At 30.9% G+C, this 72,089-nt stretch overlaps 4 protein-coding genes and 1 long non-coding RNA gene across 8 annotated transcripts in view; 2 read left to right on the forward strand and 3 right to left on the reverse strand.

Annotated features, from left to right (window-relative positions):
- Positions 1 to 2,302: 2,302 nt before the first annotated feature.
- On the reverse strand, positions 2,303 to 4,287 carry LOC132803543 (uncharacterized). The gene is made up of 3 exons (XR_009638809.1): positions 4,098 to 4,287; positions 3,269 to 3,341; positions 2,303 to 2,445 (listed from the first exon to the last, which is right to left on the reverse strand). It is a non-coding gene; the product is annotated as an uncharacterized LOC132803543 (long non-coding RNA).
- A 14,071-nt stretch (positions 4,288 to 18,358) lies between these two features.
- Positions 18,359 to 23,321, reverse strand: LOC107423792 (protein GID8 homolog). 3 transcript variants are annotated; one of them, XM_025067032.3, is made up of 7 exons: positions 23,030 to 23,321; positions 22,633 to 22,694; positions 21,878 to 22,037; positions 21,662 to 21,768; positions 20,505 to 20,636; positions 19,566 to 19,722; positions 18,359 to 18,727 (listed from the first exon to the last, which is right to left on the reverse strand). In XM_025067032.3, the coding sequence occupies exons 2-7, from the start codon at positions 22,681 to 22,683 to the stop codon at positions 18,606 to 18,608; spliced, it is 729 nt and encodes a 242-aa protein (XP_024922800.1). In that variant the 5' UTR covers positions 22,684 to 22,694; positions 23,030 to 23,321; the 3' UTR covers positions 18,359 to 18,605. The 3 variants fall into 3 exon arrangements, with proteins under 3 accessions (XP_024922800.1, XP_015888918.1, XP_015888910.1); XM_016033432.4 differs by having other exon boundaries at positions 22,633 to 22,753; positions 23,030 to 23,318; XM_016033424.4 differs by having other exon boundaries at positions 22,633 to 22,753; positions 22,888 to 23,317.
- A 20,213-nt stretch (positions 23,322 to 43,534) lies between these two features.
- LOC107423781 (helicase-like transcription factor CHR28) lies at positions 43,535 to 55,121 on the forward strand. 2 transcript variants are annotated; one of them, XM_048467328.2, is made up of 12 exons: positions 43,535 to 44,101; positions 45,709 to 45,784; positions 45,923 to 46,345; positions 46,481 to 47,619; positions 48,349 to 48,420; positions 49,057 to 49,134; positions 49,238 to 50,144; positions 50,656 to 50,786; positions 50,953 to 51,174; positions 53,004 to 53,636; positions 53,797 to 54,006; positions 54,519 to 55,121. In XM_048467328.2, exons 1-12 carry the CDS (start codon positions 43,940 to 43,942, stop codon positions 54,621 to 54,623), a joined length of 4,158 nt encoding a protein of 1,385 aa, XP_048323285.1. In that variant the 5' UTR covers positions 43,535 to 43,939; the 3' UTR covers positions 54,624 to 55,121. The 2 variants fall into 2 exon arrangements, with proteins under 2 accessions (XP_048323285.1, XP_048323284.1); XM_048467327.2 differs by having other exon boundaries at positions 43,536 to 44,101; positions 45,914 to 46,345.
- Positions 55,122 to 55,445: 324 nt separating this feature from the next.
- Positions 55,446 to 56,987, reverse strand: LOC107406275 (caffeoylshikimate esterase). The gene is made up of 2 exons (XM_025069400.3): positions 55,706 to 56,987; positions 55,446 to 55,565 (listed from the first exon to the last, which is right to left on the reverse strand). The coding sequence occupies exon 1, from the start codon at positions 56,734 to 56,736 to the stop codon at positions 55,783 to 55,785; it is 954 nt and encodes a 317-aa protein (XP_024925168.1). The 5' UTR covers positions 56,737 to 56,987; the 3' UTR covers positions 55,446 to 55,565; positions 55,706 to 55,782.
- A 12,780-nt stretch (positions 56,988 to 69,767) lies between these two features.
- LOC107409867 (serine carboxypeptidase-like 31) overlaps positions 69,768 to 72,089 on the forward strand; it is a 3,852-nt gene continuing 1,530 nt past the window's right edge. The window contains exons 1-5 of the mRNA XM_048472458.2: positions 69,768 to 70,509; positions 71,190 to 71,294; positions 71,474 to 71,569; positions 71,748 to 71,840; positions 72,014 to 72,089. The exon at positions 72,014 to 72,089 is cut by the window's right edge and continues 7 nt beyond it. Of these exons, the coding sequence (XP_048328415.1) occupies positions 70,221 to 70,509; positions 71,190 to 71,294; positions 71,474 to 71,569; positions 71,748 to 71,840; positions 72,014 to 72,089 (659 nt within the window). The 5' untranslated portion in view covers positions 69,768 to 70,220. The remainder of the gene's footprint in view (positions 70,510 to 71,189; positions 71,295 to 71,473; positions 71,570 to 71,747; positions 71,841 to 72,013) is intronic.

The following is a 72,089-nucleotide window of genomic DNA, read 5'->3' on the forward strand; positions in this document are numbered from 1 at the left end:
CTATAACTGTGGATATTTAGATATCATAAAACATCAACAGCAAGTAGACTTCTCATATAAAACATTTAATATGTCCCCAAGAAGATAATAATCATCAAATGCGGCTCCTACCATGGACCTACCAATAATCCAAACCACAACAACTGTGGTCCTTGTGGTCCTTAAAATTTTGAATAGAAACCTAAAGTGAAAGAGCTTCATGATATCATAATATGCTGACAACATAAATGCAATTGAGTGAATAATCTTCCACCAGTTCCTTTCACCCTAAAGAGAAAAAAGTTCATCCCACATAACAAATAGCAGGGAGGATTGAGCATTTCTTAAAAATTAACAATGTTTCAGAACATGTGACAAATAAATTGCTTAATTTTTAAAATCCTAAAAACTAGTTATTAAGTGCACAGGAGAAAAAAGGTTCTTAGATAAAGGTGGAAATTCTGTGGTTCGGCAAAATAAAGTAGAAAGCTAAAGCATAGATATTAATTTGAACATTGTTATATAGATAATGAGGATCCATTAATAGTTCCAACAAAGTCAGAGATCAAAATGCCAACTCCTTGTGTGTAGAATGTACAAATATACAACAATGAAAGGAACTCAATGTTGACTTTAATTTGAAGGTCAGCAAATATGAATTGAACAAGAAGAATATGGGTAATAATACTATTGCACTACTTTGACCAATATAGGAACCAAATGGACCTCCAAAATTCAGAACATCTAAATTTTTTAGTTTGGCTAATGATGAAATGAGGAAAAGCAACATCTAAATTTTGAAGTGCATGTAAATGTTGATATCTATTTATGCAATTTCAATTGGTTTACTCGTTTTTTCATATGAACACCTTATTTTACATTCATTGTGATTTTGCCTGTTTTCTAATATATTTTCTTGGCTTTTTTCCCCTTAATGTGTGTGTATTTGTCAATCCAATAGATAATATAGTGGTGGCTAACTTCCAAAAAGCATAATTGATTCGCAGCCAAACCGAGGAACTCATATAAAATGTCTTCCTTGCACAGCTCCCATAGTTTTCTATTATTATCATACATTAACCTATCATTGCATCTTTTAACATGAAGTGCAGAGGGAAATGATTCCACAGCATCGTAACTGGAGTTTGAGTTAAATCAATAAATGAAAGCCCCAATGGACTATTTAAATCAATAAACATGTATGAGAAATGACTAAATTAGAAGGGGATAAATACAAAGAATATCAACAAAGAAAATGGAGAACAATATTTGTGAAGTATCTCTTTGACACTAGAATAATTTACTTGAATAAAAGATATTAAAGTAATAATAATAATATAAATAAAAATAGAAAGAAAAATGCATGCTGATACAAAAAAGTAAAGGAAAAATAAAGTGCATTTACATTGGATATTAAGTGTTATGAAGTGGTATGAATGCAAATACTTTAAATCGAAAAACTCATTCATAGAACTCAAAGAAAGGCACTGAAAACAATATCGCTAAACAATTCACTTCGTAAACCATGATTAATGCTGCAGAATAACACTACCCCAGGAAAACTTAACTCGTAGAGCCCAAATCCAACTAAAGCTACCAAAGGAACAGCTGAAAGTGGACTCACAAACTTGAAGAATAGATATAGAAAATCTAATTAACAACAGCTTCAGAATTCCAATTGTTTGTAGGACAAAACTATTTTGGAGAAAACATTAAAAGGCATCAGTGCAAACACTCAACAGCCTTAACAAATATTTGACAATAGTTTTTGTAGTCAAGTTCTATTACTTCTCCAGTTCCCCTTTAGAATGAGAAGCCAAATTTTAGAGCTTCAACTTTTTAGCTTCAACTTTCCTCACTTCCATTTTCTCACTCCACTTCCCAAGCACAACATATATGTTAGACAAAATTACATATGTAGATATTGGCTTAGGATTTAAACTAAATATTTTCTTTGCTAGACAACATTATATAAGGTTAAGCACATTCAAACATAAGACCAGCTAACATTAAATAATTATCAACATAAAAAATTTAAGCTTTAAGAAAACATATAGTTTTAACAAGAATGAAATAGCAAGTGGGATGCTTATTGTTTATTTTTATCATTTCTATGTTCACTACCATTACTATGGTTCTTTTCGTCTTTGCTCACAATAAAAAAAAAAAAAGAAGAAGGAAATGACCTAAAATGGGGTTTGCAACCAAAAAATGAAATAGGAATAAAAAATTGTAAAGTCTTGAGAAAATGTTCCACCAATAAGTGGTGGATTTTGAATTTTTAATCAAAAAGGTGATAGGGAAGTGTACCATAAATGTTTATAGTGCCCTTGGGTGGTTCCTTATCAGATTTCTTCACCATGGGATCAGCACAGACAACAACATAAATTTTCTTGTATAGTTCTTCAAGGTTATCTGCTTAATTCCTTCTTCTATGTACTCATTAAAGGATTTCACTCAACCTTCCTGCTAATGTCAAAGAACTTGGATGAATATATACCACAATGATGCATATGATATTTCGTGTAGTAGCCAATTATAGTAGCTTGTGTAGGAACCTCGGAAGATAAAGTATTGAGGTTATTTTTCAATCACATAAAGTGCAATGCACCCATAACTCATTGGAAGAAACTTAAATTATCAATCAACAAAAAGGATGAACATCTTGACTTTTAAAATTAATATTATCAGACAATAGAAAAGCATGATTAAGTAAAAAAGGAAAAATAAAAAGTTCTTCAACAACTCAACTAGAAAAATGTATTCTGATGTGTTACTTCAAGACATTGCATCAAGCATTCTACTTGGCAGTCTGTCTTTGAAGAAACAAGAGCATGCCTAGAATAGGGCAAAGAAATGAAAAAGGTAAAACTAAATATTTAGAAATATTCAATCAGAATGAGGACACAAATTAAGCAACTCATACCTACCTAAATGCATAGATGCAATAGGTCCTCCATATCCAAACATGTCAAAAAAGGGCTGCAAAATCAAGATATGCTTAAAAGATAAATTTCAACGAGTAAACACTAAGAAGACAGTGGACACAGGACATAACTTACAAACAAATTGTACTTCGAATATGTAGGAAGAAATGCACGCTAATAAATAACCAAGAGAAACAAAAAATAAGATAAAGTACATATACAAAATAAGAGGTAGATTTCTCTTTATATTAGAATGAAACATACATGCACAAGCTACAAAAGTTAGTGTCAATTTTCACCATATAAATAAGTGTATTCATAAGATAAAAGCAAAATAAAAAGATTTTGAAAACAAATTTTACCATAAGGTATGGAGGTTTTAATTGTATTGCCTGTCTTTTTGAAGACCTGTGAAGTGATGCGCCCATCTTTCCCCTGTATAGAATATATGTAAATGACACCTTTTGAGGAACACAAAAACCTCACAGAACATGGAAATCAGATTTAATAAATGACACTTATTATCATAATAACAGTAATGAAAAATGTATTTTCTTGTAAGACTGCTTAGGGTTTTAGTTCTTTCACAAATTCTTCTTCTGTTTGACTAGTGTATCCACTTTATAGGGAAAACAATTTCTTTAATTCATTATGCCTCTTTGAAGTACCAATAGCTTGTTCAAGAAATCACATCAAGAATGAGCATTAAAAAGAAAATATAAAAAAGAGCACATAATGAATATGAAATTTGGCCAATTAAACACTAGAACAGAAGAAAATTAGCCACCAAATCTATAGGACCCTATTATGAAACAGATCCATTGACGAAGTCCAGGTCCGAAGGGCCAGCATAAATTAATTGGAAGTCCAGGTCCAAAGTGATAATATAATGAAAACTAATGAAAAAAGACTTGGTTAACTTTTTAACATTTGATGAAAAAATTTGTTAGTGGGTCATTGTAAAGAATGACATGCTAAACTTCCAGAAGAAAAATCTTCACCTCTGCCGCACCAAAGCTTTCCATATAACCATTGGCAAAAAACATGTTCTACTTAACAGCTTAATGATAATGATGGAATTCTAAAACATAATATTATCTCCTTATTCATGCATTCAAAGTATAAACCAGACCAGAATTTCTAAATCGAAAAAAGTCAAAAAGGGATGAAAGGAGAAAGGGCAATGCTTACCTGCTGTGGTTGGTTTGTTATCTACCCTAAGAACACGTATCGTGAGGATAGGTTTGAGGGAAGATTGCAAAAAGGGGTTGTGTTGACATGGCATAGGTTCCGACCACCGTTTGCCCTACTAATAAGTTGTGTAGATAACCGAAGCCGTGAAGATGAGAAAGAAAAGTCGCCGGGAGAGGGAAGAAGTTGCTGGAAGAATTTAAGAGCTCCTAGAGAAAGAGAAAGTGTGAGGCAAAAGAATCATGTGGAGAAGAAGGAAAAGGAAATGGAATGGAGCAAAAGAAATATCAAATAAAATAACAAAAAAACAAATAAGAAATAAAGAGAGAGAGAGAGAGAGAGAGAGAGAGAGAGAGAGAGAGAGAGGGGCGGGAGGGAAAGTAGATACGAAATGTGGTATGTGGGATATTGGTAAGAGGAAGAAAAAAATTATAAGTGATTTATAGGGCAAGGGTAAAGTTGGAATATTGAAAAAAAATGTGGACAGACAAAAAAAGTTTAAAGAAAAAAATGTATTTTTCATTAAAACTTTTATAATAAGGGCATTGGGCCAAATACCCCTCGGGCCAATACTCCAAATCTAGTGACCCATTTTCATTTTGACCCAAGGAAAAAAGAAGAATAAAAAGCTGGTTTTTGAGTGGGTCCCTGTTTTTGTAGACAAGGTTGGGTTTGATTCCTATTTGCTTCATGAACTAGGTCTTTTCCGTTTGTAGGCATTGTGGGACATCGATCTGGCCCATTTAGGAAGCAGAATAATTTCCTGATTAGTACAGCTTGAAGGATTCGGACCACCAATAAGACCCAATCAAAGAAAGGTAAGCCTTTATCACCAAAATAAAATAAGAATATTCGCAATATAAATATATATATATATATATAATAATTAATATTTTATCTTACCAAGCATTGGAGTCCTTATTACATGCAATTTGTTTCATTCCAATTACGTGCATTCGCAGCTTATATATATATATATACAATCCTTTCTTGAATCAATCATTTAAATTTAATTCTTATAAATATGTTCAGTCCAATCATACAAGTATAAAGAAATCCAACGAACTAATAACTAATAAGAAATTTTAATTTAATATTATTGATTGAACTAATAAGAGATCAGCTATATTTATAAACATAAACCCATAAAGAAAACAAGTTATGATCATGGTTTGGGTAATTAAGAGAGAGAGAGAGAGAGAGAGAGAGAGGATGGTGATGGGGCCTGATAAAGAAAGTGCTTAAGTTAAAACCGAATCCTTTTATTGATGGACATAACATGCAGATCAATGAGATCTTTGAAAATAGCTTAGGCAACATATAATAATGGTAAAGGTTGTTAACATTCATTCTAATTTTGGACAAACGTCGTGGGATTGCCTTTGAAAAAAGAAAAGGAATGCCTAAGAGAGACACGGTAATAGTAGGCTTTAATTTATTGAGCAACCCCCAAAGCTAAATCTTTGTTTATTTGTTGTGCTACACATTGCAATTATGTCTTATATACGCTATGAGAAAGATCATAATTAGCCTCTTCCCTTGACAGATATAAAGCTAAAGTATCAAAGTGGCTGCAAAGAACACTGACCAAATAATGGTCGACTCTAAATCAATTTTATGGTTTGAGTATTATTATATGTTTCCAACCACATAAACTTTGGGCCACTTGTATTAATCCAACATCAAGTTTTTGCCTTGATTTTATTAGTGGATTTTCTTTCTGGTTAATAGAATATATTTGCCGATTACAAGGACCAAGTACTACCATGCAATCTACTTCTTTTTTTTTGGGTGGTGAATCCATGCTCTGCCTATGAAATGGCATATTATTATTATTATTATTTTAACTTTGTGTATTTTAAACATTATTCATTTATAATAAATTTCCTCTTCTTAGTTTTATATGTGTGGATAATATATCAACTCAATCAATATCATTCTATAATATATATAATTAGAATAAGTATTTCTAGGTACAATTTTATTTTCAAAAAAAATTATATTTTAGTACCTTGTAAAGTTAAATTATTTTGTTTGATAGCTGTACAATTTTTTTTAACGCATGGATATCTCCTATTTTTAAATTATCATAAATTAGTCCAATATGTTAAAATGTTATAGAAACTTTTAAGGAGTCATGTGAAATTGCACTTTAATATCCTATAAAATTATTTTTTATTTTTATATTTTGACAGTTAAATTTATTAAAAAAAAGTTTTGAAAAGTTTATTAAATTAAAAAAAGTTAAAACCAAAATAAAATCTAAAAACTCACGGTATTATCTTGGACATAATAAAATTTTACTTTCATAATATCATCCTGTTCTTAACATATATAAATTGCATTGCTTCGGAACTTGGATTATTAAAAAAAAAAAAAGAAAAAAAAAAGGGATATTGACATCAATGCTTTACCTTCCTCCTTTTTCTTTTTCTGTTTCTTTTTTTTTTTTTTTTTTAACAAAATTGTCACTTGGTTGACACATGAGGCAAAAAAAAATAAAAGTGCAAAGTGTAATATTGTGTAGTTTATGCAAAAATTTTCAAATAAAGAAATTAATGAAAAGTTAATAAACCTTTTTTTTTTATTAAAGAGAATTTTTATTATTGTAATAAATTAGTAAAGCTTTAAAAGATTGCAAATGTAATTTTTGAAAAAAAATAATAATATGTACGTATTATAGAGATTCAAAAAAAAAAAAAAAGTAATCAAGTATATCCAAAATCTATAAAGAAAAATTTCAAAGATTAGTTTTTATAAAACATGTTATTTTATTTATTACATGTATTTTTTATATTTACATTTATTATTTAAAAAATCTTTTAATATTACCTAGAACGTATTTTTTTATAAAATTTTACTTTTCCAAACAAAAATTGATTTTTTTTTTTTATGCTTGTTCAATTTTTTTATTGGTCTTTACTTTTTTTAAAGATATCTATTATATGTAACAAAAAATTATTTTTACTTTTGAAATATTTTTTTACTAACTTATTTAAAAAGCAATACAATTATTTAATATTTTTTATTTTAATTATAGTTTTTTTGCATTTTTCATCCTAAATTTTACAAATTGCATTTTGCACATTCATTTTTTGTCCCATATGTCGAACATGTGATAATGTTATTAAAAAGTTAATAAAAAATAAAAAAGGTGTAAATATATATTAAAAACAAAATCAGAATACAAAAATCCAAAAAATAAAAAAAATAAAATAAAAAAAAAGTAAAGTGTAAAGTACCAAACTATGTATTATTTAAGATGCATTGAATCTTACTTGGAAGGTAAAAAAAATTAAAGGTAGGAAAATGATTTGATAATATATATATATATATATATTTTTAAATATAACGATCATTGTCTTTGCCTGGCTATGGAAAGGCATCAATTTCCAAAGCAATATTTTAAAAAATAATAATATATATATTTTTTTTATTCATTGTTGTTGTACTTTGCATAGTACACTTTTTTTGTTTTCACTTTTATTTTCGGGAAAAGAATTGTATGGTATACTCCTAATAATTTGAAATACAATCATTTTTACCATACATTGCAAGTATCAAGGTTTAAAAAATCAAAAATATACTTGAAATTTTCTCGATATATCTGCTTTTTCATGGGTTGGAAACGAAACTTAGGTTTCAAATTGAAATGGATAAAATTTTCATAATATTTGTAAAAATTTTCAAAATTTTCATTTTCATAATATCCTTCGAAATTTTTAAAATTTTCGTAGAAATTTTCGTCAAAATATCCACATCAAATCCTTAACAATTTGATTAAAAAATCTATAATTTCGACAAAAATTTCTAAAATTTCCATCGAAACGTCGAAAATATCCATGGAATTTTTTAAATTTAATTTTTTTAAAAAAAATTCATAAATATTATTGATATTTAATATAAATTTTTTTTAGCAAAGTAACTTCATTGATGGTTTTTTTGACCATTTAATTGCCTTTTAAATATTTAGTGATAAGCCAAATAGAATAAATTAAATTAAATAACATTAATAAGTTCTATTTATTGAATATTGATAAAGCAAAAATACAAAGATTATGGTTAAAGGAAACTTCAATAAATTATATGAATTAGAAGTTAGAAGAGGTAGTGGCCAAAGGAAATTACCAAGTTGAGAAATTAGATTCAGCTCATTTACTGATGAACAATATTATACACATTCAACACAAGATGAAGATTATGGGAGTAGAGATATAGGTCAAGGAATCGGTGTTATTGGAAAAGACTATATATGTAAAGAGAAATCTATAATGGAGATGTTACAATAAAAGGAGAATTCGATTTCTATGAATTTTGGATCAATGAGGGTTGGAAGTCATTATATAACCCTTATTTAATAGATATTTATGAAATGTCATTAAGTAGCAACTCATGGGTACCATCTCAAATTTAACCATCAGAGAGTAGTAGGTATACACATAGTCAACCAATAATGTAAAATCCATAATGTTGATATATTAATAATTATATACAAAATTATCAAAGAAATACATTTTTTCTTAACTATTTTTTACATTTCACATTCTAAAATCAAAATGAGGAAGTGACTGATGATTTTCAACTACCCAGAAGTTTATATGGTATTAAGATAACATTTATAAAATATAATGTAATTGTAATAATCTTTTTATATATTTTAGTTAATAAATAATTTATAAATAATTTTATCAACTATGTATTTTTGATATATTTTTATTAATAATAATTTATCTATGGTTAGTAATGTTTATTATAAATAAATTGACTAAGAAGAATATAACATCCATTCAATATTTTAGCAAGTTTTATAATCAATTTGATAATTGATGCATTAAATAAGTTAATTCTAAAGTTTCAATTAAAATTTTCATTTTTTAAAATAAATTTATATCATTTTTTTATAATTTTTTATCAATATTCAATACTTTTTGATATTTTTGTAAAAATTTTCTTATTTTGAACTCTTGACATTTTCGTCGATACTGATTTTTTAAACCTTGACAAGTATTAGTTTTTAAAATTTAAAAATCAATTTAAAAATTATATATCCAATCTAGTCCGACTGAATTTGAAATTCTAACAATAAAACATGAATTTCCAATAAAAGTGATATTCTTAATTGTTAAAAATTCATCATCTATAATAATTTATTTACTTTTACCATTTGTAACCAATAATAAATCTTGAGAAATTATTTGTCATTTTATATGAAAAAACAAGTAAAATATAAAATAGGGAATGATTCCCAAAAAAAAAAAATTAAAAGATTAATTAAAATCAAAGTCACATGGGGAAGTACTTTTCCTTAATACAACAATTCCTCAATCTTAATGAAACCCAATTTTATTTTTTATTTTATTAGTATTATGAGAAAATGTATATCATTTGGGTATCTATCATGGAAATTTTTTTGTATTTTATTTTTGCTTTAAGTTTTTTTAATTTACTAATCCTTTTTTTTTTTTACTAAATTTAATTGCAAAAAATGAAAAAAAAAAAAAAAAAAAGGTAAACAACAATTTTATAGGATACTAAATTGCAATTTCATGTTAACCTTTTAAATATTAATAGATTTCAAAAAAAAATCGTACAATCCTCTACACACGCTAATGTAATTTTATAGGATACTAAAATATAATTTTTCCTTTTATGTTACAAACTTTAGTCATCAACTAATATGGTAATGTATGCTAATAGTTGAAAAATGAATAGAAACTAAATATCAATAAGTACAGCATGATACAGGACCATAAAATGATATTATATAGTTGTTATGCAAAAACCATAATAGATATATAAAATTTGTACAAATCATCAACTTTCTTATTATGATTATTCAATTTATTCACCCAAAAATAACTCATAATTATTCAATTTAGTATACTAAAAAGCAATATCAAATTGTACTCATAAGCTTGACTTAATAGTTTTATCATGGAAAATATATCTCCAAGTTATCTTTCAACTTGTAAAAAAACTGCCCTCCCCTAATAATCATAATAATAAAAAGACAGTTTCTAATGGTAATGCAAACATAACTTTATACAATTGCAAAAATTTATATTATTACAATACCCTTGTTATTTTTTAAAAAAATTTTTAACTTTCAAAATAAACCGTCATGCTGTAAACCTTGGAACTTCTTTCAGATCCAAGTTATGGTTATCAATTTTCCTTTCCCAACTGCTATCTTGATTGATAATATTGGACCTAAAGTGGGTCATTCTCTATTTTTCACGTTTTCGTTTAGGAACAAATCAAAGAATAATTATTCGGGCAAAAATGGTGTCCAAAGAAGAAGTTGGTTATTTAGGATTGTGAAAATGGAGAAGTTTTAGAAAGAGCAAAGAAGTTGTTGGATCAGGTTTTGGGGATTCTTCTTCTTCTGGTATTGACTTTGGTGGCCTTTATCGGATGGCCGAAATTCTTTTTGAAAGTGTTACGTAATTGGGAGAAAAACAAATAGCAACGGAAACAAAGAAAGCGAAGAACAAACACACAGTTTACGTGGAAACCCTTAACGGGAAAAACCACGGGCAGAGAGAAGCAAATTCAATATCGAAAGATTTGTACAAGATGAGCCAAATTTCGAGATACCCTAAAAACCCCAATAACGGCCGAACAAAAATACAGATATATATATAGTACAGAGGAAACCCTAAAAACCCTAAAATTGAACGGTCTCGGGCCTATCGGCCCGAGACCTCCGCTTCCACCACAGAGCCCCAATTTTTTCTCTAAAATTTAGTTTCACCAAATGGGTCGCACCGCGAGCTTTTCGGGTCGGGTTAACAAGAATTCGGGTCACAAACTCTAACAGAAAGAACTACAAAAATTGTAAAACTTAAAACAAATATAAAATTAAAAACAAAGAGCCACACCAGAGAATTGTTGGAATCCCACTGAAGATTCAATGGCTATCTCTAGCAGATTGTCGAAGTGGTGGCTACTCTTCTGTGTTTTCTTTGGACAATGGGTGACTTTTTTTTTTAAGAAAAGGTATTAAGGGAGAAAAAAAAAATTTTATTTGAGTATTTTGACAATTTAAATATTTTTGGGGCCGTATATAAATCTTTTTACATTGTTAAAACCATGCTTTAAAATATGCGAAATTTTCTCGAATTTTTTATTTTTTTAAAGGCTCGAAATAAAATTTAGATTCCTAATGAAAATTGATAGAATTTCCATTATATTGATTAAAATTTCTGAAATTTTGCCAAAATTTTCATAGAAATTTCCATAAAAATATCAAAGTCAAATCCTTAACAATTTGGTTAAAAATATATAATTTCTATGGAAAATTCTGAAATTTTTATGAAATTTCTACTGAAATTTTGAAAATATCCATGGAAATTTTTAATTTTTTTAAGAAAATTAATAAATATTATTGATATTTAATAAACTTTTTTTATCAAATTAACTTCATCGATAATTTTTTATCTTTTAATTGCCTTTTAAACATTTAGTGATATAAACAAAATAAAATGAATTAAATTAAATAATATTAATAAGTTCTACTTATTAAATATCAATAAAGCAAAAATATAAAGATTGTGGATTGTATTTTTGAATCTGGAAAATCTTATTGCCGAAAATATATATTTTATAAATGTGAGTAAATAGATGATGAAATATGTACATGAAAATGTCACAACAAGAAGAGGATTCGATTTTTATGAATTTTGGATTAATGAAGGTTGGAAGTCATCTTCATGATCCTTATTCAATAGATATTTTGGAATGTCATCAAGTAGTAATTCATAAGTACCATTTAAAACTCAACCATAAGAGAGTAGTAGTTATGCACATAGTCAACTAATAATGTAATATCCATATGGTTGGCATATTAATAATTATATGCAAAATTATCAAAGAGATACATATTTTCATAACTACTTTTCATATTTTACATCTCAAAATCAAAATGAGGAAGAAACTGATAATTTCAACCACCCATAAGTTCTATTTGGTATTAAAACGATATTTATGAATTATAATATAATTGTAATAATCATTTTATATATTTTAGTTAATAAATAATTTTATCATATATGTATTTTTTGACATATTTTTATTAATAATAATTTATTTATGGTCATTAATGCTTATTATAAATCAATTCACTAAGAAGAATATAACATCCATTCAATATTTTAGCAAGTTTTATAATCAATTTGATAATTGATGGATTAAATAAACTAATTCTAAAGTTTCAATAAAAATTTCTATTTTTTAAAACAAATTTTCATTATTTTTTTATAATTTTGTATTGATATTCGATATTTCTATAGAAATTTTTGTATTTTAAACTTTCGATATTTCCATCAATACCGATTTTTTGAACCGTTGTTAAAACAACTATCCTAATAAAAAAAGGCAATACCAGATTATTATTTATCTATTTTTGTCACTCAAACTATCAATCAATATGTTGACCCAAATATATATATATATATATATATAGAGAGAGAGAGAGAGAGAGAGAGTAATAAATATATATCTAGAGAGAGAGAGAGTGTGTGTGTGTTTGCATATTTCTAGACCAAATTATGAGACCTAAAAGGGTTTTTCTTTATTTGATTACACTGTTTGCCCCTTTTTTATTTTTTATTATCTGGTGGAGGATTTATACACTCAATTTTTATAAGAGGCATGACTTTGCCACAAGGAGGACAGACTCAAATATTTGAATTGGCTAATTAATACCAAGCTCATTATAAGTAAATTAGGAAAAAGGACTAGAATTAACATAATTAATATTAAACGAAAACAGAATATATATCCTAACAACCTTATGAGTTTTTAGTTGCCAAGAAAGAAAGGAAAAAAAAATATATCAAAATAGTTGAAGAAGGCAACAATGGCTACAAACCACTTTGTCTCCCTCCATTTCCATTGGTTCAATACTCTTCAAGCATCTCTCGTAGTAGATGTGTCAAATTTATGCACAATTGACATAGTTGTCGATAATTCCCCATCCATCTGATAACCCACCAAGAAATACAAATGGGTCCCAGTGGATGCCATCGTCAGCTAGATCAACAGTGCATTGCTGTAGAAACCATTATTAACATTTATATCATCAAGCATTAAAATTTAAGAATTCAAAAGGTTGTCAAATATAGATTTAGTGACATACTAAAATTCTATTTAAAAAAAATGAATCGATAATTAAAAAAATATAATTTTAATTTCCATCTCTTGTCGCGATTCAAGGGCTATAAAAGAAGTTTTGATATTATAGATCTAATTTGAGTTTGGTTGTATATATATAACTTGTGAGCCTTAAAAGATACTAGGCAAAAATGGACAAAAGAGTGAACTATACGCTAGAATGGATTGTGATGACCATGGATAAACCAATGTGATACTACCAAGACAAGTGTGGATGGGTGCTACCTTACTGACAAAGGTTACTTATGTCAAATTTCATATTGTTTGGATATGAAAAATGTGATAATTCAAATATAAAATAGATACTTTCTTAACAACCGAAACATTTTCAAAACTGTTGGTTTTAGGGTCAAAAGAATTCTAGAGTTGTTCAGGATGGATGACCCTTATCCTTTCTAAAGTGGAGTGGGTAAATGAGAGACAATACCAATGTGGCAAGAGAAAGGGGTGTTACATTATATATATATATATATATATGTGTGTGTGTGTGTGAGAGAGAGAGCAAGCTCAAGCTGGACCGAAGACTCCTTTGGGATCAACATTCTCCTAGAACTGGAACCTAGTGGAAGTAATCAAACTTTTGAGCACAAAACACACAAGTGAAAGCGGAGCTCTTTTCCTGTATACGGAATCTGGAAGCCCAACTAGCTCATGGAATACCATCACAACCCCACCCTGGTGAGTATGGGCAACTGGACCCAAACTAAACCAATTGTAATGCAAAAATTGAACTTAACCAATTTGGTTTAATCGATTTAATCAGTTTGGTTCATTTGATGTACACCTATGTATAAATACATATAAATTTATATAAGGAGAGTCAATCTTCTATTTGGATCATTATGATGACAACCTATTAAGAACTAGATGTATTTGCAATTTATATGTTTATATGAGTCAATTGATAGAAAACCATCAACATCTCTCTTATCAATTTTTGAATTATTTCAAATTGCTGAAATTTGACTATGCATTTAATTTTTATATATTTAAAAATGTAATTAAGGGTTAACCTTGTTCTTTTGGATTTTAGTATTTTAGTAAATACATTTAAATCATAAATATGTTTTTAAATTTTAGTCTTATAGTAATTTAAGAGTTAAGGATCAAGATGGTATGATAAAAAAACACTAGAAAAATGCAGTATTAACTTATGGCAAAGACAGAGAGTTTGCGTCCAGGTTATTTGATGAAAGGATAATGATATTCGACGTATCATCGTGCTGTTTTAGGAATCAAGATATGAATAGTTTACCTGAGTTGTTTGCTTTTCATTTTTAAAACAACCTGTGTTGTTCCTTAAAGATGTTCTTTTTACCTTTTTGTTTGTGTTTACCTATAACGACGAAGCAAATATCCTTCTAATTGATTCATATCATGGTCAAATTTTAATGAAGACTATATTGTATTTTTTTTATTTATTTTTTTTGGGTAGGGCAATAAATTATGGTATGTTTAACACACACAGAGAGAGTACGCAGACACACATGAGCATTCTCTATGAAAAGCAACTTAAAGGAGTGCAGTGCAAATCCACATGAAAATCTAGTGCATAATACATGAACATTTGGAATCCCACCCTAGTAGTAGTTCCTCTCACTAAAAGCACAGGATCTGGTGTGGGAATTGGGTTTTTGCTTAAACCAAGAAATGTCCAAATTTTATATGCTAAAAAGTGGATAATGTTATGATCCTAGGACTAGGATCTCATATCTTTATGCTGCTGTTTATATCCTCCTGTAGATGCATGGGAGACATTGCGAAGTTTTTTAATGTTTTGGGGAACAAAAAGCTACCAAGCCATGTGACAAGACAAAGAATACCAACCATCCTAAAATGGATTTGGGCCAAAGATATTGGAATTGTCCACTGCATCTGTGGCATGTGTTGTGTTTTCCATAGTATTGCGTTTCTTTTATACCCAAAAAATTAAAAAAAATTAAAAAAATAAAAAAAGGCTGGGATGAATCGTGATGGTGTTTCATGTTCGGGCTACTTTAAGGCCCAAAACTCATACCAATATGTTATTTATTTATCTATTTTCTTTTTTATGGAAACTCGTACCCAATACTTACTAGGTATCCTGAGAAATAGGAAATTTTTACCCCCAAAAAAAAAAAAATGCAAAAAGAGAAATAGGAAATTGTCACCAATTTTTTCACAAAAATAAATTAAATTAAAAAAATTGCTAACGTTAAAGTTTACAGAAAAAAACTTTCCAACATCTCAAATTGTGCATGACATACATATAGGGCTGAATTGCTAGAATGTACGATGAATCAAATGTCTTTACAGTTGAATTTTTGAGAGAAAAAAAAAAAAAAAAAAAAAAGAATGAAAAGGAACCATATGGTGGTGGCTTCTTTACACAATAATTGAATCTATTGGCCAGCAGAAAGAGTCGAGAATCGACAAAACTCAAAAGGTAGCACAGCTTGCACATTATAATGATTATGATGAAAGTTTTAATAGAACAAAGCAAAAAAAAAGCCAGAAATTTTGTGGGTTTGACGCTGAGAGAACTCATAGAAGCACATAAGAGAGAGAATCAATATTTGGCCGACTCATTGAATGTTTTACTAATTTGGCTTGAATAATTTTGAGCTTTCTTCATTGTTTTCAACTCCCATATTTGTTATGGCTAAGAAGCCTAATCTGCAACATTTGATCAAGACAAATCTCCAGTGGGGTCCCACTCAGCAACTTCATCCATGTTGGGGACCATGAAACATGCTAGAGAGGAACCCCAAGTTGCATTTACTCCGACTTAATGAGAAACTTCAATCATCAAAATGTAGAAAAACCATGACTGTTGCAAAATGCAAAATTGAAATTATACAGATGTCAGTGAGTACTACAGAGAGAAATTCCAAGGTGCAAGACAAGGTTTGCGTTGTTGGGTAAGAATGACAGCTCATCTGGCTTCTGGACCCCACAACTTCCATTGAGGTATAGCAGCACACGAGTTGGGTCACACTAGGTAGAAAATTCTAACTGGCACAGCATTGATAAAAGGGCAAAGAGAACTGAGGAGTGAGACGAAAAGGAATTTAATGAGCCATATGCGAAGGCAAAATAGGTTTAGAGAAGAAGCCAAAAACAAAGAGACAAGCCCCATCAAGGCGGTAATCAAAGAAACCACATTGCCTTCTATTGGAGACAAATCAGTTGGGACAGCAAAAGAAGAACTCTGATTTGATTTATCGTTTAATAGAGCTTCTTCACAAATTTGTCCATCTAGGGGTTGATTTAGTAATTTATGTGACTCAATATCAGAATTGGACATTATAAGTATTAGTTGGTAAATTAACATTAAAGTTTTGAACAGAAGAATAACATAAGATCAGCAATGGATTGTAGCCGCCACAGAATTCTTAGTGAAAGTGGTGTTATGTATAATTAGTAAGTGACTAAGAGCAAAAGTAATGTTTTTTTCGGATAAGATAAAAAAGATCAGAATTCAAAACCCTTTTCCTATCCAAATGATTCGAAATGATTTTCAAAATTGAAGTGTTAAAAATCTTCTGTATCAAATTCAGGTAAAAATGAACAAATTTAAGCAACTAAATTGACTGTTTGAAACAATAATGAAGTAAATGAAAAGGCTTAAAACTTGAGCAGGAAGTGGGACAAATAAGAAATGATATGCCCCAAGTGGGCAAAGGATAAAAAGACGAGGAAATGCCTTGGAATAATGATTCGTTGTGCTACAAACAACATTCTGATAGCGATACGACCTTAGAGAGAGAGAGAGAGAGAGAGAGAGAGAGAGAGAGAGAGAGAGAGAGAGAGGCTCTCTGCCCCCTGCACTTTTTCTCTCTCTTTCTCTTTCTCTCTGGGTACGGAATTTGAGCATCCCAATATGATTCCAAACAAAAAGTAGATCACTATGGGGAGGGTTGCAACTGAAGCTGCGCAGCTTCTTTGAAAGTCCAAAAAGATTACGTTTTGCATCTCCATTTTCCTTCAAATTCCATACTCTCCCCATTTCTCATTTCCCATTTTCCAATTTCAACCCCACCTTTCAAAAAGTCCATTCCTTTTTCTATTTCTTCTCATTCCAATCACTCATTAACGAACTCGAAACCCTTTTAGCTTCTATCTCTGTTTCTCTCTCACCAGACGCCGAAAAAGAAAAAAAAAGAAAAAAAGAAAAAAAACAAATTCTTCCACTTGGTTTTACAGTGTGAGAGCCAATTGGGTTCATAAGATTGAGGGAAGAGTTGCATGGGTTCGAGTATGGGTTTTATTGGAAGCCTCCTGTGGGTTAATGCTTGCAGTAGAAAGCAGTGCAAGAGTCTGTTCTGGAGAATGAGAGCAGCACTGAAGAAAGCAGTCAAGAATGGAGGCAAACAGCAATTCAGATTCCAGTATGATCCTTCCAGCTATGCTCTTAATTTTGACGACGGTTTTTGCAAGCAAAGAGAGAGCCAATTTGCATCCTCTTCCTCCCAACATGCAAAACCGGAGCCTTCTTGTTCAGATATAAAAAATACCAACTGGGTTTACATCCTCTGGGTAAAAACTGAATGAAGTGTGAAAGAACAATACCATCAAATTGCTTATTAATATATTCTAGTTTTCTTGTTTTATGGGTTTATGTAGGCTTGTGTTAGGTGAGTTTTTGCTTCTTAGTTTTTGATTTTCCTACAAGCAGTTCGTCCCACCCCAACCAAAAAAAAAAAACTATTCATGTACCTTTTTTTTTTTTTTTTTTGTGTGTTTATTTTCGTTTTCAAGGTTCTGAGCCTCCAATTCTCCTTTCGTATCTCTGACTCTAACTTCATTCTTGCTCTCATTCTCACATATTACATTATCAGTATGGATAGAAACTTATGTACCACTACAGCTGTTGTACAGCTAAAGCACAAGTCATTCTCTCCATTTTTAACATTGTACAAGACTATAGATTATTTGGATTGTACCTGATTACCGTATGTTGTATAACTAATGTGGCATAACTGTTGTAGTACAATATAGTGGCAAGCGGAAGGATGTGCTGCAATCCCAAGGCAGGATTTTTACCCATAAGCACTTGGAAGTAACAATAGCAGAAATCTAAGATCATACTGTTTTGTGCAACAAAATAAAGTGAACGTCCCCATAATCATTTGCACAAAAGGCTTTCGAAGGCCACAGAGAAGTTATTGAGATATGAAAACAGATTGTAATGAATGACATTCAAGAGAAAACTAGATACAGTCATTTATCAATAAAAGTACATACACCATTTCCCATTCCATAGAAGCCTACACAAAGGTAAAGTCCTCCACCACAAGGGGTTACAGACCCTTCAAATAGGAGGGTCTTCTAGCATAGCTGTTGATAGATCATTCAAATAGGAGGATCTTCTAGCATAGCTGTAGATAGATCATTTATCCGAGGATAGGCAGCTTTCTCATCAAGTTGATTCTGAGCCCATATCAGCATTTTCAACAAACTTGGCAGCTTTGGATCTGTTAGTTCAGTAAAACAGTAGACAGATTATCAGCCTGTTGGAGGTTCTATTAGATTAATCTTTCAAACATACAGACAAACACATAAATTGTCACAATTCTTCTTAGCGTTGAGCGCAGCAGACCACTGATAACGATAAAAAAAACCAGGAAAGAAGACCTAAAGTAAGCTATACCAAAGCTTTCAACATTTTTCTTCCCGCCTTCTCTTGCAAATGACACATTTCAAGAAATTGTGCATAGAATCTCAATCTCATTAAACACAAGTATTTTTATTTATTCATTTATTTTTATACTAGTTTCTCTCTGGAGAAAACACAAAAATGGTGTATGCAGAATTGGCACGACAGGCAGGGGTTTAAAAGCACTACCCCATAAAAAATGGTAGTAGGAGACTAATAGCAGGCTATGTAAAGTTTCAAAGCATGAAAAAAAAAAAAAAAAAAAAAAAAAAAGAAGCCACTTTCCAAACCTGGATCAATATTTTTACAGCAGGATTTTCATATCCAAGCGGATGCAATTGTAATTATCAATATGATAATAAATCTGAGATGGTTTCAACTCTTTGAACATTTTTCATGGCAAAAGTTTAATTATTACCTTGCAACGAGATGGATCTAAACAAGAAAGATGCTGTAGCATCAGATTGAATGACCATTAAGACCATAAGCGTCACTTAGAAGGAGATGGACAAAACCAGTAACCATGTTGCCATATTGTGACCCTTGGTTATGCAGAGTTTTACAAGAACCAAGCTTAACAGCATCTCATAATAAATAGATTTAATTCATATGACATAAGAAGTCAACAATAATTTAGATGGCAGACATACACCAACCTTTTTCATGACTCTGACTAGTAAGAATAGCTGCATTTACTTCACTCGCTGTCTTCAGACGCTGTGATACGTCCAGAAGCTCACCAACAGGACAGTTGGAGACATCTTCAAATGCCAGAAGTGCAACAGTTCTCTCCAACTCTTCTAAAAAGCTTTGCTGAAAACAAGAATACAATTTCTCCTTAGGACCAAATATTAGGAGCAGTTGTACATAATGATGCAAAGATCAATGTGTAATACTTTTATATTAGGTTTTCACAAGGGGGAAACTGTCTTTACAATAGATATTCAACAATGAACTTCAGTACAAAATATTAAGTCCATTAAATGTGTTAAGAACTGCAACAGAAGAGCCTTCAATCAAAAAACAGTTAAAAGCATTCATGAGAGGAAACTATCTGTACAATAGATATTCGAAATTGAACATCAGTAGGAAATATCAAGTCCACCAAATGTGTTAACTGCAACGGAAGAGCCTTCAATCCAAAAAAAAAAAGCAACATGGCTGATGCAAGATGGAAACAGCTTTGAAACCTTATCAAAGGAGAAGAACACCAGATTCTAAAGCCCAAACTTTGATTTGGCATGATGTGGGTGAAGATGGGCTTATTTGGGACCTTCAAGGATCCAAGTAGTTATTTAGTTTAATTTGGTTTCCTCATTTAATCAAGGCTTTTTTATTATTTTTTAGTTTCTTTATGTTAGGCGGTTTTATTATTTAGTTTCCTTATTTAATTAGTTTAACTTTTTATCATTACTTTAGTTTCCTTTATATTGTTACTTGTGTGATGCCTAATGATTTTAGAAGTAATTCCTAAAATTTTACTGGTGAGATACTAGAGTCCTATCCTTAATTTTTCAGTGTCTTTTCTATTCTATCTGTCCTACATCAATGATCACTCATGAATAAAAGAAAAGTTACAGGGATCATAATCTTACATTTTCTTCTCCCCTAGGTGCTAGCTCCTCCTGAGCAAATTCAAGAGCCTCTTCTACTTTTCCATTCCGGATAAGTTCGATCAACCTTTGCTGTTGAAGATGGAAAAACAATTGGGGATTTGTATCCAGGATCTGCATAAACATTATTGAAGAACCTTTTAAACACATGTAAAGACTGAGCAATCATTCCCCTTTCTATAAATTGCAATGATCCAAGACATGAAAATTAAAGAGACAGATGTTTCTTTGAATTGATATAAGAGAAAAAACAGCAGCAAATTTTAAAAGAAACCAGCAAAACTAGGTTTAACTCTTAAGAGATCAGGCAACGCTATGTCAATATTATTTTTAAATAGCCATGCAAGTCAAAGTGGCAAGCACCACAACAGTAAATACAAACTGCTCTTTTCTGTAAGACCAGTGGGATCCTAAATACTGGCACTTACAGATACATTATGAAGAATTACCTATAGCATCAAGAATTCCATGTAGCTCCCTTAGTAGAGAGCTAGAATCAGAGGGTTTCACGGGTAATATTATAGCCAATGTATCAGACTCCTCAACTAACAACTATATCCATAATTCTAGTGTTGAAATGATTTCAGCTCCAAGCTCGTTTCTAACAAAAAGCTACATGGAGTTTCCAGGATTAAGAGTACATTTTAAACATTTAATAAACAGATAAAACAATTAACATTGAGTTCAAGAAAGATTTTTCATGGTAACCATGAAGCTTATCAAGCAAAGTTAATGGTCAATAGTAAAAACTTAACAATCTATCACTTGTCTTGGTTTAGGGGACTAAATGACATTTACTTCCACATCTCAATTTTAAAGGATTTTCATCTCCAAGGTATTAACCCAGATATGAAGTGTGGACTTTATCCAAAATACAATATGCATTCTTTACATTCTTATCAAGCCTAGCATTCTCCACAAAAATTATTCATAAAGATGATATCTATGAGAAAAAATTCATTAAGCTTCTGCCTACTCAAGAAATACTTTTAGCAGTAATGTAAAAATATGGGCTTTTTAATGAAATGCCTATAAGAACAATATAAAATTTTTGGCAGATCACCCAAAAAAAGACCAAAAAAAAAAAAAAAGCGGTTCATTAGATCATAAAAATTTGGGAGAAAAATAAGGTATTGTACCTCAGGATTTAAGTCATTAACTTTCTCAATTGCATCCTCAACGTTACCACATTGTACTGCCTTCTTAACAGCCATGCGATCAGTGATTGTTGCAAGATCTATGTCTGCTATTTATCCATAAGGTGAAACACAATGACTACAGTGTAAATGAATCATAACACCATGACTCCAACAAAACAAAAACCAACTATAAGTCAACAAATAAACAAAGGATACGCTCTGTTCCTGACTCCAGTCGGAATTTCTCAGCTGCATCAACATAGCCTTCAGTGACAAGAAAATTCATCACCAACTTATTCATGTCTTCTTTCCTAATCTTTACATCATTAAGCTTCTTCTCCCACTCTTCTCTTGTAATAACTTTCTTTGACACTGCCTGTAATAAATTTAATAAACTTTTTTCACATACATATATATGCCTTGCAGAAACTAAAATCTTTTCTACTGTGATTCTATTATATGAATTTTACACACATAAAGTAATATAACCAGCATAAAATATTACAAGACTAACAATTGACCCATCAGGAGCAGCATATACTCTTTCATCTTTCTCCAAATGCTCTGTAGTTACTGAACAAGAAACTAACAGCTTTGTTTTGTAATTTTCCATGCATACTACCTAAAAATTCAACCTAATTCGACTTCCTGGTATATAATAAAGTGGAATCTTTCAGTTCCTATCGTTAAGTCAAAAAATTCTAAAAATAGACGTAATATATTTCGATTCTTTTCTTTCTTAAAGTCTTCTTCAAACAAAAGTTACAAAACACATAAAAAAATGCTATAAACGTATAAAGACATAACAAAGGTTAAAAACCAAAAGTTGCACCCAGCAACAGGATCTTCATCACCGACTCTCTTTCTTTAAATATGAATCAAACCCAACATTTTTCATTACCTTTTGTAAATGCAACTAAAAAATCAACAAGTTTAACACTGTAGAAAATAAGGACCGAAGTCAGTTTTACCATTTCTTCGATCTCTGCAAGCTGACGAATCACAATCCAGAAAAGTGACATCAGTGCACCGCCTTCAATCCCATTTCGCAATCCCACAAAAAAAACAAAAGAAAAAAATTTCCAAATCTTTCTGCACATTCCACACAAAGAACCAATTCAGATTGGCAACAAAATCACAAATTCATTCACGAAACTGATCCAAATGGAAATGTTTGCTTTCAAAACTCCCTTCATAACTTATCTTATCAAAAACCCTAGACTTACCAATCAGTCACTCAAAGAATTGGGATTTCAAGCCCCCAAGTTCAGTCCCAGGAAAAAAGAAAAAAATGGCGATTGAAAATGTGAATATAGCTGCAGCGGAACCAATAATGTTTTCCCAAGAAAATTCGCAGGAAAATAGTACCTTGAGAAAATGAACGAGTTCTCTGCTATAGTGCGAACTAAAGCTATCTCTCTCTCTCTCTCCCTCTCTCTCTCTCGTCTCGGTGTGTATATATATATATATATACATATATATCTATCCAAAGCTTTAAGCTCCGGCGATCCCTTTCGTCTCGCTGATGAACCCCTTTTTCGTTTTGGTTCTCGCTTCCGGGTTTTCTAATCGGGGCTAAACTTGGAACGGGTCGGGTTCAGTTAAATTTGACTGGCTTTATTCGAACTGTCTCCTTTCGCTCATTGAATATCCGTCGCGCTGTTTGGTGAGGCACGCATTCACATTCCCTCAATGAATCTCTCCCTATTCCTAGCTATCTAAACCAAATCCACCATTTGGTTGAATGAGTAGCCCAAAGCCCACAACTAAAGCTTTTTGTGTTGCCTTTTTGTCAAGAGTATATAAAAGTTTTTTTTTTCTTTTTTTTTCCTTTTATATATTTATTTATTTATTATAAACGTGTTTTTTTAAACACAACCATTTTTTTTTCCCTCCCATTAAATTTGATATAAATTTCAACAATACCCTTTTATTGAAGGTAAAATATATAATTTATAATACTTAACATTATTTAAATAGATTCTTATTGAATAATGTCAAAATGTTTACTACGCATCAACTAAACAATTTATATATACACAATCATTAAAAAAAAAAAAAACAATATAGATATAATTAAGCAAATATGAACTTAATTGTACTTTTGAACTTTAAAAAGTATCTTTTTTTTTTTAAGGCAGAAATATAAAACTTCAATTGATTCATATGTAATACACTTTGTCAATAGACTTTTTTTTTTTTTTTTTTTTTTGGAGGGGGGAAATAAAGCATGTAGTTATAATTATATAATTATTTTTGATAAAGGAGAACTAAATATTCTCCAAGATTTCAATGTTTAATCATACTCTTTTTGTAATTTATTTTTAAAAAATTCGATCAAATATACTTACATCTTAAAACAATTTAATGAAATGTATGAATACATTATACACTTACAAAAGATTTTGCTTATATTTTGAAAAGATAATTTATTTTTTAATATAAAAAATGTTTAGTTCTAGTTATTTAAATATATTTATATTATTCAGTTGAACATTTTAGTATTGTATAATTAGAGTCCAGTGAACATCTAAATAATGTTTGATAATCTGAAATTAAATATTTTATCTTAAATAAAAAATATATTTTAAAATTTATGTAAAATACAATATGAAGAGAAAAAATGTATAAAAATACAACAGCCCTTGCAATATACATATATATATATATATATATATATATATATATATATATATATATATGTATATGCTATGGTTCAAGTTTTGGTGAGTGATTTTTCCAATTCATTCCTTTTTTTTTTTTTGTAATATTATTTTCAAAAAGTAATATCTTTCATAGTGTATTTTTTTCCAGGTTAATTAGTGATTTTTTCTTTTTGAACGAAGGTTAATTAGTGATTATTCCATAGTTGATGGTATTTTCTTAGAAAGAGATATGAAATTAAAAAGAAATATGAAATTTTAAATGAAGCAATAAAATATTTTAAATGCTTGGTAATCTAAATATTATTAGTCAAGGTGCTAATAAATAAATAAAATCACTAGTTGATCCCAGTCATCAGCAACAGAAACTATTAATTTTATGCAGATTCTCATGTGCTTTTTTTTTTTTTGGGGGGGGGGGGGGAGAAAATTCTCATATGCATCGTACAATAAGTAAAAAATATCCTTTCTAATGTCTCAGGTATGGAACAATATGAAGCAGACCTTGTTTGTATTGATTTAAAGATCCCAAAAGCGATACAAAATAATTTTGCAGATTTTTTGGTTCTGTTTGCGGAGTTGTTTTTAAAATAATTTTTTATTTTTCATTTTGTAAAATAGAAAAATTATTCTCTAAAATATTTAAATTTTGGTAAAACTCACTGTAACAAAATTATATGATAACCACAGTAATTTTAACAAGCGTGTGAAGTGTTGCTTCTCTAAGTTTCCCCTATTCTCCTTGGACCTCTTTTCCATTAATGAAGGTTTTAGAACACCCATCGTATCCTTATTAAATAATTTAATTCATCTTATTTTTTATTTTTTTTGGCGGCTTCAGATTTTATATTGTGGCCTTTCTCTGAGAAAATATCTAGCACTCACACATTATCGAATATTATTTAATGGGGGGTTATATGACACCTATAAGTTTTTATCTTTTTTTATCTTTTATTTTGACCTTTTAATCATTTTCTTTGGATTAACATCACTTTGATACCTCAATATTTAGGATTTTGTGAATTTTCAAAAATAGTCATTTAAATTTTTAATTATTCAATTTATTATAAATTGGTTTAACAATTGACAATCGGATAGGCAACTATTCTATTTATATGAGTTCCACGTGATCCCATATCTCGATTCAAATAAGTAAAATCTTCATCCTTAATCTCAACTGCGATCGATCTATTTGTTAAATTGGAGATTGAATTAATATGCAATACATTAAAAAATTAAAGGTTTAGATCATTATTTTTCAAGGTTAAAGGTTTAAATCGCAAATTCTGATAGTAAAAAGTACTACAGTGCAGTTAATTCCACCCCCCCCCCCCCCTCCTCTATTATTATAACACTTAATGCAATGTTGAAGGATCTTTTGAGGTTGTTTGATTTATAATTTTGTTGTTTTACTATTGCAGTAAGTGCATTACATGCTTTAGAATTGCTAAAAAATAGACAAAAAATAGTTAAAAGATCAAAGTTCAAAAACTTGTAAGCTTAAGAAACCAAAATGCCAAAAAAAAAAAAAAAACCAAAAAGTCATTGATCAAAGTGCAAAAGTTTAATAATTAAAGGGGCATAGATGCTAAAAACCTGTAGAATAAAATGTTTAACTCAATTTGCGATTCGATACGAAGATGGAGGACAAATTGCTTATGGAGGATAAATTGCTTGAGGAGGACCAATAGAACTTGTTATTCCCATTATGCGAAGATCTTAAAAATAGGAAATAAAACCTAGGCTTTGTGGATTCAAAAATTGTTACTGTCATCTCAACACCTATATACATACAAATCATCTAATGGATGCACAATATACAAATATATATACTTTCGATAATACAACCTAAAATTATATCTAATCAGATATTGACACCCATAAAAAAAATAAAAATAAAAATAAAAAAAACTAATAAATAAATTTGCATACATATATATTTATAGAAAAATTCTATAATGTGGATGCTCACATTTTTTTTTATTGTGTAAATGCTTTTAAAAGATGATGGTTTTTAAAAAAATTATTATTTTTATATAATAGTATTGATGATTCGTCTTTTAAAATGTCCGAACAATAAAAAAAAATACAAATATTCATATCATAAAATGATCCTATATATATATATATATATATATATATTTGTACTTAATCTCATTAATTACATTCATCTTTGCTTTGGGTCAATTGCATGAATGCATGCATACATGACTATAGTAAACCTATTCTCATAAAGATTTTCTTTCTACGCAATGTAATAAAAAATACTATTCAATTACATAAATTGAATACATACATATAATTATCAAAAAGTTGTATCATTTTTTGAACTTAACGAAATGAGTCAACCAACTATATATTGAAGCAAGACCCAAATTTAAAGCAAATATATCTTTTATTGGTCCTAAAATTCAAAAAAATTATTTATGTATTTGATAATAAGCTTAGGTTTCTAAAAACAATTGGCCATAGGAAAGATGTTTCCAAGAATTTGTAAGCCTAAACGTCTGGCAACTAGTCCAAACTTAAATTATTACTTGGTTTATGTTGGTCACGTAGTTTATAACTAAAGCAATCAACTCTAAAATAATAATGTCTAGAGGTGTAAATGATCGAGTATTAGTACTCTCAACCTTGAATTACATGATTTTAGAAATGCTCAAGTTTAGTTTAAGTTCATAAAATTTTGAAATAACTTGCTAAAACTCGATTCGTCTAGTTCATGAAAAGCAAAAATTTAGCTCGGCTTAGTATATCGTAAAAATTTAAAAACTTGAAGATTGATTTTCTAAAAATAAAATTTTCAATATTAATAATTAATAAATTTCATTTATTTTATTAAGTTTATTAGAAAATTAATTAATTTTTTTAAATTAGAAATTTAAAATGTAAAAATATTCAATATATTTAAATTCATAACATAGTTTTTATGTAAATACATATAAAGAACAAATTTGAGTTACTTACGAGCTTGATTAATTATCAAAGATCTGCTGTTGAGCTTTGTTTCTTGCTCAAGATTGGCTCATTTCCTTTATAAGTTGAGTTCAAGTAAGCTAAAATTGAGTTGAACTTATACCAATTACAAGCTATTCAAGCCTATATACAACCCTAACAATGTTCTCGTAAGGGCAACTTAATGATAATTTTCACACTTCTCTATATGTAAAGTTCTGAATTTGAGTAACTCTAATAATTAAAAGAAAAAAAATTGTATATTAATGATACTTTTAGTTGATTTCAGTGCATGATCTCATGGCTCTACTTATAAACATTCTTATAAAAGACTTTTATAATCCCTTTTTAAAACAAAATTATTCTTTAATTTTTATTAGTTTACTTGAAAGGTAATATGAGTAAACTTTTTTAAAATTATCAAAATGGCTTATAAACCATTTTTTAATTTATGGAAGTAAATATACATTCTTATTGGAAATCTATATGATTGAACTTGAACAATAATGTAAAATTTAAGTCCTCAAATCTTAAAATTTATAATTATTATAAATGAACGCGTACCTCAATCCATGGTGTCAATCTTTGAATCAAACTAAAAGTCAATCAAAATATAAACTAGTTTTTTATTTTTATTTTTTATTTTTTTCACATTCCCTTATTTACTTGATGTACTTTCATTGATGAAAAAGATGTACATATATTAGGGTTGAGAGACAACCAATTTATATGTGATCTATTTATAATGTTTCCCATTAAAACAGCTAATTTCAACTAAACTTCTAATACTCTTTAATTTTCCAATAGGAATTTAACATTTTATTAATTTATATAAGTCGCATAAAGATAAGAATTTTTGGCAATATTGCCTTTTAAACTTTCAACAGATTTACAATTGTACCTTATACTTCATGTTTAGCATTATACCTCCTGCATTTGCAGTTTTTTTGCAGCAGTACCTCCTAATAGGTTTAGCATATTACATTGAGGGAGCATTGTTACCAAAAAATTGCAAATTCAAGAGATATAGATGCTAAATATAAAGTATATGATACAAATCACAAATCTGCTGGAAGTTCAAGGGGCAATGGTGCTTTTACATTCTCCCACTTTTTTTATATGCTATAATTTCGCTTATGGTTTAATAAACAAACAAACAAACATAATGCACATAATATAATGTGAAATTCTTTTTTTATTAGTTAGATCACGTGCTATAATTAAATAGAGATAACAACAAGAGTTATGTTTTATATCATTACTCCAATATAATCCCTTCAACGTACCATAATATTATTAGTGCTAACGATATAATCTAACATGCCTAATCAATCAGGTCAATCAGTCAACAATATGTATAGCACTAGAAAACCCATACAACAAACACACAAATATAAACTGTATTTTAATAAATAGAAAGAGGTCAAAACCAATAACCTTTAGAAGCAGCCATTGAATCTTTTGGTCCTTAAGATGCAAAATAAAAATTAAAAGTAACAAAATAGCAGTGCCTAATGAATACATTACTCTCTAATCCCTTTTTCTCAGGTTTTTCCAAATAGACCAAAAGATACTAAGCCTTTGTAATAACGTATAGCGTGTAATGTATCCTCACTATCTCACACTATCAGAAACACCTTATTTTGTAAAAAGCTGAAGTCATGTGCAAGTCATATGACTTATTACATAATTTTAAACACATATATAAAAAAATAATTATTTAACAATAATATAATGATAACAATAAAAACTTGAATAAGTTAACTTTCTAGAGAGAACATGTTCTTTAGTCCAATGGTTTAATTGAAGTATTATAAAGATTATGTATCCAATAACTCTACTGTAAAAGTTAGTAAACAAATCAATCCCATAACTGGTGCATATAAGCTTTATAAATGCATTATATGATTATGAATAGTCCACCAAAAAAAAAAATTCCAACAAATATTAGCCCTTTATTTAATATTGAACTTTACTTGAGGAGTACATTTATGGTCTAGCAATAATGTTTTATAAGTGACAAAATCATTTTTTCAAATTTCTAATTTATTCATGTATAGAAAATATGGAAGTAAAAAACAATATATAAGTGAGTTTAAAGTGCCAAAATATAAACATCATAAAGTTTATAACGAAATATAATAAGGTTGTCCAATACTGCCTCATTCAATTTATATGTACCTTAAATATTTTTAAAGGTGATTCTTTTATCAAAAGGATCAACAAACATTATATTAGTGCTAATATGCTTAATTGGCACTTTTTGTTTCTGAATTTCCTTTTTAATGATAAAGTATTTTATTCCATTTATTTAGCACCCTTATGATATTAATCATTTTTAAAGAAGAAAGTTGTTGATAAATTATCACAATAAATTTTCATCTAAGTATATTGCATATTGATAGGGTACAACAATATACTACATTAAATAGCAAAGATTCTCTTGGTAAATCTCTCAAAATTAAATAGTATTTCAATTGAGCATATTGCATGCCATATACTTAGTCTAGGTAGTAGAGATTTATATTTTCATGTGCAATCTCCCAATATCGGAAACCATTTTAAATATTATGTATTAACAAGATACAACAACATATTTAAGTTAGGTAGTAGAGACTCATCGTTGTATTCATAGGTCAATATACACATAAAAACTAGTAGTCTCAAAACAAACTGTAAATACATAGAGCAACCATATATTTAATAAACATCTCATATATAAATAAAAATCCATATCGAAACTACAATAAAACCTCCCCATAATTTAGATATAACCAAATACTATATGTAAAATATCATAATACAAGAGTTATACATATGAGGTTAATCACTAGAGCAATATAAGGAGTACAATGAACAAATATAAAATATTAAAAATGCTTAATATAATTTATACATTAAAATCATTGAAAGAAGAATACATAATATCATCAGAGTCAAAGGAAAATAATATTGCACCAGCAGCAAAAATAACATACAAATAATGAAGATGTGCAAATGTAATGTATGTAACCTATTTGCTGAGGCTCAATGGAAAAGTTTAAAACAAAATTATAAGACACACTCAGTGAATGAACTAATAAGAAAATAATAATTATCCTTTTAAAATCTTTTCTCTCAATACCTTACTTTCACTTTTTGAAAGTTCTACTATTTTGAAAAATAGTCTTTCACAAAACTCATAATTATTCCCATAAATATAACAGTTCCCATATCACAATAGATGAAATAAATAGTATTAAAAGTTTCTATAATTTCATAATTAAATTAACATTTTCATATAGTATAATAAAAAAAAACAATCTCTCTCTCTCTCTCTCTCTCTCTCTCTCTCTCTCTCTCTCTCTCTCTTTTTTATATATATATATATATATATAAAATATCTCAGTGTACCACATAATATTATTGTATACCATAACTAATATGAAAGTTGTTGTATGCCCACACCTAGCATTTTATGGCGTTGCAGACTATTGGAGGAGGGAAAAATTATTAATATGACCTTTGACGTCTAAGAGGTGTCGTAGACTAGCGTCTCTTTTCCAATATTAAGAATCACGTGATCAAGCAGGGAATGGTCAATAAAGTGTGCATAACCAACATCTATCTAATTCATAACTATGTTGTAATATGGTATACAACAATCCAGAAACCAGCATCCATCTTATAGTCCAATATATATATTTAAAAATAATTTATCAAAATTATCCATAATCTTATAAAAAAATATTTCCATAAGTACTAATATATATTTTTATATAGTCATATACCAAAAAATATATTTATGACAAACCAATCTTTTAATATAATAAAAAATAATCAATCAAATAATCCCTTCATAGTATATTATAAAAGCATATGATTTGAATAATTCCAACTAATAATAATAAAGTAATGTATAATTAAACATATAATTTTTAAAACCATTTTTAAAAATAAAAGTTCACTTATAGATCAAAGTTCAAACCCGATTAGCTCTAGGATCACCTCTAATGTTGTTGTAGATTCCTAAATTAGTACAAAAATACTAAATCAATCTTTACAAAGATATACAACTCCATAAGGGTATTCTAAATTTCCTAATTCACTCTTAAAAGTGAAATTTGTAATATTAAATATTGAACAACCTGATTTCAGCAAAATACCTTAAACTCATAAACCTCAAAATTGGAGTCTTTCATTATTTCCATGATTTCAATTAATTAAACCTTTCAAAAGTATCTAGGAAATACTTGGAACCTAAAATATCAAGTTAAGTTATTGAAACTACTATAGTGATTGGAATTTGGTCAAACTCATTTGACTTGAAACTTTAAAAATTCAATTAAACTAACCAAAATATACAATCTATATAACAAAATGAAGCTTGAGAGATGTGAGTAGGAAACTATTTTCCAATGAAACTAATGGTGACCTTAGGCTGCCAAAAAATCAAAGAAAAATGTTGAAAAAAATGGAGACACTTTTAAGCTTGGAGGATGCTAAAAATGAACTCATGAGGTTGAAAACATGTTGAAAAGACCTTTTTCCATAGCCAAAATTGCCTAAATTTTGAAGATCGAAAAATAGAATCCATGAACTTTTCAACAAGATTTTAACAAGATTCCAATGAGTGTCCAGTTAGTTTTTAGTTGGAAGATGTTCTTCATCAAGCAAGCTGTCAAACACAAATGGCAAAGCAAATAGAGGTACTGAGGTTTTGAAGTTGTGGATTTTGAAAGAGAAAGCTTTAGAAAGAGACAACAATGGTGGCTACTATTTTGAAGTGGGAAGTGGAAGAAGATGACTAAATTTAATCTAATTTTCATGTCTCATGATTATGAAAATGCCACTAATTTATTTTGACCATAACTTTCAAACTATAGCTCTGATTTTGGTATTCCATGTGTTCATGAACTTGTATCCACGATCTTTACGTAATGGTATGAGAGTTAAACCCAAATTCCATGTTTAAGAAAAAAGAGGGGGGGAGGGGATTAAATTTGATCCCACTTAAAAGTTAAATGTGGTTAAACTTGATCAACCTGGTCAAATTGCTCAAAAATTCAAATTCATGGTGTTTGTTAGGACAAGTCATTACACCTACCCCCTTGTGAGAATTTCATCCTCGAAATTTCATACCTTGTTATTCAAACATGTAAAGATGTTGACTCTGCATGGTCTAATCTTTCACAATCCAACAGAGCTTAACTTTCTAAGAAACCACAAAATTTTCAATAGAAAATCCATTATCCATCTTATAATCCAATATATATATATATATATATAATTTATCAAAATTGTCCATAATCTCATACTAAGATATTTGTAAAAGTACTAACATACATTTTTATATAGTCATATACCGAAAATATATTTCTGCCAAACCATTCTTTTAATATACTAGAAAATGATAAATCAAATAATCCATTTATAACTTTAAATAATTCCAAAAATAATAATAGGATAATGTATAATCAAGCATATAATTCTTGAAATCATTGTCGAAAATAAAAGTCCATTCACAAATCAAAACTCAAATCCAATTCATTGCAGGATCATATCCAGTATTGCTATAGATTTCTAAAATAGTACTAAAATACTAAATCAGTTTTTAAAAAGATATACAACTCCAAAAATGTATTCTAAATTTCCTAATTCACTCTCAAAATCTCGAAAATTCTAATATCAAGTATCAAATAATCTAATTTCACTAGAATTTTAGAAACCCATAAATCTCAAAATTGGGATTTTTCATTATTTTTATAATTTCAATCAATTAAACCTTTCAAAAGTCTCTATGAAATACTTGGAATCCTTACTAGAATCCTAGGTTAGCCTTGACTAAGGAAAACCCTACAGAAAATCTGACAGTATCTCCCCTGAGGGTTGGACTTCTCATAAAATCTCTACACGAAAAACACACTCTAATAATGCATCACCTTATTCCTCTCACTTTACTATAAATTTTTCCACAAAGTACAGCACTTTAATAATAAATAAAAAAAGAACAAGCATAAAAATTAATAATTTATAAATCCACACTAACTATAATTAGAAATTAATACATCCCAATATTTAGTACCAGAACATGCTAAGATTTCAGTTTAAGAACAAAAATAACATAAATACAAAGGAAATAATAATAGTAATATTAAAGGGATCAAATTGACGAATATTCTTCTCTAACACGGCAACAAAAATTTTTCCACAAGGTATAGCACTCTAATAATAAATAAATAAAAAGAGAACAGACACAAAAATTAATAATTTATAAATCTAAAATATTAGTAATTAGAAATTACTATACCTCAATATTTAGTACCAAAACATGCTAAGATTTCAGTTTAAGAACAGAAATAACATGAATACAAAGAAAACAATAATAGTAATATTACAGGGATGAAAAATGAGAAATATTCTTCTCCAACATAGCAACAAAAAGAAAACAATGAGCTCACATCCCAAATGGTAAACGCTCACTAATCACTTGGACCTAGGGAAACGGATCTAAAAATAAGAATAAAAGAATTATGAGATACTAATCATCTTTTTTAGTGTCACCCAACTAAATACTAAAATATTATTATTATTATTATTATTATTATTATTATTACTATAAAAACAAGGATAATTAATGAAAAATAAATAAATAAGTAAATGAATAAATAAATTAGAAATTAAAATTAAGTAATTTTAAGAATTAGAAATTAAATTTTCTATCAAAATCCCCATTAATTCACTCATTTGAATGGTTCTCCTTTTTAAAATCATTTTTCACAAAATTTGTAATTTGTCTATTCACTAAAAATTAAATTAATGGTGTAGAAAATATAAATAAAGTAAAATTAAAATATAACAATAGAAATAATTAGAAAAACCATAATTATAAAAACCATTATTAAATTAAAACAAAAATATAATAAAACTTAGATGAAACCAAAAAAAGCAATAAAATAAATTAAAACAAAAAAAATTTGATAAAATTAAGTTCAACAAATTTAATAATTTATAAAATAGCAATTAGATAATTCAATAACATAATTTAAGTGAATAGAAATATATTTTAAAAAACATTTTATTTTAAAATAGTAACAGGTACTAACTTGAAGCACTATAATTTACATCAAGTTGTGTCATGCAGCACAAGACATCTAAAGTATCTCTTTGATAGGGTGATAAGAAAAATACCTACAATTAGAAATCTTGGCATCTCAAAACGCTATTGCTAGTAATAATCTGTCATCATATTGCCAAGAGGGTGGCTAATGCAACTATGCAAATTCTTCCAACCCTCACGCCTTTAACTCTCACTAGATGACTAACCAATACCTGCACGCTAAACGATAATATATAATATAGAACACTAGTACTGCATAGTGCATTTAGAATAATAAAATTTAGCAAAGTAACATAATACCAAACTTTTACAAAATAATATTGGATTTTAATAAATTTTTTTCAAACCCATAAAATTCCTTATTTTGATTTAAACCAAAATCTTAAATCCATCAAATTTTATAAAATATTCCTTTGCACAATAAACACATATACACACACACACACTCTCTCTCTCTCTCTCTCTCTCTCACACACACACACACACATATATATATATATATATATATTTGTATGCAAATAAATTATTTTTCAAACCCAAATTTCAATTTATTCAAAATTAATATAAAACAACATTATTTTACATAACATAATTAATAATGATTTTTCATTAACTTAAAAGGCATCATATAATTTTAAGGAATTTAAACAATACAATTTACATAAATTTAATTACTCAAAAATAAATTTGAAAAATGGACCACTCACCTAAAAATGCTGATCACTCAGGATCCTCTACAGGATCGGTCTTTCGATTCACACGAGTGCGTGCCACAAATTTGCTAGTAGTGGCTAGAATCTAGTTAAGAAAATCCAAGCAACTTGATGTTCTTGGATCTCGTGATCTTGCTCGAATTGGACAAATCAGACCTCAGATTTAGACTAGGGGGTCAAATTTGGTGGGAGATGGTGGTGGTTTGGTCAAAAACTCATCAAAACTGGGAGAACCAGTGAGCTGTCATCATCACCCGAGAATTCCTCCAGCGCTAGCTCGTCCAATGGCCATCGGCTGTGAAATATTAGGGAAAGGATGAGCTTGAGGTCGGTAACATAGTGGTCACCACAAAGGGTGGATGGAGAGAGAGATATTGTTCAGTGAAGCAAAAGGCAGCTGCTGGCGAAAATGGTCCTATCTCGGCAGGTTGCTGACAATCTCGCATGAGATTTGAATGGCCAACCGATCTCGGGTTGGCCTCACTGTGGGTCAACACGTGTGGCCCATCGATGGCTAGAGAATAGTGAAAAATAGATGATCGATTTTCTCCCCTCTCTCTTTCTCTTTTATCTTTCTCTCTCCTCCCTCTCCTCCACATGGCCCAATAAACAGCTCCCATGGTGCTAGTGTGCAGTCACTGAATTGGCTGAAATGGTGACATGTGACATGTGTTGGTGAGGCACGTGTTATACATTTTTCACATATGTTGAAATATACATGATAAAATTAGTTCTTGAAAAACAATTAAAAATTTTATAAGTCCAAATTTAGCATGTTGCTAATTTATAAACGTGTATCGACGAATACTTTATAATAGTATACAAGTCAAAATCAAATTCATGAGAATAAAAAGTCAAACTTGGCTTGCTTGATCAATTCGGACAGTAATTTGTTTTGTTCAAAACTTTTTAACCACAACTTCAACTTTGGCGTACTGCTAATCTAAGAACTTGGGTCGACGCATACTTTGTCATGGTGTCTTAGTTAATGCAAAATTCTCTTCACAGCAAAGTCAACTGTAGAGTCCATTTGGTCAATCCCGATCAAACTTGGTCAACGTGCAAAATTATGCCATACTTCGATACAGAGTGTTATAGTGCTTGCGCCACCATGCCCACAATCAGATTTGGTTGTTTCCATCTTATGCTCAAGTGTTACCATTGCACCACCAAGCCCACCATCACAAAAAGCTTCTAGATCTGCATGTGTTGTTAGACAGCTCATCCATTGCATGAGGCGGCCATCAATTTCCTAACAATTTTTTCATTAAAAGAAAATTGTAGTTTGTTTTATTAAGTTTGCTTTTAAAATATCAATCTTAATTTTGTCAAAGTACAAAAGGAAAATATCATACACCTTTCTAATATTTCACAAAAATTTATTGAGACTTATTAGTTTCCACATTTAAAGTTGATTCTTGAATAAATTGATTTATGAAATATCAATTTTACTTTTATATATTAAAACATTGTTTTGATATATTGGTAAAATATATATTTTATAAATCAATTTAGTCTAAAATTAACTTTAAAAATAGTAATTAATAATTATCCAAGCCTTGAAGGATAAGTGATTATTTTTCAAATTTTAGGATCTCAATCAATTTTCAACTTTGGAAAGAAAACATAATTTTTTATACAATATCAAAATATTCATCAAATTTATTTATCAAAAAATATATGTCAAGATATTATTGGTTGACATATTATGAATGAATCCTTAAATGGAAAAAAATTAACAAAATTGATTAATTAATTATTAACACATCATCTGCTACGTTATTTAGTCAATAAATTTGTTGAATATTTTAATAAATTTAATATTATTATTTGCCATAATACATAGGTTGAATATTAAGCATATACCCAAAAAAAACAAAAAAAAAAAAACTTAAGCATATACCAAGTATGAAAAAGATTATCATAGAAAAAAAAAAGTATGAAAAAGAAATTGTAAAATTTAAGATTATTCTTATTAACCAAATAATACAAAAATTGATTTTATTCGAAGAAGCAGTAAAATTAACACCTCCTCTCAATTATTTAATTATTTAATTTTTTAAATTTCTTATTTGTCATCATGAAAGCAAACAGCCATTGCAAGCGAACCGACCGAATTAGCCATCGCAATTCACAAGGGAAACATAGGCAAACCAGAATTGGCGCCAAAATGGATATCCACCGGAACGTATGAATTTATAAATTTTCTTTTGAAAAAAAAGGTAAACAGTTAAAAAAAAAATTCTCTGACATGTAAGGCTCTCCCTCAACAAAACACAGTGTTAGAAAGCGTGGATTTCAAGGTCAATGTTTCCTCGCTTTGTTTTTGGAATTTGGGAATTTCGGAGCAGCCAATCTCTGCTTTCCCACCTCCTATTTCTCACCCTCACTGCCATTTGAGCGTTGTCGACTTCTTTTAACTTCATCTTGTACTCCGCGTTGGCTATTATTTAAATTACTTTTATGTCCTCTTTACTTTTATATTTTTGTCCACACACATTACGCTTTGATTTTAGAATAATTTTCATCACAAACCCTTTAATTTTGCATTTTGTTTTAGAAATAAAATATTTCTTTTGGAAATTTTATAATAGCCCTTGTGTTTATCATTTCTTTTTTCCAACTTGCCCCCTTAGTAGTCCATACTTACAATTAGACATTTATTTTCTTTTATTCTTGCATAGAAACAAATCATTTACCAAAATCTGTATATAATTTTATCTATTTATCTATTAATTCATTTTTTACAAGATTGCTATATCTAAGAAAATTGTATAGAGTTTTCATTTACAAATATATTAGTATAAAATAATAAAGGGTTTGTGTGCATGGTAAAATTCAATATTTTAAGGATGAAATATTTTAATTTAGATAACTATCTGAATAAGTAATGATTATTACCAGCTTATTTCCATTAAAATAAAATAAAAAAGTAAAAAATGCTATATTAAATAAAATATATAAGTTAGGCTAAGAGTTTGATTTACATTGTTAAAGGGAAACAAAATGAAATGTGAACGGATATATTTAAAATAAAAAAGCATTTTTTGAAAAATAAAATTTCAAATAGAGTGCAATGAAATTTACCTTTTTTATGCTAATTGCCAAATTCTGTTGTATCTTTAAAATTTTCGCAAAAAATGTTTCTCTATAGTAGTCAATTTGATGGTCAATGGGTATATATATTCTTGTCCAGAATATTTTTTGGATAAATATTTTATGAATTATTTGACAAAAATAACAAAAATATATTTTAATAGGAAAGTAAAAAATGTTATTATTTTGGAAGGAAGGGAAAATAGATGGCCCAGTTCTAAAAATTTCAGATTACAAGAATTTATCTTTCATAGTTTTTTTTTTTTTTTGGTTTTGGGGGGGTGGGGAATCATTTACAACAATTTCATAATCTTTCATAGTTAAAGAATTAGTCATTCAAAGTTGACAATTAAATGATTAATGCATAAACATATTCCTATTTCGCAAAAGATTTACAATACACAGAAAAATATATGTAATAACCAAAAACTTAGAAGGTAAACGTGAAAATTTTAAAATGAAGGAACTGTTGAATACTTTAAACTGTTGAATAATTTATCCCCTTATTTATTATTTTGCATAAAGAAATTTAGGGAACATTTTAAATAATGTCCTTAATTTGAACTTTTTGGGATGTATTTATTTGATTTCGAAGTTACCCTATAAATTTCAATTTTATATCAATTTAACTCATCACATTTCAGTTTTATTTCAATTACATTATCTATTAGCTAATCCGTAATGTATTGCTAAATTGACGTTTTTAACTCTTATTTAATGCTATTGTCATTTAATAGAAACATAGCTTTGTCAAAGTAAATAGTGAAGCTCTCCATTAAATTTGTCGAATTTATTTTTTGTTTAAAATTTCCGTAAAAATTAATTGTTTAATTAAATAATGATGTTGTTACTTTGTTAGATTAAATTGAAATGTAAATTTATAAACTAGAAAAAACACGTATACAAACAGTGTAACAGAGAGAAGACAGCGGAATTTATCCAAAAAATTACAAAATACAACCTATTTTATTATTTTATTATAATTTTTTTAAATTTTACATATATGTTAAATGAAAATTAACAGTTTCAATTTATTGCAGTTTGATTAAATTGAATTTTTTTTGACTAACTGTGCTTAATAATTGCATCCCACCTCATTAATTTTAATACAATTTAGTATAATTTAGGCCACATATGTCACGTCCCGTGCAAAAGGAGTAAAACCCTTGAGGTTTAACCGGAAGACTCTACACTCTCCATGAAGATACAAGAGGAACCCGGAAGATTCTAGAAGATTCAAGAGCAACCTAGACTTATGTAGATTGGAATCTCTCTAGAATACTCCATGTAAATATCTTGTACATAATCCTAGAATAATCTAGAACCATAACTAGATAGGTGACATGTGTACATATCTAGAACTTTCCTACATGCCAAGCCCTCTATATAAAGGGGTTGGTCTCTCATTTGTAACACATCCAAGAATCCAAGCATTCTAGTAATACAAGTATTCTCCACATTCTCTCAATCTCTCCTACTTCCTACTCTCTCACTCTTAGCTTCCGCATTTTCATAGCTTGTGGGCAAGGCTTACTTAGCAAGGGAGGTGCTAAGTGCCGCACGGGAGTGTTGGAAAACCTAGGCCCGTGACAGTTGGTATCAGAGCCAATTGCTGCTCAAGCATATCGTTGGTGCAACGTGGAAGTAGGCAAGATGGCTAGCTCGGATGTTACCATCAATGTGGAGGGAGCTACCGAAGTGCGAGGTCGTGAAGAGCAACGCAACCCCAATGCGGGGAAGCAGAGGCACAAGTCCAAGTCCAAGGATGTGATGATGGGCGTAGAGTTGCGCTTGGAGGAACATGCATCCCGAGTACAGGAACGGTTTGAGGCGTTGGAGGGTCGCCTAGATGGGCTAGAGTCGGAGGACATTGCCATCAATCAAGCCGTGAGGGGGTTACTCAATGGGCTGGATGATGCCTTAAGGAGGGAGCTCCGTGCGACACGCGACCAATGCATGGGGGAGGTAGCGGACCTTCGTGCAATGTTGGAGAGAGAATTGGATGCCATCCGCACCCAAATGGAGGATATGCGGGGTGATTGGGCTCTTTGCAAGAGGGCGGTGGCGTCGGGGACGACCACTATCCGCGAGGGGCCACGGATCGATGTGCCAAAGCCCAAGTCCTACTCCGGGGCAAGGAATGCGAGGGAGCTCGAGAATTTCCTTTGGGGCTTGGAGCAATACTTTGAAGCAATGGGCATTGCGGACGATGCTTCAAAGATAAGGACTGCCACTCTCTACCTTAGCGACACGGCAATGTTATGGTGGAGAAGAAGGCATAGCGACATTGAGCGAGGTACGTGCACTTTCCATACTTTTGATGACTTTAAAAAGGATCTCAAAAGGCAATTCTATCCGGAGAATGCCGAAGATGAGGCAAGGAGTCGCCTTCGACGACTCAAGCAAGTAGGCCATATCCGGGAATACATCAAGGAGTTCACCAACTTGGTGTTGGAGATCCCGGACCTATCGGATAAAGACTCCCTTTTCTACTTCATGGATGGACTACAACCTTGGGCCAAGACGGAGTTGAAGAGGCGTGGAGTACAAGATTTGGCTAGTGCCATTGCCTATGCCGAAGGCTTCATCGACTACTCCAACCAAAGAGACTCTCCAAGGCCAAAGGAATGGAAAGACAACTATGGAAAAGGTGGGGGAGAACCTAGTAGGTCCAAAGAGGATGAAAGGGAAGAGAGTGCACACAAGCCAAAAAGCTCAAGGTGGAAGCCGCCTAGGGAAGGTAAGGACGGTTCCAAACCTAAAAACTCTTGTTTCTTATGTGATGGACCGCATTGGGTTAGGGATTGTCCGAAGAGGAAGGCTTTGAATGCCATGACTACCCAATACGAGGAGAAGCAAGAGGAAGGAACTAGTATAGGTTCCTTACAATTGTTGAATGCTATCAAGGCTGCTCCTAAGGAGACAAAGAAGAGTGGCCTAATGTTCGTGGAGGCGAAACTCAATGGAGTGCCCACCAAGGCGTTGGTGGACACGGGTGCCTCACATAACTTCCTATCGGTGGAGGAGGCACAAAGGCTTGGGATTAAGGCAACACAAGGAAGGGGCTTCGTCAAGGCGGTAAATTCTGACGCGAAGCCGCTCCAAGGCGTTGCTCGAGGTGTGAAAACCACCATCGGCGATTGGGAGGGCCAATTGAATCTAACGGTTGTGTCCATGGATGACTACAAGGTTGTCCTTGGCATGGACTTCTTCAACCAAGTAAAGGCTTTCCCACTCCCATTTGCTAACAAATTATGCATCATGGATGGGGGAACGACATGCATGGTGCCTACGGAGCAAGCTAGCAAGCGGGAGACCAAGGTTTTGTCGGCACTGCAAGTTGAGAGGGAGGAGCAAATCAACTTGGTTGCTGCACAAAAGCCTAGTGAGGATGTCCCAAGCCATGCCAAGACACATCCTAAGGTACAAGATGTGCCAAAGGAGTTGCACCAAGGGAGCTTGCGTGCATTGGCTTCAAGTTGTGGAGACAACAAGAGGAAGCATGTGGAGGCTAAGGGCGGGGCCTTAGTCAAACCACTACCCCAACCGCACAAGATGCATGAGGGGGTGATAGGACCCTATGAGAGGTCACCTCCCATTGTAGGGAAAGGGGGCAAGGAAGCCCCAAATGAAGGTAAGTCAAGAAGGGCACCCATGGTAATAGCGACTTCACCCGACAAAGATGTGGAAGCCACACCTGCGGATCGAGTCGTTCAACATAAAGGCGTGCCTAACTTGGTGAAGGAGAAGGACCTGCCGGATGGTGAAGTAAGTGGGGAACACGAAGATACACAACGGCAACTCAAAGATCACATTCGGCGGGCAAGGAAGAAGGCGCGACGAGGGCGTCGCGAGTTTAGGTGGGGGAGAGTGTCACGTCCCGTGCAAAAGGAGTAAAACCCTTGAGGTTTAACCGGAAGACTCTACACTCTCCATGAAGATACAAGAGGAACCCGGAAGATTCTAGAAGATTCAAGAGCAACCTAGACTTATGTAGATTGGAATCTCTCTAGAATACTCCATGTAAATATCTTGTACATAATCCTAGAATAATCTAGAACCATAACTAGATAGGTGACATGTGTACATATCTAGAACTTTCCTACATGCCAAGCCCTCTATATAAAGGGGTTGGTCTCTCATTTGTAACACATCCAAGAATCCAAGCATTCTAGTAATACAAGTATTCTCCACATTCTCTCAATCTCTCCTACTTCCTACTCTCTCACTCTTAGCTTCCGCATTTTCATAGCTTGTGGGCAAGGCTTACTTAGCAAGGGAGGTGCTAAGTGCCGCACGGGAGTGTTGGAAAACCTAGGCCCGTGACACATAGCTTGAATTCATTGTACTTAAGTATAATTTAGTTTATAAAATTTACATTTTTAATACATTTATTTGTATTCCATGTTAACCGCTATTTGCAAAAGGGTTTTATTATATCAAAATGTAACAAAGTAAAATTTAAGGGATTTACCAAAAAAATAGACAAATATAAAACTTGAAGGTCTAATTTTGAAAACAAACTATAGTGTGCTACATTGCAATTAGCTCTAATTGTAAACCACTTTTTTTTTTTTTTTTTACTTTTTTGTAAATATGATTTTAATACATAGCTATTCAGTTAATTAAATGTATTTAAATCTTCTTTTCATTATTATATTATATAAGTGTTCAAGTTTTCAATACTTTCTCTCTCTCTAAAAAAAAAAAGAAAAAGAAAAAAGAGTGTTAAATACTCAATTCGATTAAAGTTTGATCTCAAATGGGAAATAATTTTTAACCTTTTGACTTTTTATATAAATTAAATTTTGGTAAAGTTGAATGCTCAGTAATCAGTGATCAAAATTTAAATTAGCATGACCGAAAATGATGTTTCGATTACTGGTAATCCCATGAAGAAATTAGGATAATATTAATTTTATATTACTATATACTAGTTTATAAATATATCGACTAGGATAATATGATTTTAATTTCTTTGGTGTTTGCTACTATCCCAAAAAAAAAAAAAAAAAAAGCCTTTGGTTTTTTGATATTATAAATAAATTAATTAATATTATACGCGTAGAACACGCGTGAAAAGTCGCGTGGGACTTACGGGATTCAAATGATTGATTTAGGGATGTAATCCTAGTCTATATTTGTGAACCTAGTCTTTGGTGTGAAAAGGAAAAAAAACAAAAACACTCGGACGTACAAAATTACGATATAATCGAGTCGACGAGTCAACTCACCAGCTGACATCTCTCGGCGCTCCAAAAAGAACCCAAAAACCACCAACCAAAAAATTAAGAGGAAAGAGTCCTTAACCTGCGCACCCTAGTCCCTTTTTTTTTTTTTTTTTTTTTTTAAATTTCCAAACCCTATTTAAACCTGCGCCACCGCACCTTTCACGATCCGCGACTTTGTCCTCCTCTTTCCGAATTAGAAGAACAAGAAAATTAAAAAGAAAACAAAAAAGATAAAAAAAAAAAAGCAGCAAAAAGTCGCATCGCGAACCTTCTCAGAAACCCCCCAATCTCTTCCTTTTCTCCGGAGACCAGGACCTTTCTCTATCTAAAACTCTTTGTCTCTCTTGATTTGGATTTCGATTGGTGGTTTTCTCAGAGAAATGCAACTGGACTTGTTCGGATCCAAGTCGCTGATTCTGAACTGGAAGCGTCGGAGTGGTTGTCTTCGTTAGGGTTTTTTATTTCTATTTTGTTTTGTTTTGTGAAGATTTGCTTGGGTTAGGGTTCCTGAAGGTTTTGATATGTTGATTGCGGAAGATGGCTCCGATTTGTGGCCTGTTGACAGCTCCAAATTCTCTGAGCTGGATTGGTCCGCTGATGAATTCACTGAAGACTTGTCTATGGACATGGACGCACTCATGAACATTCTTGACGAACCTAAAGAGGATTCTGATGGTTTGCCGGTAGGTTTCGGTGCCAATTTCATACAAAAGAAAATTATCCAACAATTCGAATTCTTCGATCCTGTTTCTTTGATATTTTGGTGCACGCATGCTAGTCTATTCTTGTGTAGGTATATGCGTGTTACTTTAACCCCTTTGGGCATTCCAGCTTCACGAGTATGGCAGAGCTTTATGTATAAATTTTTGAGTCTTTCGCTCCACTTCAAGCTTAGTGTTCGTTTTTTTATTTGTCAATTCAAGCTTAATATTGATTCTGGAAAATAGAGATGAATTATGTTTATCACTATAACGGTTTCACTTTTTCTTTTTCATGATCTAAGTGGATTATATACAGTAAAAATTTCCTTAGCTGTCAAGTAACATTTTTTGGTCTTTTAATTTATTTGTTTATTTCTTATTTGAGTGCGTTTGTTTAGGGAAAACAGCTAAAGAGCAAACTGATGAACATTCTTGATGTGTAACATTGGTTAATGTTATATATTGCATGATCTAAGTTATGTACTGTGTGGGATGAATTCGTATTTATCTCCTTTAGGGTGAAACTTCTATCTTGTAGCTAATTTTAGATCTTGATTCATTATAATCTTCGGGCTTAAGGGTTTCACTTGTTTTCAAGAACTAAGTCAATAATAAATGAGGTATGTTCCAGTATAAGGCAAGGCACAGTGCCAAACACACTGTTGCTATATGAAGTGGTTGCGATTCCTATAATTGTTTGGACAGTTGCAATTATCACCATGCAGGCATAAAGAGGAGACAGTAATTCTTCATGGCCTGTCGACTTTCTGTTTGGTTACATTTCTGGCTTGTGGAATTCTATCCGTGCTCTGTTAAGCATTGTGGAAGTTAGAAAAGATCTGCAGGCTGCCTAGAACTGCTTCTTGTTCTTTGGAAAAAATCATGTTGACCCTAGTGGATGATGGATTGGGTATTGATAGGCATAGGTTCGAGGTGTGGGCAAAAAATTGCACAACTTTAGGAATGTGTCACAAGAATCTTTTGACTGCTGCTAAGTCCAAGTTAGGTTGTTTGGATGAGTGGTTTAGGATATAAGAGATCTAAAATTATGAAAATGGAAACTTGTGATACGTGAGAATGCACAGATATCTAAAGGATAGCATAGCAAATTACTTTTAAAAATGCAACAATGAATTGAAGAAAGAACCACTGATGTCGGTGGGCACACTTTATATGCAGATTTATGCTTCATATTTGTCTCTCTCTCTCTCTCTCTCTCTCTTTTTGTTTTGTTTTGGTTTTTTTTTGTTTTTTTTAATAGCTTTTTTAACTATTTATTTGCAAAATAAGAGGAAGATTATCTATAACGTGAGAGTTGCATCAAACAACAAAAGAAGTGTTCCTTTTATTACATGAACTTTGTAATTAGTTTAGATAGATTTATGAATCGCTTTTCTGCTTGGAAAATAAGAAAAGTTTGTATCTCTTATATGAAAGTTATAGCAAACACCAAAAGTGGGTTTTTTAGCTATTTAATTTGTGTAGATATGTTATGAACTGGTTCCTTGTTTTTATTTCTTGCTATAAATTTTCCTTGTTTTGGTGGCATTCAATTCTTGGTAGCTGAATTTGTGTGTGTCAACTTGCAGCCTTGTCCAGGGGACTTGTTACCAAAATACGAATCTCACGGTGTGGGAAACCATGAAAATACTCAGATTCATGCTGGTGAATATGCTCATACAACTTATCTTTTGCTTCTTTTTTCCTTTTTAGGCTTTATATTGGTATGTTTTCTCCCTTTATGCTATAGGATTTTGTGATGTATTGTGATACTTATTGGTTAATTTTTTGAAGCTTATTTAGGAAAACCTCAAGTGTCACGGCCACCTTCAATAGGGGTTGGTATAGTTAGTCCTGGCACAGTGCAAACTTCATACAACTCAGAGGCTTCTGATTCTGGCACAGCGGTTTCAGGCAGTTCCTTTAATTCCTCGGTGAACCATAACATTATGTTTGACTGTAACAAGCAGGAACACTCTGTACACACCGACTCTTATGTTAATGATTGCTCAGCGAGTCCTAAAGATTGGATTTCACTGCGGCCAGGCAATGGTACTTGCTTCAATGAGAGGGCTGCAGTGTTGGTACCCACATGTAGTACATCATCTAGTTTTGCTGAAGGAGATACAAACAATGTTTCAGACCTTGGAGATAATTTTGATGTCAATATACTGCAGGGAGAAACTGAACTTCAGTTGAGGCATGGGGTTGATGTTGTTCCCAAATGTATGTAAGCTCATCTGATATTGGTTGCTTTAAGATGTCATATCTCCATTTATGAGTTAGAAACTTTGGTCTATTCAATTGCATACCATTTTTGAAAGTTGAGGTGGACTGATTTATGTTATCTGATGCTTGCAGATCTTTCAGAATACAGTGGTACTGAGAACATGGATGTGGATTATGGTAAGCATCACGCTTTGAAAGGAAATACCATAGAAAGTGTGGGACTGCCTGAAAACAACCTGTGTACATCTCTGGAGATGACCTTCATGGGTGCTGATTTTTCTTCAGGAAACGTACCTTCTGCAGAGTCAACAATCTGTCAAGGTACTGATATTAGGAGTGAATATTCAGATATGCAATATGGACTGAGCTTGGATGATGCAGTTTTGGCTAAGTCTCATTTGTTTCCGATTATTGAAGAAACTATGACTAACATAAAGGATGAAATAGGGGAGTTTCCAACTGAGAGTGAATGCTCGAGTAATAGAATGAAAGACCAAGGGGCGAGAAACGGAACAGAGATGTCAATGATTGATTACCCTCATGCAAAGGGATGGAACTATGGATATGAAGGGAATAATTATACATCATCAATTGGATTTTCTTCATTCGATTCCAATGGCTATTCCATGGATCGAAAGGGGTTGACAGTGCCATTGACTTGTTCTCAATCACATATGTCAAGTGAAAGAAAATCCATTTTTTTGAAGGATGAAGAACAAGATGAGATGTTTGGACATGGCCGCATTATGGAGCATTCTTACTCTGTGGATGATACATTTTTTGACCAAGTTAAGTCATCATTTTCTGGTGTTTCTTATTTGTCTGGGCAGAAGACTGGGTGCTTTACGGATGAGAAAGATGACATAATTGTTGCATCTAACAAGGCTTATCATTCTCGAGATAATATTAATGGAAGTGTGGCATCCACCATTGATAATGGGCATTTTAATTTAAATGCAGAAGTGTATTTTCCCTGTCCTCAGCCGCTTGATTCAAATGAGAATCAACCTAAATGTTTGGGCTCTCATCTTTCAAAAGTCAGTCCAGAATCAACTCATAGTAATTTCTCAGAGAAATCCTTTGTAGAGGATGATTCTGATGTTTGTATAATTGAACATATGAGTCATCCTGCTCCCTCAAATAGGTTGCCACCATTAAAAAATAACCTTGTTACATCACAACATTGTACACTTGGTGACAATTACATGGGATTTGGGGGGATGAGGCTTAAGGCAAGAGATGAAAGTTTGATTTTACGTCAAGCATTGCAGGTTAGCTCTTTTTGGTTGGTGTGGTCAATGCTCCTAGTAATTTTTTATTGTTTTGATGTTATCATAATGGATGTGGTTGCACTGCTGATTTTATCTTAGACTTAACTGGGATAGGAATAGTTTTGTTGTATCTAAATATTTCAATTCTGTGCTAGATGGTTTTTTACCATTTGCAATATGGTCAAATGAGCCTTAAAATTTTATTTTATTTTTTGGGTTTTTTTGGTTTTTGGTTTTGTTTTTGTTTCTTTTTTTGTTTTTTGTTTTTGTTTTTTTGTTTTTGTGTTTTTTTTTGTTTTTGTTTTTTTTCTCCCCTTTCTCTTTTGTGCCTAGATGTATGGAATTTGTTACCTGGCATCTTACAACGTCTGTTGAAGTGTGTACTTTGTTGGTACTTGGTCAAATGCATTTTGGATATCCATGGCTGCATCACATGTCCAAATATAGTACCCTTTAGAAAAATCCTTTCTAATGGAATATTTCTATATGGTTTCCTTTTGCTTCTAATTACCAAGATGATCCATAGGTGTGCATGTGAATTTGCTTTAATTCTCATTTTTATGTATTTGTGCATTGTATCTGAGGTACTTTTCAAAGTTGCCTTTTGGACACTTGGCCATATAATAGTTGTGCATTTTTGTTGGAACTCTTATTGGTGATATGTATTTCACTAATATGAGCACTATTGCTTTTGATCTAAGAACTTTATGCTTAATGCCATCCATTCAGGATCTTTCACAGCCAAAATCAGAAGCTAGTCCACCAGATGGAGTTCTTACAGTACCTCTCTTACGCCATCAGGTTTGAAATCTCTCTCCTTTTACTTTCTTTCATTGGGGATATCCAAGGTCTGTGGTCTTTGTAGTTGAGATGTAGTGGAGTATTACATAATTCACAATGTCCCCATTTGGAGTGATAATTTCAAGGTGTATGGTTCTAAAACAATGAACTGCAATTATCATTAATGCAGGTCCTTTTAGTGCTTAGAAATAGTATTTCCACTTTGTGATTTAAAGAAATTTATTAATGTGTTAGTATTTCTTGCTACATAGGAGATAAAACCTTTTAGGTGGTTATGGCAGTCCCATTTTATATCATTTTTCTAATAGAGTAAGTTCACATTTTTTTCTTATCCTAGTGTAAGAATTTAGAAAAGCTTGGTGGTAATCAGCAATATTAGTTAAGTCATCTCAAACTGTGGATGGAACAGTTATTTTCCATTTGTTACAATTATAAACAATAAATTCAATATTATTTTTCAGAATGGTTGAAATCCTGTTGAGTGACTCCAAATTGCATGTCCTTCCCCAATTCTCCTCCATCCCCAACTTGAATATCTGATATCAACTTTCAAGCTTGTGTTTACTTATCATCTGTCATGTTTACATTCTGTGTCTTTATGTTTATTGCCCCTAACTTTGATGGCTCATTGAGCAGAAAATTGCTCTATCATGGATGGTTCAGAAGGAGACAGCTAATGTGCACTGCGCTGGTGGAATTCTTGCAGATGACCAGGTTTGTCCTTTAATATTAATTTGTCGGTGAAACTTGCTAGCACTCATTTAAGGAGTAGTTCTTCTTAATATTGTAGTGGTTTTATGTAATCATTGTTTTGTAGGGATTGGGAAAAACAATATCAACAATTGCACTTATACTTAAGGAAAGGCCTCCATCGTTTAGACCTTGTCAAGACATAAAATGTGAGATGGAAACCCTGAATTTGGATGAGGATGAAGATGAAGATGTGCTTCCTAAGATTAGTGGAATGAAGCAAGAATCAGATACCCGTCAGGTTATGCCAAATGGAACACCAATGAAGAGCATGAATTCTTTGCCAAGTGGAAGACCAGCTGCAGGGACCCTTGTTGTTTGTCCTACCAGTGTTTTGCGACAATGGGCTGAGGAGTTGCATAATAAGGTGAGCAGCATAGCTAACCTCTCTGTGCTAGTCTACCATGGCAGCAACCGTACAAGGGATCCGTGTGAGTTGGCAAAGTATGATGTTGTCCTTACAACATACTCTATTGTCAGCATGGAAGTACCAAAGCAACCTCTTGTTGATGACGATGATGAGGACAAAGGTGAACCAGAGTATCATACATATCCAACTATGGGACTCTCCTCCAGTAAGAAAAGGAAATATCCTCCCAGTTCTGATAAAAAAAGTTCAAAGGAAAAAAAAGGATTGAACGGTGCAGTGCTTGAGTCTGTTGCTCGTCCGCTTGCAAAGGTTGGGTGGTTTAGGGTTGTCTTGGATGAGGCCCAGAGCATCAAGAATCACAGAACACAAGTAGCTAGAGCCTGTTGGGGTCTTCGTGCTAAACGTAGGTGGTGCTTGTCGGGGACTCCTATCCAGAATGCAATTGATGATCTTTATAGCTACTTCAGATTTCTCAAATATGAACCTTATGCTATATATAAGTCCTTCTGTTCCAGTATTAAGGTCCCAATTAATAAGAATCCATCGAAAGGGTACAAGAAACTACAAGCTGTTTTGAAGACAATAATGTTACGTCGTACCAAAGGTGAGACTGTATACAATACTTTCATTCATTGATTATGTATTGTTCTGCACCTGTGTGTTATAGTTATTGTACTAGTTAGTTCCGTGGCTTATTGGTCCATTGTGGACTTCAATTTGTATTTGAAAGGGAACACCTATGTGGATTGGTTGTCTTTGCCCTCTTGAAAAAGAAAAAGAGGGATTGGTACATTGTGCAGTTGTATGTTAGCTTGGATAAATGCCTCATGTTGCTACACTCTTTTTTAAGGATACACAAGTATCTGATCAACCACTTTGACCTCGAGGTTTTTTATTATGTTATCCTTTTGGTTTAAGTAATTGTTATTGTTGTTGTTGTTGTTTTTTTTTTTTTTTTTTTTTTTTTTTTTTTTTTTTTTTGTGTGTGTGTGTGTGTGGGGGGGGGGGATGGTTGTTGTTGCTGTAATGTAAAGTTATGCATTGGCATGCTCATTCGCAGTGTTAATATGAAATGATGTTGACTTTTGATTGTCTGATGCTATTGTTTGCTATAGGCACACTTCTTGATGGGAGACCTATTGTTACTTTACCACCAAAATATATTGAGTTGAAGAAGGTGGACTTTTCACAGAAAGAACGCGATTTCTATTCCAGACTAGAGTCTGACTCGCGTGCTCAGTTTGAAGTATGTTTACAGTAGAAAATTTGGGGATTTTATTCTGGAGTTTTCTTTTGTGATTGTCGTTTTGTCTACTTGAAAGAAAGCTATAAGCCTTGGTATCTGGTCATGTTCTTATGGTTTAAATTTTAGTGATGATTGGACTTCTGAATATATATGCTTGCCATTTCAGGAATATGCAGCAGCTGGAACCGTTAAACAAAATTATGTCAACATTTTGTTGATGCTCTTGCGTCTTCGACAAGCTTGTGATCACCCTCTTCTTGTCAAGAATTTGGATTCACATTCATCATGGAGATCGTCAATTGATGCGGCAAAGAAACTTTCTCGAGATGAACAAAAACATCTTCTGAATTGCTTGGAAGCTTCTTTAGCAATTTGTGGCATCTGCAATGTATGTATTATTGAATTTGATTTCCCAAAATTTCATTCTAAGTATGCTTTTTTGAAATTGAAGTGTACTTTATGGTTTTATAAATGGGTGCATCCTGTTATACATGTTTGGCTTGAGGCTGCTTATTTTGCTTCTTTTACCTTTGACCTTTTACTGTACACAGTTTGTTAGCCTTAGGTCTTCTTCCATCTGTGTTGATATATTTTTCATGAATTGTTGGTTTGATTTAAACTTTTTTTTAACTTTATACTGCATGCTAAGACTGAAATTCGTACACAATTGCACAGATATATATATATATATATATATATATATTTATATATATATATATATATATATTTATATGTATGTTATATATATATATATTATGTATGTATGTACTTGTGTAAGATTATATAGGTAAATCCTTAGGTATAATCCTGGTCACATCAGGATTTTGTGACTATGATAAAGTCTGGATGCATGCCTATTGACATCTGGTGGTATGTATAACTCCAAATTATACCCACGACGAGATGTGGTGAGGTGTGCATCGGCATTTTATTAAAGTCAGGATATCCTTTCTTTCTTGCTCAAAATTATATAGGTATCTATGTGTACAGTTCTTATCCAGTGAGGATGTTATAAAGTAAGGATATAGTACAAATCAGTCAGGGCAAATTGGTCATTTTCACTTAAGTCTCAGGTTTTTTCTTTTTGCATTGTATCCGGAGTGGGTAATTATCCTGTATGTATATATATAGTTTTGATGTAATGAGAACCATCGTCTACTTTATAATAAGAGCCATACTTGTGTTGATGCCATAGAACAATTCTACCTCATACATGATTAAAACTAAAAACACTAACATGGTGGGGTGGCAATTAGCACTTGCAATATTGGTGATGTTATTCAGCTGTCTTCTTTGAAAAGTTATTATTATTATTATTATTATTATTATTATTTTTTTTTAAATTTATTATATTTTGGTGGTAGGGATGTTTGATACTTGATATAGGTCATGCCTTCTGTATCTGAAGAAAAAGAGGACTTTTAAGAAATGGATAAAATGGCTTGTGAAAATTGATGGCCTAAAAATCAGGACCATGATGGGTGTTTCTCTGGTGGATCCATATTCATTCTTTTAATAAAAATAGTTAAGCCTGGTGAGGCTGTGATACTGTAAAAATTGGCATTCAGTGTTCATGTATATTTTATTATAATTTTTCAGTATGAAGCTGGTTTGCCATTTAATGCATCATGGTGACAGTCAGGATGGCAACTTGCCATTCATATTTCCTGCCCAGCTTGGTATTGAACCCTGCTGTGGTCAAAATGCTTACAGATCAAAAAGAATAATTAAAAAAATAAATTTACCAATTAATGTCAGGATTGGCTGCACAGCCATATTATAGATGTGCATATTCACATTGCAACTTTTGAATTCTTCCCATCTAGGAGGGAACTTATGACATACACATATAACAAGCATCACTTTGTTTCTGGATGTCAAAAACACTCGGATATGTATGCTGGCAAAATTGTGGAAAAATGGTAGGAGAGTATTATAGATACTTAAAAGTTGTTTTTTCTTTTTCTTCAATTTGGATTTGTTTTTATTGGGACTTAAGAGAACTATGCCTGTGGTTTATTGATGATCAACTCGCCGTTATATGTACCTATGGTGCACATGTTTGACTGTGGCCTTTGATTATTTGTTAGTCCTTTTCTAATATCTGTCATCTAAGTGGTGTTTTAATTGAATCTAGCGTTAGGCTTCTTCCAGGATGATTAATTTGTCAGACTTTTGTCTACTGACAACTGCCAACTCTTTTTGATTATTTAATAGGACCCACCCGAAGATGCTGTCGTTTCCAAATGTGGGCATGTATTCTGCAAGCAGTGCATTTGTGAACATCTTACTGGTGATGATAACCAGTGTCCCAGTACAAATTGCAAAATTCGCCTCAATGTGTCTTTAGTGTTTTCAAAAACCACATTGAACAGTGCTTTATGTGATCAGCAGCCTAAACAGGATGGTTCCCTAGAATGTGGTGGCTCAGAAGTTGTCGAGACAGTAGAGTCTTCTTTTGATGATATTTATGATTCATCCAAGATCAAGGCTGCCATTGAGGTCCTACAGTCATTATGTAAACCACAGGATTGTTTATCAACAAATAGTTCAATTCAGAGCACTTTGGATGGAAAGCCCAGCTGTGCTGAAAATTCACTCGAAAGTCGTGGAGGAGAATATTCAATAGAGGATATTCCTGATAGACACAATTTGGATGTGGAAAAAAGTTCTAATAATTCAGTCATGGTTGCTGGACAGAAAGCAATAGTGTTTTCCCAGTGGACAAGAATGCTGGACTTGCTTGAAGCTTGTCTTAAAAATTCTTCTATTCAGTACAGAAGACTCGATGGAACGATGTCAGTACTTGCCAGAGACAAAGCTGTGAAAGATTTTAACACCCTCCCGGAGGTTTGTGGAAATCATAGAATCTCTCCTGTTATATGCAATAAGATTTCCTTTTTCGCTATGAATTCGTTAAGATATTCAAAACCTCTTTCCAGTCTTCTAAGTTGATTTCTTTTGGTATTCTTAAGTAAGGTTCTGACTTCTGACCCCATTTTTCTTTTAGGTGTCTGTTATAATTATGTCTTTGAAGGCAGCCAGTCTTGGCCTCAACATGGTTGCAGCTTGTCATGTCCTACTGTTGGACCTATGGTGGAATCCTACCACAGAAGACCAAGCAATTGATAGAGCACATCGGATTGGGCAGACTCGCCCTGTTACAGTTTTACGGTTAACTGTTAGAGATACTGTTGAAGATCGTATTTTGGCTCTTCAGGTACTGAACGTGTATTATTTTGTAAATTTGTTTCTTCATGGGATTATAACGTGTCTTTGGAACAATAGTTATGCGATCTGAGTATAGTCAGGATTATTTTAAATTTTCTAAAGAAGTTCGAATTGCAGGATTTATAGCTAATGGTGATGGTACAGTGAAAATTTTATGTAGAGACATGGAAAATTCTGATTTCTTATTGACCTAATTTTATTAATCATGTATTTGAGTGAGTACTTGTTAACTTACAGCTATCACTGGATTTAGTAGATTTATATTGATTTTGGTATCATTTATCATGTATTTGTCTTTTTATCTTTGGAGCTACACATTTACGTCTATTTTTTGTGAAGCTACGATTGTTGGTTGAAGATATCAGCTTTTGGTTTTTGGTTGGTTATTCGTGCTTAAGAAAATTAAATATTTTGCATCATTTTGGACAAGAAGCTAATAGAAATATCTTGGACTAGTTACCTTCTTCTGTTGTATGACTTTTGCTTATGTCTTTTTCACAGCAAAAAAAGAGAGAGATGGTTGCATCTGCTTTTGGGGAGGATGAAACTGGTGGTCGTCAAACTCGTCTCACCGTAGAAGATCTGAAGTACCTGTTCATGATGTGATTAGAGAGCATTAACAGGTTTGGCAGACATAATTTTGCTAACACAGGTATTATCGATAGGTTTGTTTCTGACAGTGGCAACAGTGATACTTGATTATCTGACAATAGATCTAAAAGGAGTAACAAGAGGCATTACTGATGAGAAGATTATGTTAAATCTTTTATAGAATCGCATGATCCATTTTTTTTTAATTTTTTCTTACTGGTGCCTCGTAATTTGTATAGCATGTTGATATCCGTTGTCTTAAAGCTAGCTAAGAGATGAAATTCAGTTGATATTTTTTGTTTTTCTAAATGTAAATGATAGAAGGTAGTTTCCCATTCTCCTTATTTTGTTTCATAGTTTGTTTAGCGATACACAGAGGTTAGAAACTAGATTGTATTGGCAGATTTGAAATTTGATTGTATTGTTTCCTCGATCTGGTCATTTTAATGATTTATTGTATAAAAATTTTACACTTAATATGGAATGGCAAAGTAGTTCTATGGTTACATCCTAGTTTGTTGTTATACTAAAAACAACCTTGTATCTGTTTACACCTTTGCTGTTTCATTTTTGAAGTTGCTATATCAGTTTGGCTATCATCGATTTGTTGGCCAGAAGCAAATGTTTGAGAGGGTTTGGAAAAAGTGAGATTTATTATGGAAAATTGTGGATGACTTGAGTCCCTCTGATGGGCTAATAGAAACCATTGTGAGGGTTCCACGGTGTAGTGGTCAGGACATTGGATTCTAAATCCGGTAACCCGAGTTCAACTCTCAGTGGGACATCAATTTTATTTTTCTTGGGAGCCAAAAATTGCCACCAATGTTTACAGTTGCATTGAATCGTATAAACTCTCTGCTTTGCCACTATTTTTTTTTATTTTTTTTCGCAAGAGAAATCCTTATACATAAATTGATTTGTTGTCGTTGTGCACCATTCGAATTACCCGCGTCTCACCTAAAAATCAATCAATCACCCAGAGTCTCATAAAAAATTTGAGGATTATTATCAAATACAAAATATAGAGATGCTGGACAATAATAATGAAATATTTTCTGTACTCCACAATTTTAAGCATCACAAGTATAAAAATTTACCATATATGAACAACAACGCAAAATGCGTGATGTTTCATTCTCCACAGGACAATAATCTAATCTTATGTAATCATCAATCAGCACCTATCATTCAACCATGAAACAATATCAGCACGAACGATTTCCACATTCTCATCAGTCTCACCAAACAGCAAAGAATGCATCATTCCATCATAAATCTTGATGGTTTTGTCTTGGCTTTTTGCTTCTTCATACAGAGCTCTGCTCACATTCGGATCAGTCACAACATCAGCACTTCCATGTACAACGATGAACGGAAGCTTCACATCGCTTATTCTTCTACTCAAATACTCCGTCACTCTCAGCAGCTCCACTACCGTACCCAACCGCGGTTTTCCCCTGTACCTCATCGGGTTCTTATCGGCTATTATCTTCTTCTCGTTCACCTTGACGGACTTGTACATAAGATCCGGAGTCGGAACGATAGCCAAAGTCGGGAAGAATCTCGCTACTTGGGTTAAAATTTGAGGGATTGGCCATTTGGGTTTCACATTATCGGAGATTTTACACATGGGTGCCACCAGAATCGCGCCCTTGAAACCATCGGGATCGGAAAAATGGATCAGGAGGCAAATCGCACCTCCCATCGACTCGCCGTAGAGGAAGGAAGGCAGGCCATGGAATTGAGGGTCTTGTTTGATGGAATTGAAGAAGGAAAGGCAATCTTGGACGACAAGATCAACGCAGGGTACGAAAGCCCTAAGACCGTCGGATCGGCCATGGCCTTCGAGGTCGAGAGCGAAGCAGGCGAAACCCTTCTGGGCAAGAAAGATGGCGGTGGCCTGGAAAGTCCAACTGATGTCGTTTCCATAGCCATGGACCATGAAGATGAGGCCGCGAGGAGGAGTAGAAGTGGAGGAAAGGGGAAGCCATAAGCGGGTGAAGAGTTTCAAGCCTCTTGGGGTGGTGTAGATGGAAGAGAAGGCTTTGATGCCTTGGAGTTTGTAGTAGTCTTGCTCTGGAGTGTTGCCCCAGTAATGGAGGAGGGTTTGAGTTTGGCCTTCATCCATTTTTTCAGAATTTGGGATTTTCCTTTTTTTGATTTTTTTGGGGTAAATTTTTCGGAAATTGGGATTGGTGGATTGTGCGGGGGCGCTGATTGATGATAACGACGCTGCATTTTTACGCCAGGATGATGGGTACGAATATGATTCAAGGGTGTGTTTTTGGGCTTCTTCCAGGCCAGCTAAGTCTACAAATTATAGATAGCCCAACAAAGTGGCCTGCCTGGGCTGCCTCTTTTTAAATTTCATGTTATTTTATTTATTTATTTATTATTATTATTATGTTAATTTTGAATTAAAGTTTCATATTAACTGACTTACCCATCTTTTTGGATTCTAATATATGATGCTTTACTTATTTGTTATAATTTATTTTATTTTTGTGATTAAATATTTGAATTCAAAATTATTATAAAAAAAATGACAGAAGCATTATTTGAATAATTGTTCAAGTTTGTGAGAATTTAATTTTTTTAGAAAAATGATGATTTTTTTCTAGGTAAAAAATATGAATTCAGATAATTAAATTTTCATTTAGATAGTGAAAAAATTATTTCCATTTATAAATATATCATTTAAAAAAAAAATTCTTTTCACAATTCCATTTAATCGCTTTACACATACATAAATTTTAATTACCAAAAATATCCTTTTTATTTTGCCTTTTCAAAGTAAATATTTTGAGATAATTTGTAATTTAAAAAAAAAAGTAAATATTCTTCATAGTTTTTTCTTCTTTTTTTTTTTTTTTGTTAACTGCACTTTCAGTGTTGTCTTGATCTAGTGTTTATTGATACTGTAACCAAAGGGAAATATTCTTTATAGTTCAAAAAAAAAAAAAAAAAAAAAAACTAAATTTTTTTTATAAAAACTTTCTGCCATTAAAGCGAAGAGACCGTTAGCACCGCTTATGGCATGACGCGGTGGATATCGCACATTTCCGACTACCATCCCTTTGTGCTGTTTTTCTTTCTTTTTTTTTTTTTTTTTTTTTGGGAAATCTTAAAATGTTCTTTTATTAAAACCCTTAAAAAAAAAAAAAAAAAAGGGCACCGGCAAAGGTTTTCCAATCGGCGTCCAGTTTTTCGGTGCTATTAGTGACCCTCTTCAACTCTTGAGGCGGTGGATGATATTTGAAGTACAAAATAATATATAAATCAATTAAGAGCGAAAAAAATTTATTCATTTATTTATTTTTTTGTATTGCAAGGGGTCTACTAACTCTTTTTAGTAGATGTAGGCGGTGACTCTTTTTTTGATGCAAGGTGCATAAATTCAAAAAGTACAATATAAAAAAAGAAAAAATGAAAATTTAATAAATAAGATTTTTAAAAAATAAAAGACATTTTAGTACATTCAATAAATATGAGGCTGTATAGAATTATTTTGGTATTACAATTGAATTTTTTTTTTTAAAAATCCAAGTAGTTTTAAGATTTTTTTTTAAATATAAATTTATCTTTAATTTATTAAATAATATTAAATTTAATTATTTATAAATTTTAAATTTTTTATTTTTTATCAAACATAATATGAAAGAAATGAAATTAATTTTCAAAAAACTGAAATTGAAAATTAGTTTACTTTCAAACTTTAATACTTTTCAGATGCAACTGAAAGGATCAATATAGTGGCAGGGACAAATTTTGAGAAGGAAGGAAAAGAAAATGTAAAAAAAAATATTCATTTGCTTTGATATGATATAGTATGGGAAAAGGCTAAAACTTGAAAGACAATAATTTGAAATATAAATGTTAAATTAGTACTAGTTTAACCATTTGTATTATCTAAGATTTGTGAATTAATTACAGGATCATATGATACCTATATTATAACATTATTACCGAGGAGATGTATTCAATTTAGAGTTTTAATAGATTTAAAATGAAGTATTGACTTTAAAAGATTTCATAGATTGTTATAAAATTCTACAAACTCCATAAAAATTTTAAACGAAATCTTTCGGTTTAAGACTGAATTTCATATTAATAATTTTTTTTACAATTTCATTGTTAAAATCCTTTCAAATCCATTAAAATTCATCATTTTTTTAAAATTAATAATTTTTGAATGTCATCATATTTTAAAATAATTCTACAAAATTGAATACACTTAGATTTTAAATCATAAAAATTTATTAAAATCTGAATTGAATATCATTAGACTTATATGGATTCCTTTAAAATCTAAATCGAATACATCTAAACTTTTACAAATTTTTAAAATCCTTCAAATTATAAATTGAATACACCCCTAAACCTTTTGTTCTTTTAACTCATGATTCCGTCCTTCAAAAGTGGATTGGATTAGTTTTAAGGAAGAGTTGGTCCAGTCACTTTCCCTTTCTCCTGTACACTTCCTTCGACCAAACAAGGTACAGGATCTCCATATCTTTTCTCTCCCTTTTCTCCTCAAATGCATATGTGCCAACATGCCTGTAGTTGTCTAGATTAATGTTCTAATTTTGATCAGTAGTTCTTGATATACAGTCAACCATGGATATTAGATTGAATTTATTAATAACAACCATGATTCATGGATCATTATGATGATATACATGTCCACCTCCTCCACTCTCATAATATTCATTCACACTTTCTTTTTCTTTGCATTTTACACATATCATTCTTAATCTTTACCAGATGATTTATTATCTCGTTTCATTTAGATAACATAATGGTGAACAAATTGATTAAGCAAATAAATTCTGCCTTATTTTGAGAATTATATGAATTATGAAACATAACAAATTATAATCCTTGAGTTGGTTTATCTAATTTATGAGGTTTCGTAAATTCTGTTTAACTCTTCTTTTTGTTTTTTGTTTTTTGTTTTGTTTTTTTTGTTTTTTTTGTGGTAACTCTTCTGTTTTGTACAACAAATAGTGGTAAATTAATTATTTCATTGATTCATTGTGGAGCGGAAGACGTCAGGCATGACAAACCCTCAAGGAGATCTAGAAGTTGGCAAAGACAAATTAAGATATAATGATGATTAATTCAGGTCAATTCTATTTCATTTGGTCAACCACTTATTTTCCTTTGCGGCATTGGAATATTGGTTTACCTCTATATAAATAGTATGCTTATCTAGATGAATTGGTTGATCAAATCTAGTACAAATTCTCTCTTTTTCCCCTACGCCAATAAAACAAATGCTTCAAGAAAGAGAAAAAAAAGAAAATGATAATAATAAGACAAATTTGTTCTTCAGTCAATAAGACTAATGCTGCTGGTTTGTTGGAGTTAGTTGGGAGGGAGAAAGGGGAAGAGAAAAAGATACATGTGCAGGAAGTTCTAGAGTGGTTCCACTTTGACTAGTATATATATATATATATCTATAAAATATTAATATTTTAAAGAAAGAAGGAAAATAGAAGATAAGCATAAACCTTATTTAATTATTATCGCATAGAATGTGACTACTCCTTTTGTTAGCTTTCTTGATCAAATGCCAAAAAAAAGACGAAATGCTAGTCCTGCAGCTAACTATGTTGCAAAAATGTTGATTCACTGCAATTTTATTTAATTTTTCAGCCATAAATTCCCAGCATCAAACCAAAATCTGACACAAATTTTGGTTCGTAAGTTTATATATTTTATCACTCCAGCAAAAAAAAATAAAGTTTATTATTTATCACTAAAATAATGACAGAAGTTCGTGGACTGTGGTTTGAGAGTTTTTCTGACAGAGATATAGCAACGGCCTAAACATACTGAACTTTTTGTCACAAAATCAGTTTTAGTAACATTTTGTAGTGACAGAATCTAAAGTGGCTGCTGACATGATTTGATGCGGTGTTTTGTCCAATTGATTTGAGTATTGGTGCAAACGTTAGGCAGGGGTCTACTGCTATCAGTTTAAAAATTATTCCATTTTACTTTCTTACATAAGTCTTGAAAATAATATATATATATATATATATATATATATTGTAAATAAATATGTAACATTTATATGGGGTGAATATTATAAAAAAGCTAGCTAGTAATGGCCACCAAACGTATTGATTAAGAAACTATAGCGTTTGGTAAGATGCTACGTGGTTACTTAGGTCAATACTGGTGGCCTAGTTGCCTGAAATAGCCTTTTTTTTTTTTGTTTTTTTTTAAAAAAAAAAAACCTAGTACGTATATATTCTTTCTAGCCTAGACCTTTGCAGGTTAATTTATAAATTATGAAGGAAATTATTGTACATCCTGTTCGTTATATTTTATATAATAAATTATATGTACTGACGAGTAATTAATTAAAACTTTATTTATAAATATGATGGTCCTTAAATGCTTCATCTTTCAAATTCTATTCATGAAAATAGCTCATATGTTCCTCAATTAATCATTTCATTCCTTCAATACAGATACAAAATAAATGTATGGTTATATGAGACTTCCAATTTGCGTTACAACGAATTGAGATAATGATGAAAAGTATCTTCTAAAAACTCTTTAATAAATTTATGAGGATCACCGAAAAGGTAAGTTACATAGGAGTCTCTTATTTTGTTGTCTAATCTCATATAAGTAATGATACATTAAAATTTGTTAACGTTGTAATATTAAAATATAATGATGTATTAAACATCGAAATTATTCTGTTAATTAATGATATAAAATTTAAATTTAAATTGAATAAGTAATAATTTTTAATAATTGATAATTAATAGATATTTAATATAAGTTAAAATTATTTGTGACAGATAAATCATTCATCAAATGTATGTTGAATTTATATTATTTATATGAAAATGTGAAGCTTATAGAATTCCTTTTATTTAATTTTTTAATTTTTTGCTGGAAACTTATCAAATTCCATTTAATTTGTCAACGTACAATTTTATGCATAGTTTATCCCATAATCCCATTAACATGGTGATGTCCCATCAAATCAAAGCCAGCGCTCATGTAAGAGTCCACATGCCAAATGGAAGTGGTTGCAACTTTAATGAGACTACTTAATGGCTGAAGCACTTTTGTTATATTTTTTCGTTGTCTAGATCAACCAATTAAATGTACTTCTGGGCAAGCGAGCCATTTATTGACATGTTTCATGAAGCACGTGGAAAAAGTCAGCTTTAGTTTATTCAAATAATATTTATTAAACTTTGTCCACTTCTTTTATACATTTAAAATATATTATATAAAAAAAACAACGTTAATATATGCAAATATACATTCTTACTTAAATAAAATAACAAAACAATAGATGCTTATATAATAATTTAATTACTACCTTATTAACAAAGAAAATTTAATTACTAAGTTTCAGAGACTTCAGTCAGCTGGTGATTATATATAATGTTTCCTTTACAAACAAAAATACAGACAGCAAAGAAGAATGTTTCAGTTTTAAATATTTTTTTTTGAATAGTTTTTATTTTTAAATTTGTTGATCATTGAAATCTGAGTATTCATATCATTATAGAGGGAAGTGAACAACTATGTATCAAAGCAAAGTTAACATATCAAAGCAAAGTTAATATATATATTATATAATAATTCAAGCAAATATATAATATATATATATATATATATATATTATATAATAATTGAGAAACATGGAGGCAGGTGTTATAATATATTTAATTGAGGTCTATAGACCTAATTAGGTGGCTAAAAGCATCATTCTACTTCTAAATATCGGTCCTGGATAAGGTTGTGGGAGAGATGAGACATAATTTCTTTCATTCAATGTCATATCAAACAGCATATATACATGAGCATACTAAATTATCTCTTTGTTTTTTTTTTTTTTTTTGGCTTTGGCCCCCACCGCAGCCAAGATTGAGCCTGCTCACAGCGACTTAGCAAGAATGACCATTGCCATTTTGACTGCCACCTCAGAAATTAAATTATCTTAGTCTTATTTGTCCGCCTTCTATCCTTTTTATTTATTATTTATTGCTGGAAATTGTTGGAGAGAATATTCAGTGGGATGGATGCACCGTGCGCGCGGTACTCATTTCTATCGGTATGACCTACTTCAGGTGTGGTTTGCATCACTGCTCTCCGAATTCATGGCCTGTGTGTTGTAAATTGCCCTCTAAATTATGAAATTAACAGCCGCATCCTTTAAACTTTCCAAATATGCTTTTTGAACACAATTGTTTAATATTTTTTTGTTTTTTTTTTTGTTTTTGTTTTCTTGAAGTTATTACATTGAAAAAGGTGCAACAAAGATTAATTTTAATAAAATGACTCATGATTTCAACCTGCCCACAATTATAATCTAAAAAAAGAGGGGAAAATTAAAAAAGTTGTCTTTGCTTAGCAGTACTATTTGGAAAGTTCAAAGGTGCAGCAGCTAATCTCACCCCATCTTTAATGCTTTGTTTATTGGACATATCCATTCAAAAAAGTTTTGATCTATTGAAATTACGGATAATTTTTTTTTAAAAATATCATTAATGGTGATGTGCAAAATCTTTATCAAACTGAGATGACATCTAAGAAAAAAATAAAATTGCTTAATAGATTTTTTTACTTATGAAAGATTTGCTAGAAAGTGTAAGCTATAAATTTAGCTTATATTCTCTTTTCTTTTTTTATCGATTTACAACCTTTTGTCTTTTCTTTCTCTTCTCTTTCAACATATCAACTAATTTCATTTATAATTATAAGCAAAATTTATTAAAGAAGAATTTTAAATAAATATTATTTATTGATAGATACTATACTACCCAAGCATTATCACCTTTTATACCTTTTGTCGTCGCGTAAGCTTCAATGAATAGAATAATTGAAGATGTTTTTATAATTCAAGGATAATTTGCAACAAAGAGGATAATTAGAGGGCATTAGTGTAAAAAAACTCCTTTTTTGGCGTCGTATATTGTATTAATTCGATATGTCACTATTTTTCCTATTATACTTTAAAAGATTAGTTCTCTACATACGCACATAAATATTATATACATATATATATGCAATTAAATTCAAATTAAGTCTTTAATATCAAAATCAACATTAAGGTTTTTTTTTTTTTTTTTTTTTTTAAATTTTGGATCGTATTAAGAGTTGAAATTTAAAATTATATTTATTAATCACGGATCCTGACATAGTTTATTTTTTCTAAATATGATTTTAGTTTGTCATTCAATTTATATTTTACCATTTATAAATTTTAAATTCTAACCATTAATATGATTTGAAAACTAATAAAGGAATACATAATATTAAAACTATCAGTTTTTTATGATATAAACATGACTATATATATATATATATAAATTTTATTATCTAAAATTATCTAGACAACACATCCATACGTAGATAGGTGTATATAAATTCTGAACACACTTATATATATATATATATATATCTATATATAGATAGATGATTTCTTGATAAATCTCGGATATCATATTCTAGATAAAAAAATTCTCATATGTAGTGGATTTCATTATAAATTTGACACTTTTATGGTAAATGTTATTACGCCAAAGCACCTATGCCTAGCTTGTTTGCTATTCTGTTTTGTTGCAACTTGTGTTTTTCTTTTCTCGTTTGGTAATGTGTTCAATTAATCAAGTCGTTGATATGAATATTTGTCGTATTTTTACTTGTAAAAGTTGGACAGAAAGTAGTAAGAAGCAGTGGAGATAATCTCTTAGGGAAAAACTAGTACCATATTAAATTGCTCATTTGCTCTCTTTGGTGGAAGAAAAGCTAGCTTGTACACGTACTAATGAGGTATGTTCCATTAAACTTTTACACAAAACAGACTCTAATTTGTTCAGCGTATAATATATATATATATATATATATATTTACATTGGCCGTCCAACAAATCAAGAAATATTGCAATAGGCACCCACATGTCCATCGTGTGAGTTAGTATCTCATGTTGTGATGCATGTCACTTACGATTTTAATTAGTTGAATGGTGAGCTATATCCTAGTGAGCTTTGCCGTCGATTTGCTCTTTTCCTTCTCTAAATTGTCCAAACTTCTTATTAATTAGTGGTATTGAATCGACTGCCATAAATGGATGAAATAAATTAATAAATATATAGATTAGGTGGACATCCATTGGCCAATACAAAGTTGGACATAGATGTGGCAAAACCTTAATCCTTTCGGTACCAAAAGGATGAAGCATTAGAATGAAAGAATAATCCTTTTATATGTGTACATTCATTAAGACTGTTTTAATAGAATTTTTATTATTAGTTATTAGATTATTTTGAACGTTAAAATGTATGAGTAAGTGAAATAGTAAAAATACTTAAAGAATAAAATAAACTCTATAATTATTTTGACTTAAAAAATTTTATATATGAGTATATGTAATTGTGCTAAAGAATACAATTAAAAAACTATGTCTTTAAGGAAAACTATGTCTTTAAAGGATAGTTCAAGTGATAAAAATTGTACTCAACATATATATATAATATAAGTGATATTGTTGAACAAATATTTGAGGTAATTAAATTGATATAATCATTCTTTCGGAAGCATATGACCAGGAAAAAAGAAAAACCCTTTTAATTTTTAGGCAAAAGTATGGCTAGGTATATTTGAATAATTAACAAGTTAAAGGGACAAATAAGCTATTAAATGGAATAATCTCCATCTCATTATATCAACTCAAATAAAGTTGCAATCCAAGTCATTGTTCAACAACCAAACCAACTTGCTTGGTTTGGTTTCATTCCTTTCACCACTTTGGGTTCATATCAGATTCAATAGTCATTACGCACAAGGTTCGCCACAAAACTCATCTTTCTTCTTTGTAATGATGAGATTCTTAAGAGCTATAGCGGTATACCTCTTATTTATTTATTTCTTCTTTTCTATACTTTCAGAGAACACCATCAATTTGGAATATATACCAAAAATGTCTTTTCAATTTCTGACATGATCATTGACTGGCAAGAACGTGGTCTAAATGGAACAGAAAGAGATTGTCACATCTATATGAACTGGTTTTAATCATGGAAAGATATGCACCCTTCAATTGTTCTATGACTTTGAAACAGTAGATTTGAAATGATGGTACACCCATCTTTATACTTTTGGATAGCTAAGCCTTGGGCCTGAGCATTTAGGCAATTATAATTTGTCGTAAATATATATATATATATATATATATATATATAGTTTTTTTTATAGTAGGACCGTTATAGAATTGGATCTAAATTCGCATAAAGATATTATATAAGAAAAAAGTATCGTTTTTTTTTTCAGGATAAAAACGGATATTACACTAACAAAAAAAAAAAGTTACCTTATTCAAAACCATTGATTTGCATCAGCTTTGCTCCTGGTTCGCATGCAATTCTATTCGGACGGTCTTAATCATAAAATCGCTCTATATATATATATACTTCTATACTTTTTTGGAGATAAAAATCAAAATATCTAGGTGATACACATTCTGTAATATATTATAGAACATTAAACTCTATTTAAATGTCTCACAATATTTTACCGTGTTATTCAATAGAATAGTATCATGACATATATATATATATATATATACATACACATCAGATTCTAAGACAGCCCCATTGGTTCATATACAAATCTGCAAATAATTGGCCTGGTTTGTTATATATCCACTTTGTTTACTGGATAAACCTAGCTATTGCAGACTTCAACCGAAAAAAGCCTAGCTAATGCAGATCATAGGCTCCTGTTTCATACTGCATAAAACATTTTCAAATCTAGCCAGCTTTATCTATAATTATGGGAGTATCCATGTATACATATATAGTTATGACGTTAAGTCATACAACCAAGTGGTTATAATTGTATTGATGATTTGGTGAGTACTAATTTTTTGCTTGGGTAGGAGAAAATCTATCATATTTTTACACTTACAAGATATATGGAATTCACATATCCTCTTCAGTGAGTGTAGGAGTATGTATTATGGGATTCGCCAAGCAAAAGAAAAAACAGTATGTATACTGGGAGTATTATTATCTTTTCAAGAGGTGGGGTTTACTATTAGCTTTAAATAAAGAATTAAGATCCAAATTAGCTAGTTTTGCTCTATAAATGACCTTTTGAGGAGTTTATTTACCGGTCAAATTCCCCTCATTTGTAATTACCCTGTTATTCTTGATATAGAATATATATTGTGTATATCATTAGAACATATTGGATAGTTGGTTTCGCGTATTACCATATATAACTTAAGATATATTTGACAATATTTTATATGATATGATAACATGATATATATGAATCTATACAATATTATTAGTATTTGAGTTGTCGTAATAGCATTGGATCACTCTAATATTGTTGGGTCCATAACAATACCAATATGATATGACAAATTAGTTAACAGGTTGTTGATAATGAAACAAGATAACAACTTGTTAATATGTTAATCAAAATACTTTAATAATTATATTATATTTATTGATATTTATTACTTCTTAATACTACTCAATATTATTTTTTTTATATGTAATATTTTAATTCATCTATTTAGTATTTAATTTTGTAAATATAATTTTTTTATACGACTAATTATTTATTAAAATATAATTTTGTAACTGATTATTTTTTATTTTAATATCTTTTATATAATTATTTTTATTTTACTTAAAAATAAATTTTTATCATTGGACTCAATAGGTTAAATGGGTTACATAATAATTTAATAAATAAATTTGGATTTTTATATTTTAGCATGAAAGCTTAATTAATTATTTTTGCATAAAATATTTTGATACACGACATAACACGAAACGATACAAACACCACATAACATACATGATACTATGTTTAACTTAAGAACAAATATAATTGACAATGATTATATGTCCTTGAACTTTTTTTTCTTTTCTTTTTCCTTTTTACCTCTTGGATATAAAAGATATCTTAGGGCCTGTCTTGTAACATTAACAATTTTTCATTTTACAAATTGGAAAGAAAAATAACCAAAAATGCTTTTGGTAGCTTTATTTAAAATTTAGAATTAAAAAAAAAAGTTGAAAACATTATCTAAAATATGGATAAATTTAGAAATCATCCAAAAGATGTTTTATATGAATATGAACAATTTTAAAAATAAATATATAAAAGGATATAAATAATATTTGTTACTTTCAATAAAAAAAAATATTTTATACAGATAAATACCGTCTTTTACATATAATACACACAAATATGAATAATGATTACCATTTTCAACAAAAAATACATGGAACAAAACTATTAAACTAAATGTTTCATTTTTGCTAATAAATTTAAATTTAGATTGATTACCATATGAGAAAAAATGCATAAAACAATATAAAACTTATCTTTTTATTAATGTTGACCAAATTTGGAAAGTGTTGAAAAAAATATATTTTTAAAGAAATCTAATTGAATATTGTTACCAAATATATAATAAAATATTGTTATCAAATATATAATATAGGAAATAGATATTCCAATTTCACGAGCAATAACCATTAGTATACCAAACATGGTTTCTCATTCCTTAAAAATTCATGATTTGTGACATAAAACATTTTCCTTTTACTCTCTAACAATCCATTTTCTTTATTATCTTTTAGATATTTATCCCTGCCTTGTAGGATTTGATTTATTCTTTTATTCTCAAACAAATTAATAGGGAAAGTCTAACCAAAAGTTTTTTTAAAGTATCTATAATAGTAAGAGCATCTCCAATGGCTTTATATATTTATTCTGTTCATTTAAAAATCCTTTGTCACATCAGATAAATACATAAAGCTTTAAAAAAAATAATCTCCAATAGTTCTATGCATTAGTTTTGTCAAACTAATGTGACAATAAAAGAAATAGAAGCTGTGAAAGACACTGTTTACTTCTGAAAGCTCTGTTAGATAGGCTGAGTCAGCATTTTATTTATTTTTATTGACTTTTATTAAAAAAAAAAACTACTACATGTGCTTTTGATTTTTTTGATTAGATATAATTTTAAAATAAAAAATTACATATTAGTATTTCAGGATATTTTAAAATAGAACCTATTGGAAATGAATTATCTAAAACATTATCTATAAAATAGAAAAAATACCATATACACATGAACATTTTCTAAAATTAATGCCACATAAACTCCAATAGAAAAAATTATTGGAAATGCTCTAAATGTGGACTACTAAAGATAATTTGACAATATTGATATTTAAGCGGCATAAATTGATAGTTAAAATAATTATTCTTTAATTATATTATACAAAAAGCCCATTAATGATTATTAATGGCTATTAATCAATTATATATTCTATTAACTTTTTGTTTTTTAAAAAAAAAATAATAATTTTTAAAAAAAAATTTGACATTTTATGAAAAATAAAAAATATATGATAAAGTCTTTAAAAATAGACATTTGCCTTGATAATATTTAAGTTGAATTAGATTGATATTCATTTAAGACATTTATATTGAAAAATAATTTTCTTAAAATGTTACCCACATTGCTTATGTGTTATATCTATTTTAACAATTCACAAAGTTAATTGAAGATGCTATTTGGTAGCTGGTAAATACTTAGGAAAGTAAGCAAAGGTTGGGATGGTCGGTGGACCGGGGAAGAATGAGAGTATGCATCCCCTAAATTTCGGTTTGCTATTGACTCGTATATATTTCATGCTATTGGAAGCACAAAGAAAGGCGTAGTCTGAGTATGTAAACACCATCTTTAAACTCATTCAAGCGACAAAGCACGTCTCCTTTATTTTTATTTTTATTTTTACTTTTTCCCCTTTTCTACCAACCATGGATATGGTTTTCAAGGTCAGTACAAAAATTAGTATATTTAATTAAGTAGCTCTAGATTGTCTCAAAGTTATATAAAACACATATGCACCCAAAATATTTGTCAAATATATTTGTATTCTCATTGGCCTCGTTCATGTGACCATGATTCAACAACCCACAAGACAAAAATGGAGGTACCACTCACCTTCATGCACATGCAAGAATACTCTTTGCTAGAAACTGAGTAAATCCATGTCAGATGCCACACCATACCGAATTGGCAACCTGATGAAAATCATGTTGCCACGTCCGAATCTTCTTTCTTCGTAAATCCACAAATTTTTTTTTTTTTTAATTTAAAATTTCATATTTGACTCATTTTGTTTAGTGGATACACTTAGAATACATTGCTCATCCCCACGAGTATAAATAGTCATGCGGTCCTTTCGTATGTTTCGGCTAATCCTAAGAAACAATCTAGAATGCTATCTAAACTACAGTTTTGTCCTTAGGGTCTTTAGAATTTGTGCTGGTACCTGCTTGGGGTGTAAAATGTCGTTGTAGTTTTATTGTTCTGGTCCATAAATGCTTTTTTAATATTCAAACGTTATATATTTTAATACTTTTCACTAGATTTTTAATTTCAAGTACTATAAAGAATAGGTAGTTTTTCCCTGATCAGGGAACAGTTAGGAAGTAGACAACAGTTTCTTCTTGCTTGTTATTTGTCTAGTCTGAGAATCCACCATCATTACCATTTGATCTCTCTAAATTTGTGTTATTTTTTCTGGTTCCAATATGGAGTTTGTTTCAAAGGTGTCCGTCTTGGCTTTGGGTATTACTGCTCTGTTCATTGTAGACCCTGTTTTGGGTTATAGACATTGGAAAACGTCTAATGCTGAGAAAGTGAGCAATGGTGGAAGTGAAGATCTTGTAACTGACTTGCCTGGCCAGCCTCACGTAGACTTCCGGCACTATGCGGGCTATGTGACGGTGAATCAAACAAATGAAAGAGCTCTTTTTTACTGGTTTTATGAGGCTGCTTCTAACCCAGATGGCAAACCTTTGGTTCTGTGGCTTAATGGAGGTAAAGTACTACACGCACACACACACACACACACACACACACACACACACAAGTATATATATACATATGTATTGGATCAAAAAGTGATGAGATAGAGACTTCATCTTCTTTCATAAAAGCTGCTGTCTGCACAATTGCATAATTCCCTGTTCTAATGCCTTACTTTGGTTTTTTGTTGACCTTATTGGGAATGCTAATAGGATCAAGTTAAATTTGATTGAGTGTCTAGGTGGAAAAGATTTTTGATAACAACATGTTGTCAGGGGTCCTAAAAGCCAATTGGATGGAATGGGGAGAAATTTAGATCTCCATCATCTATTTCCTTTTGGGAACCATATACATATTCACTATTAATAAATGCTAACCTTTTGACTAGAATATTATGTGCATATATTTGATATAACGCTAAAGAGAAAAAAATAGCACTTTGCATCATATATATTCTCATGCTCTCTTATCTTTAGACAATTCGTGTTCCTCACACTACAAACATGTATACAAGCTACTTTATACTAAAAAATTGAATAAATTGGGTTCTACCCATAAGGGAAAACTGTGGATGTCATTCATTACAACTCACCCGAAGAATATATATTATATAATATGTCCGTATTCAAATGTTTTTCATTTTTTTTTTTTTTTTTTTTTGGGGAACGGATATGATATACTTTTTGTTTCAGGTCCTGGGTGCTCTTCTGTGGGATACGGAGCAACACAAGAGATAGGACCTTTCTTGGTTACAGATAGTGATGGAATTCAATTTAATTCCTTTTCATGGAATACAGGTATTGGATTCACTCAAATTTTAGATTTAATTTTCTCTGCAAACATAGATTATCACTAAATTATTATTTTTATTTTTCGTCCCTTATTGGATGCTTGCCGCCAATTATATAAATGCTTGCAGCGATTGTTTTGGGTTAGGTTGTGGAATATTTTGAATTTAATGTTAATGATGACGCAGAGGCCAACATGTTATTCCTGGAATCTCCAATTGGGGTTGGCTTTTCATACTCAAACACAAGTAGTGATTATGATAATATGGGGGATGACTTTACAGGTTTGTTAAGAATCATTGTGTTTTTTGCCTATTTAATTTCCAACAGATTGTTCGTCTGGTGGGAAATCAAATCAAGCATTGGTTTAGACATGTATGATTGTATTATTTATTAATTATTGATCTCACATTTGTATTTTGTGTTTAATTTGTTCTATTGGTAATTTTTTTCTTGTTTCAGCTAATGATGCTTACACTTTCCTGCACAACTGGTTCCTCAAGTTTCCATCATACAGAAATCGAACCTTCTACATTGCTGGGGAGAGCTATGCAGGTCTCTTATGTCTTGCCCAATTCCCCCTTTGTTTCAGTTTAATATATATATATATATATATATATTCCAATAGAAGAAGAAAAAAAAAATATATATATATATATATAAATTATATATACAAACATACAAACATACAAACATATTTAATCATTCTATGTATGTATTTGTCACAGGAAAATATGTCCCAGAGCTCGCTGAGCTAATCTATGACAATAACAAAGACCCATCCCTTCATATTGAACTCAAGGG

The sequence above is a fragment of the Ziziphus jujuba genome, chromosome 1 (genome assembly GCF_031755915.1).
Source record: "Ziziphus jujuba cultivar Dongzao chromosome 1, ASM3175591v1".
In the NCBI taxonomy this organism is placed as follows: Eukaryota; Viridiplantae; Streptophyta; class Magnoliopsida; order Rosales; family Rhamnaceae; genus Ziziphus; species Ziziphus jujuba.

Excerpts from the sequence above, each read along its gene's own strand:
- LOC107423792 (XM_025067032.3), bottom strand. The coding sequence starts at position 22,683 with ATGTCACTTTTCTGGATTGTGATTCGTCAGCTTGCAGAGATCGAAGAA. Across the intron at positions 20,637-21,661 it reads TTAATGACTTAAATCCTGAG|ATCCTGGATACAAATCCCCA; the intron begins GTACAATACCTT and ends ATGTTTATGCAG. Across the intron at positions 18,728-19,565 it reads TAGTCAGAGTCATGAAAAAG|ATCCAAAGCTGCCAAGTTTG; the intron begins GTTGGTGTATGT and ends CTGAACTAACAG.
- LOC107423781 (XM_048467327.2), top strand. The coding sequence starts at position 43,940 with ATGTTGATTGCGGAAGATGGCTCCGATTTGTGGCCTGTTGACAGCTCC. Across the intron at positions 46,346-46,480 it reads GGTTGATGTTGTTCCCAAAT|ATCTTTCAGAATACAGTGGT; the intron begins GTATGTAAGCTC and ends TGATGCTTGCAG. Across the intron at positions 51,175-53,003 it reads CAATTTGTGGCATCTGCAAT|GACCCACCCGAAGATGCTGT; the intron begins GTATGTATTATT and ends ATTATTTAATAG.
- LOC107406275 (XM_025069400.3), bottom strand. The coding sequence starts at position 56,736 with ATGGATGAAGGCCAAACTCAAACCCTCCTCCATTACTGGGGCAACACT.